The sequence below is a fragment of the Lithobates pipiens genome, unplaced genomic scaffold (genome assembly GCF_037356315.1).
Source record: "Lithobates pipiens isolate NorthernLeopardFrog02 unplaced genomic scaffold, aLitPip1_a1.2 Scaffold_3, whole genome shotgun sequence".
NCBI classification, from domain to species: Eukaryota; Metazoa; Chordata; class Amphibia; order Anura; family Ranidae; genus Lithobates; species Lithobates pipiens.
Genome location: NW_027507790.1, coordinates 221,164,329 through 221,236,417, shown reverse-complemented (window position 1 = coordinate 221,236,417; position 72,089 = coordinate 221,164,329). Strand labels below are relative to the sequence as shown.

Here is a 72,089-nt window from a genome sequence, read left to right as displayed (position 1 = left end):
CGACTGAGTTCCGACAGAATTCCGATAGGAATTGGTTCCATCGGAAATATTTAGATACTTTTGCTGATAGGTGTCCCTCATTCCCATCTCAAAAAGTTAGGCATACCTCCTAACTTTTTGAGATGGGAATGAGGGACACCTATCAGCAAAAGTATGCAGGCATAAGACACACCCCTTGCCAGATGGGCAAATGAGGAGGAATGAGGAACAGAGGGACATTACACCAAATCAGGGACAGTCCCTCGAAATCAGGGACAGTTGGGAGCTATGTCTTAGGTCTTTTTCCTGTGAGAGCCCAGAAGGATGAACTGCTGTTTTATTACCCCTTGGTCACTCACCTATAGTGTAAAATACAGCAAGAGGAGTCTGTTCACATGCTGCAGCTGCAATGCTTTGCTTTATATTAAATGTAACATGGCATACCAAGTTGACAGGCTGCACCACCTATCATTCAAGCCAATAAGGGCTGTGCCGCAACCATGGGCCAAACGTGTGTACCTAGATTTATAATACAAGGTTTTTAATGCACAAGAAGCCAAAAGCTCATTTCTGAATTTAGAGAACAGCTTTTTTCCAAACCTGATTCTCAGAACTGCTTCTCAGTATCAGGCGACATGTAGAGTCTTGAAAGGGATAAGCACAGGCGTGTTCCTAGTGTACAGACACAACAGAGCTGCATTAGATTGTCAAGGAAACTACGCCTGAGGAAAAAACCTTAAATGCTGAATTAATCTGTAAATCTTTGGTATCTTTCAGCAATCACAGGGCGTGCTTTATCAGTCAATCTAGACAGATACATTTCTACATAGCTTACGCTTATTCTCTTTTCTCTGCTTGCTCAATACATTACAATTGTTGATTATATACAGTATTGGGTAAGACATGAAAGTCACACGCAAAGGTTCACAGAATAGAAAATATTTCTCTCACTCTCTTTTGATATATATATATATATATATATATATATATATATATATATATATATATATATATATCAGTGCGGCCCATCCATAGGGGGGCGCATGGGCCCCTACATCCATGTGTCTGGCCTCCTAATCTACATGCGGGGCGCTGGACGCATGGATTTCAATAGGGTTTGTTTTTTTCAAGCACATAATTAGAGCCTGATGCTCTAATTGGCTTAAAAAAAGGGTGAGATCGGGGTGCAGATCATTGCGCCCCAAGCCCACCCACTTGTATGACAATCGAAAATTTATATTAGCTGTTGTTTTCCTGATTCTCCTCCAGTCCAATCAGGAAGCAGTTACTGTGACCCGATTGGCTGGGAGTCTTAGGACTCCCAGCCAAATCAGGGCTCAGTCAGGAACCACCTCCTGTTCGGCCTGGAGGAGAAGCAATGACCCCGGAGCAAGGAGCTGTAGCCCGGATCCATGTCTGCCTGATCTGCCTCCTACCTAAGGTAAGGAGGCCTTTGATCGCCGCAGCATTCCCATCCATCTCCCGCTGGGGGGGGGGAGTCACTGCATTCCCGTCCGTATCCTGTGTGGATATGTATATGTAGCACTGACCCCCGAAGGAGCTGCTGGATTTACCTTCTTGACTGCTTCTCCATCTAGGGTTTCCCGTGGTAGATGGCCCAAAGAAATATGGAAACTGACACTGAATCTTCTTTTGGGTTATTTATTTGAAGTAGGAACAGAGTCTCTAAGTTTAGGGTAGAGGGTTAGGAGGAAGTTCATTTACTTTGGACTGCAAAAATGGAAAGTCTCTTATAGAAGAAATCCCAAGAATAACCGTTTCACAGCTGGATTTTACAACCCCCGTATAGACCTCCTCTCACTAGGCCTAGCAGTCGGTGGGGTGTTAAGTAAAGTAAAGTCTCTGCCACAGACTTGGATATAGAATACTTGAGAAAAGTCTCTGCCACAGACTTGAATGTAACAGAGGGACATAGACAAATTTAAAGAGCTATCATATGGTATCAGTATCTCTCAGCCAGTCTGGTTATACCGTATGAGTGTAGATCCATGAAGTGTCCTTCAACTGAGCCTCCAGGCTCCTTCAGAGAAGCCAGCCTTGCGCACGGCCTTCTCCTGAAGAGTCCTCCCGTGGATGCTTCTCCAGTTGCTGGGCCTTAGATGAGACGGCACTGGACCACCTTTGAATCAATAGGCCCCGATATCCATTCAGGCCTGTCCTTGCTGTTGCATCGCCTCGGACTAGCCAGCCTTGAGACTTGGAAATGCATGGATCTGCGCCCCAGGCCAGGAGGGCCATGGGGGCTGGTCAGGAGGACCAGAACCAAACAGACAGAAATTATCTTCGGGCTCAGAACCCCAAAGCATGTGTTCTCTGTACCTTAAGTACCACAGTATGCACAACAGGAGAACACTCTCACTGGGCTGGTTCCGAAAGAAACATGGCATTCAATACACCCAGTTAGACTGCGTTCTCACACTTGCTGACGGTGAAGAACCCAGGGCAACCCAGCTGGACTGGTACTGAAACCATAATTTAGTAAAATTAGCCCCAAAACCCAACTGTGGTTTCAGGAGATTTAACTTTGAAAAACATATAGCGCATGCTCGTCAGAAGCCAGCGCATCGATGTAATTAGATGCACAATCTCCCAGCAATATGGAACGATTTGTCCCTTTGATGGGTTTTGTCAGCTCTTGAGTATATCCTTACTCGGAATGTATTTTCCTTTAACGGTTCCCACTACCTCCAGGTGCAGGGCGTAGCGATTGGGACATGCTGTGCCCCATCCTACGCCAATCTGTACCTGGGGAAGTGGAAATAATCCTTTCTTTCTGACAAAGTGTTGAAGCCTCTGACGGAGCCAATTGTGAGTTGGAGTCGTTATATTGACGATATTCTAATCGTATGGGCTGGCTCCTTAGAACTTCTGATTAAATGCCTGAAGGCTATGAATAAGAATGAATATAATCTTAAGTTCACCATGACTTATGATTATTCCTCCATCAGCTTCCTTGATGTGACTATATCAAAGGAGGATGATGGCAGTTTAACCACTACAAGCCCAAATTTTCAGCTTTCATCGTTCTCACAATTTCAATGACAATTGCGTGGTCATGCTACGCTGTACCCAAATTAAATTGTTATCATTTTGTTTGCACAAATAGAGCTTTATTTTGGTGTTATTTATTAACGACTCCGTTTTTTATTTTTTGTGATACACGCGAAAAAGAGCGGAAATTTGGAAAAAAAACAATATTTTCTTCTTTCTATTCTAAAAGAAATCCAATAAAATCGAATTTTGTCATAAATTTAAGCCAAAATGTATTCTGCTACATGTCTTTGGTAAAAAAAATTTGGTTAAATGTATAATAATTGGTTTGTGTGATCACGGACATATGTACGCAAATGATCATGTAGATATGTGTTATGGTTATGCAGTGATCTTCCTGTGTTTGCTTACCTCCCCTCATGTCTTCAGACTAAGAGGCCAGCCACTTCCACCTGGTGGTTTTTATAACCTCTCCTCTAAGCATGGCTCCACCCCAGGCCCTATCAGGGAGCCCTATATTAACCTGTGCACTGCAGGCCATCAGTGCTGATCAACCATTGTGTATTCCTTTGTGTGTTAGCTTCCTGTTTCCTGCCGTGTGCTCTGCTACTGTTTTCCGTTACCGACTTTGGCGTGTCTTGACTATCTCTGTTTGCCTGTGATCCTGACCTTTTGGAGTGTACCCGACTATTCTTTTCTGCTTGTGGCCCCCGACCTTGGCTTTGTCCCTCACCATCCCTATCCTCCTGTTGCCTACTGTGGGTGTGAGCTGGGGGACCCTGGGGGTCGCGACCTGGAGCCAGTTGCAGCCAAGTCCATCCTCACCACCAGAGGCACTGGTGAACACCTGCTGGCTCTTAGACTCCGCACCCCAGGGAATCTTACGCTGTAACCCCAGTGGGATCTGTCCCCTGTCTGCAGCAGTCAGCCATAGGGTCCACAACCTTGCGGTGCACTCCAGATCCCTACGGTGTGCACCTGTCACCTCGCCTCAAGGTGACCTGACAAGATGTGTGCAGGTGATCACAGACATATGTGTACAGATAATCATTGGGACATGTGATTTTAGTGGGACATATGTGGGGGACATGTTTTTATTATTAGGGACATGTGTTTTTATTATTTGGGGACATGTGTGTTTTGGGGACATATGTGGGGACATTGTTTTTATACTGTGTGGTGTGTTGTGTGTTTACACTAGGCTGGTGATCAGTGAGTAAAAAGCTGTAAAAAACAGCTCATACTCACTGATCATCAGCCGGCTGCAGTGATCTGCTCTCCTCTCCTCAGCGATGACTTCTGTGTGAGGAGAGGAGGAGACCATTGCCTAGCAACCGGCTGTTTGTTTACATCACATGACGGCCGTGATTGGACACGGCCATCATGTGATCAGGAGGGCCAATCACAGAGCCCTCCTGCCGTTCCGAGATGCGCTGTGTCCGGGTGACACGAGTGCATCGGGATCGCGCCGCTGCACGGGCACGCGCATGCGTGATCCCCCTCCTTCTGAAGGACATTCAGGAACGTCCACTCAGAGCTCCCACCCGGCCGTATATATGTACATTGGCCGGGTGGGAAGTGGTTAACCAGTGCTTTATATCGGAAAGAGACGTCATGTAATAGTATTCTGCATGCTGAAAGCGCCCATCCGGCACCACTCATCAGATCAATTCCATTTAGCCAATATTTACAGCTACGTCGGAATTGTACGCATGATGAGACTTTTAAAAAGGAAGCTGAGGACCTAAGAGATAGATAGTCACTAAGGGGTTATTCCTGGACTATTCTGAAGAAGGCCTATAAAGGGACCTTACTCAGACCTAGACAACATTTACTGAGAAAACAACCTATAGCTAGAGGTGGTGAATCACAATCTGACTGAGGATTATTACGAGATTCGCCAAACAAAATCATCAGGTAAATAAGATTATCTCTAAATACTGGCATCTTTTACAAGTAGATCCGGTATTAAATCCTTTTGTGCCAAAAAAGCCATCTATCACGTATGGTAGAACAAAATCTATTTGTGACACTCTAATACAAAGTGAATTTACAGGGGAATTTCAAATGGACCCCTGTAAACGTCCGGGTACATTCCGCTGCGGTGGGTGTACAATATGCCAATACATGCATACCAGTGAAAATGTAGCTCTACCAAACGGGAAGATTTTCAAACCAGATCACTTTGCGAATTGCAAGACTTTAGGGGTAGTATATATGCTGACGTGCCAATGCGGTGCTTTCTATATAGGTAAAACGAAACAACCGTTTCACAAAAGAGCACTGAGACACATCAGCAGTATGAAAAAATCTTCTCCTGATTTACCCCTTGGACGTCATGTAAGAGATGTACATGCCGGCCTAATACCCAAAATTAGTTTTATAATTTTAGATAGAATACATCCCAATACTCGGGGAGGGGATTGCAACAGAGTGTTGCTTCAACGCGAAACCAGATAGATAGTAAATTTAAAGGCGACATCGGCTCCTGACCTTAATGATATAGTTAGCTTTCGCCCTTTTCTTGATAGTTTTACCTCAGGAGGGTGGGAGGAATGAGGCCTTCGCCATGATTGGTGGATAGTGATTACTGGTGATAATTTTCAAAAAATATTGTATATATTTTTTTTCCTTCTTATGATCTGTACTGGGTCTGTCTGATTCCATATGACTGCAAGGCTATATTCTGGTCCCTGTCCGCTAATGTTTCTCCACCCGGCGCACCCAGGGGCCGCGTACCATACACACTGTGTTTTGGGTATTGGCGGCCCCTGTGTTGGTCCATATTGGGCCATAGATGGCGTCGGTGCACGTTAGACGCAGAGCCACGCTCCCTTGCTTTTCTTTGGGGGCTGGGTTGCTGCGCCTCTCTGTGCGGGGGGTTCCTGAAGTGTCCATTCCTCTCACCGCCATTTAACTCTTTCCTTTTCCTTCAATCTATGTAAAAGGTATGTGTTAGTGGTCTGGATTCATGTTCAGACCTTGATTTCTATACATGTGGGGCTTTTTAAGCAAAGGTGAGATTTAGTGGCATTTGGCGTATATTTGTACGTGTTGTTGGCTATGGTGGTTTGGCACGCACGTCTGGGGGCTTTTTGTGTGCCCGGCGCGCAGTGTAGAGTGTTGAGCAGAGGATGTTTATATATGTATGCGCGTTCCTGCTTGCCGCAGCTGTGGGGTGTTTTTGGTGGCGCTGTGATGCGCTCTGTTTCTTTTCTTTCTTTTGTGTGCGCCCCCTTGTGGATGTCTGGTGCGCTGCTGTGTCGCCTCCTCCCTATTTAAGCCGATCAGCTGAGATGAGGATCAGCTGTCAGCTTGCCACGCTTGGGATATCCTACAATCTTTCACTAGGCTACTCGCCACATGTATGGACACACAAAGATATATGCTTGTAGTTTAATATGTGGGTGTCTGGCTATTTGTTGATAGATCCACACAGCACCTTGGATTTTCATTGAATGTATATTTTCTTTTTCAGCTGTTTTAAGTCAGCTGAATATATTTCTACCGTTGCAGCTGCTTTGTCCATGGCGGACATTTAGGCTCGGTTCACACAGGGGCAACACGACTTTCAACACGACTTTTGGAGGCAACTTGGACACGACTTGAATACGACTTGGGGCGACTTACAACACGACTTTAAGTCGCCCCATGCCAGGCGACTTTTGCCGTGACCAATCACAGAATGAGCTCTCAAGGGGGAACGCCACACCAATTTTTTTTTTTTTAAACGGCGTGGGTTCCCCCTCTGAGAGCATACCAGGCCCTTAGCTCTGATATGGAGTTTAAGGGGAACCCCCTATGCCGAAAAAAAGGCGTGGGGGTCCCCCCCAGATCCATACCAGACCCTTATCCAAGCACGCTATCTGGCCAGCCAGGAAAGGGGGTGGGGATGAGCGAGCGCCCCCCCCTCCTGAGCCGTACCAGGCCGCGTGCCCTCAACATGGGGGGTGCCACCCCAAAGCACCTTGTCCCCATGTTGATGAGGACAAGGGCCTCTTCCCGACAACCCTGGCTGTTGGTTGCCAGGGTCTGCGGGCGGGGGGCTTATCGAAATCCATGAGCCCCCTTTAATAAAGGGGTCCCCGGATCCCGGCCCCCCACCCTATGTGAATGAGTATAGGGTACAACCCATTCACCTGTGAAAAAAATGTAAAAAAAAAGCACAACACACAAGGGTTAAAATAGTTTATTGCACAGCTCTGGGGGTCTTCTTCCGTCTTCCGGGGTCTTCTCGCCGGACTCTTTATTAAAAAAATTTGCCGTGGAGTTCCCTTTTGAGAGCTGATAATTCTCTGAGAGTCACCGGAGACGGAGATCCAACTTGGAGGCGACCTCCATTGAAATCAATGGGTACAAGTCGCCTACAAGTCGGATTGAAGTAGTACAGGAACCTTTTCTGAAGTTGGAGCGACTTCAGTAGCGTGCATTAAGACGGCTCTCATTAACTTACATTGATTTCTACATGTTGTGCGACCTGAGGCGACTTGGGGCAACTTGAAGTCGGATCTGAGTTGCCCCTGTGTGAATGGACCCTTACAGACTACATTGATTGAACGGTGGGATATTTTGAGACATATCTAATTGAGGTATATATAAAAAGATTTATAATTATTTAATTATTTTTTTCTTGGCCATATGGATGTATTTGTATGTGACAGGTATGTATGTGAGTTGTTTTGAGTGTACGTAGGAGTGAGTATAGGTAGGGTTTTTTGTGGACATGTTCATATGTGTGTTTTTGTTTTGGTGCGTTTTATATGTGTTGATATAGGTGGATATGGATTTGTTTGGTCATGTAAGGGTAGATGTGTTTGTGAGAGGAGATGGAGGTAGGGATATGGGAGTACATGTGTATGTATATATATGGATGGATAAGATTAATTGTGGGGTTTTTTTTTTTTTTTTCAGAACATCCATTTGGCCTTTTCTGGTAGGTTGGGGGGGACCATTTGTGTGACCCCTGTTGGAGTTCATTGGCGTTCAGGGCCATAGGAATACCAGCTTGTCTGGCTCTCAAATCATCACAATCATCACACTTGGAATATCAGACAGATTCAAATTTTATTGGTAATGTAAAAAAACTTGTATACGTCTCTCCATGCTTCTGACTATGATATACAGTATTCTGTTAACTGTAAGTAGTAAGTGAATTAATACATTAATATTTATATGTGTTTTTTATTAGTGGGCTCTGTATAACGTCTAGAAATTCCCTGAAGAAGGACAGGATCTGCCTGAAACGATAGTTGGATTGGACGTGTGCTTGAGCCATTTTATGTATCATATTGTGCTGTTTGTGATGATGCATTTTTCTAAATGTTTTATATGCATATTTAAAGATATTTTTTGTATTTAATAAAATATTGTAATAATATCCATTACTTGTGTTTTCAGTCACTTATAAAGTCCCATTTTATTGGGGGTTTTTCTCCTTTCTGTACAAACTCTCTTAATCAACGTTAACTTTTCTTAATCCTTATGCTGCTAATTTTAGTAAATAGATAGTAAGGTATATTATATGTACAATCAGGGTTTTTTTTTCAGCAGGAACACGGGGGGGGGGGGGGGAACGCAGAGTCGGCACCTGCAGCACTGAGGGGAGGGTCTATTGTTGCTAGCTGCTGGAACGTCTATTGATACTGGCTGCTGGGAGATCTTTTGTTTCTGTTAGGGTGATATTTTGTTGTGGTGGTCCATTGTTGCTGGGGGGGTTTATTGTTTCTGAGTGAATCTATTGTTTCTGGGGTGGTCTATTGCTGCTGGCTGTGAAGGATCTATTTTACTACTTTTATTGTTATTATTAACAAATTCCATTCAAATTACTTAGCACCACAAAATGATACTTGGCTCTGTATTCTCTAAGGCCGAAGGGCACAGCAGGGGGTCCGTGCGTCCCCGTTCACCATTTCAGGTCTGAATTTGTTCCGAATATTTGCCTGAATTCAGACCTGAAACAGAGCCAAAGACGCACAGGACCCTTCTGTTGTGTGCTCCGTTGGCCGTCCCCATGGACCGGCTCCATTGAGAGCTGGACACACTCTCCTGTCATGGGAATGGGATGCGGCGAAACCCTCATCAAATTCGCATAAGTGTGAACCCAACCTAAAAGGGGTGCTACTGGGAGGTGGACAGGGGGTGGAACTAAGAAACGGTGCTTGGAGGTGGGTAGGGGGCAGAGACAAGAAGTTTATCAGAAGGTGGGAGTTCCTGCACTTATTCTTTGAGAAAAAAAAGCCCTGTGTACAGTACTTTTTAATACGTTTTAACATGTATTTCTTACATTTTTTTTTCAGTTGCTTTCTGATTTACATTCCATGTATGGGCATTATTTTTTTCTTTCATCTGGAGGACTGGAGGAAGGGTTTTCTTAACCAAGCACTCCCTCCTGCCATCATGCCTGAGCTAAGGGCAGATGGGTTCCATTAGGTAAATTTATACAGCGATCAGTGCAATTAACAATGCATTGATTACTGTGTAAATGTGACTGGCAGTGAAGGGGTTAATCACTAGGTGGCGCTGTAGGGGTTACGTGTGGTCTAGGGAGTGATTCTAACTGTAGGAGGGAGGGGCTGTGTGTGACACAACACTGATCACCACTCATGAGCACAGGGAGCTGTGATCAGTGTCATTAGGCAGATTGGGGAAATGCTTGTTTACATCAGCATCTCCCCGTTCTTCCTCTCTGTGAGACGATCGTGGGGATCCCCGCGGATATCGAGTCCTGCAAGGCCCGCAAGCTGCCTCTTAAATGGAAATGTACAGGTACGTTAATCTGCCTGTACGTGCCCTTCTGCCGCAGTATATCTGCGTGAGGCGGTTGGGAAGTGGGTAAAGTTTAGCCAAAACATATTTATTACTGACCACGTGACCGCCTGGGAGATTTTTGGGGACACTGTCCTAGTAATAACTGCCTAGCACAGGATTTCCCCTTGATGACAGGGGTTTTCACCATTCCCTATTGTATCAAAAGAATAAAATATACATTGTAGGTACAATTTCCATATCGCTGAATGACAGCATTTGGTTGGGAGATAATATCAATGGCTTTACACTGCAATTTGTTTTCCATTTCCCTACACACATACAATATATAGCTGAAAAGGAAATGAGTAGTGAAAGTACAATATGACACCCTGACATGTGACACTGACTCACCCAACGTATAATCTTGCTAAGAATAGACTGCTATAAAAGACTAATGTCCAAAAAGAAAAAGTCTCATTGCCTGAATCATATAGAGAATGTCCTATAGGTGTAAGGACAAGTCGTCAGCATACTGTGACCTGTGACCCATATACATCTGGCTTTTATTTCTGAGGTGTAAATAAATGTATAGACGTCCAATATTGTTCAAAGTATTGTCTTTTAAATACTAATATAAAGTAAAAAGCAGTGTTGCTAACCACAGTTCTTGTCTTTGTTCATGTTCTGATCATGGCCCATGTCAGATGATCCCAACAGAATCATTAAAGATTAGAGTTGGGCCAAACAACCCCTCCCCCCCTCGGTTCAGTTGGCGCCAGAGCGCTCGAACATCGCAAAAGTTCGGACCCGAACTGTGAACCCTATTCAAGTGGTGTTCCGGTCGTTTTTAAATTTAGTAAAAGTCAGAAGCTACAAAAAAGTGTAGTTGCCGACTTTTAATAAACAGACACTCACCTATCCCACTGTCCAGCGATCCAGCCGTCCGAAGCCTCCCCCTCTCCTCTCAGCGGTGCCGGCATTCCAAGTGTGGCTTCACAGCCGGGTGCAAGTCGTATTGCGCCTTCTCAGTGGCCCTTCTGGGACCTTTGACGGGAGGGAAAGCGAAAGTGGGAGCTAGGTACCTGTCAAAACTATATACCCGCTCCCCCCCAAAATAAAAATGACATGCGGCATGTAAGTGGGCAAGGAGTGCCTAAAGCGGAAGGCAATAAAACTGAAGAAGAAAACAAATGCAGCCACCACATTCAACAACTAGTGAGCTGCAATACATTACATTTTGGGTGGTCAGAGCGGAAGTGGGAGCTGGGTACCTGTCAAAACCTGTCAAAACTAGGTACGTGCCCCCCCCCCCCCCCCCATAGGATGAAAATTACATGCCAAATGTGCCATGTAAGCAGGCGAGGAGTGCCTAAAGTGGAAGGGAATAAAATTGAAAAAGAAAACAAATGCAGCCACCACATTCAAGGACCAGTAAGCTGCAATATTTTAGAGATGCCCCAGTAGAAGTCCGATTTGGACGAAACCCGTCGGACCAGGTACTCCACTTCCCATATCGCTTTTAGTTTCAAAGTGTTCACTTTTTTATTTTTGTATGTTGGTTTTTATCAATTAAAACCTTTTTGACCTGCACCATCGAAGCCCCTATTTTTCTTTCTTTTTTATGCTCTGCGGATGAAAGTGTTTTTGGGTTCCATTATTGGTCCTATCACACTTATAAGGGTTTGCCTGCATTACCATCCATTTGTCATCTGTGGATTTCCTGTTCGATGCCTTTGGCGGTTTGAACCATCTCCAAGACTGTGACATCTGTAAGAGACCGGCTGCAGCAGTTCAGTTGTCCTGTTTATGGTCGACATCTTCTGAAGAAGAGCAGGGCGCACCCCAAATCTTTCGGGATACCAGCGGTCCAGCCATTGCCCTCCTGTTGTATGGGATTGTTCATGCCTGGTTAACTCATTGTCACATGACAGTCGGGTCCAACAGTTCCGGTAAGCGTGCATAAACCATATCATCTATTCTGAAGAAATTACAGTCTGATGGTCCTTATGGTTGTGTGACATCCCTTCCGTGATTCACCTGTTTACAATGGACACATTTATTTCACTATATAACTGCCGTTTATGTGGATGTTCTTTATGAGCAGTGTTTTTGAACAGTTTTCACTTTTTCACCTTTGTTGGGTTATAATAGTTAGTGATTCTTATATGCATCACTGTTTGGATCATTTAGTGCTACACATTTATTCCTACAACTGTTTGAATTTTTGTCACATTCAGTGTAGCTGCTTTTCCTTTTTCTTTGTATATTTTAGGGAAGGCGCAATAATCATTTTCACTTCACATGCAATATATTACATTTTGAGGTTTAACTATATTTAAAACAAATATGACTGAGAAATCAAATGTATCATGATTGCTTAAAAAATAAATAATAATTCAGAAGTATATAAATTACAATAAAGGCAAGTTCACACCACATGCAGTCCAGTGCGGTTTTTTTTCTGCATCAAAAACACATGGAAAGTAGGTTATATGGTTTTCAATGGCATAGTTTACACCAGTGCTTGCAGTTCCAGTGTGTTCCAGTTGCAGAAAACACTGTAAAACACATCACAAACGCACTGGAACGCACAGTAACACACCTAAATGCACCAAAAACGCACTGCAACACACTTGTCCTTATTTAAGGTTAAGAAAAAGAGGGGGGGAAGAGGGGGGAACTGCATCAAAAACACACCTGGAACGCATAGAAAACGCAGTGGAACGTATCAAAAACGTGCATGCAGAAAAGCACCTGGAACGCATCCGGACTGTGTTTCTGTGGTGTGAACTGGCCCTAAAGGTGTACTGAGCATAAAATGTAAAATCTCATTGTTAGTAACAAGCAGTATTCTATTTGCTGAATGGCCCATAGTAAAACTACGTCATTACTTTAAAGCGGGAGTCCACCGGGACTCCGCGTTTTTTTTTTTTTTTAAAAGCCAGCAGCTACAAATACTGCAGCTGCTGACTTTTAAAATAGTGACACTTACCTGTCCAGCGCGCCCGCGATGTCGGCACCCGAAGCCGATCGCTAGGTCGTCTGTCGGGTCCTGCCGCCGCCATCTTGGGTATGGGAATCAGGAAATGGAGCCTTTCGGCTTCATTTCCCGGTTCCCTACTGCGCATGCGCGAGCCGCGCGGCGCAATCCGGACGGTCCCCGCTGCCTCTGGGAACTGTGTGTTTCCCAGCAGGCAGCGGGGCACTTGCGCAAAGGGGCGGGCAGTTGCGGAAAGGGGAAGTGGGAAGTGGGTGCAGTTACCTGGATTATCCAGGTAACTGCACCCCCCTCCCCCCTGAAAGGTGCCAATTGTGGCGCCGGAGGGGGGGGGGATTCCGATGAGCGGAAGGTCCATTTTAGGGTGGACCTCCGCTTTAAGGTTAAATATCAGTGTTATGGCAGCAGCTAGCTGCCATAACCCCAGTATTGTTTATCACTATGGCTGATTCTCTTGATTCGCCGCAAGATCACTTTTAGAAGTGGCGGGATGGGTGCCCCCCCCCCTTCACGCTGCTTCCTAGTCATTCCGGGGCTTACCTAACAGATCGGTAAAGGCCGGGAGCGAGCCAATGTGGCTGTCAGCTGGGCATTGAGAAAAGTGAGGCCAAGAAGGCTGCCCCTCATCTCTATGCCGGAGTGAAGACTGTCGTCACTTCCGGTTCCAGGGCCATAGTAAATATTTTTATTTGTTTTTTAAAGCTTTAACCACTTCCCTGCCCACCCATTGCCATATGACATCCACAGATGGGATCTCCCATCCTGGGTGGGCGTCATATGACGTCCTCGGCTTTCCAGTGGTATAAGGGGTGCCCACGTCACTGAGGAGTCGATGCGTGTGCCCAGCGGCTGTGATGTCCACCAGGCACTCGTGATCGCTCGTGACAGAGCAGGAAAATGGATCTGTGTGTGCAAACACATAGATCCACGTCTTGCAATGGGAGAGGAAACAGATTGTGTGTTCCTAGTATATAGGAACACCGATCGGTCTCCTCCCCTAGTCAGTCTCATCGCCTCACAGTTAGAATCACTCCCTAGGTAACACATTTAACACCTGTGACATTTTGCAGTAATCAGTGCATATTTATAGCACTGATTGCTGTATAAATGCCAATAGTCCCAAAATAGTGTCAAAAGTGTACGCTAACTGCTACAATGTCCTAGTCCCGATAAAAATCCCAGATTGCCGCCATTACTAGTAAAAAAAAAAAAAAGAATAATAAAAATACCATAAATCTGTCCCCTATTTTGTAGATGCTATAACTTTTGTGCAAACTAATCAATATACGCTTATTGCGATTTTTTTTTTTTACCAAAAATATGTAGAAGATTACATATCGGCAAAAAGTCAAAAATATTGTGCTTTTTTCAAACTTGTCGCTCTTTTTTTGTTTATAGCGCAAAAAATTAAAACCGCAGAGGTGATCAAATACCACCAAAAGAAAGCTCTATTTGTGGGGACAAAAATGATAAAAATAGGTTCATTACATTTGGGTAAAATGTTGCACGACCGTGCAATTGTCATTCAAAATGTTACAGCGCTGAAAAATGAAAATTGGCCTGGGCAGAAAGGGGGTGAAAATGCTCGGTATTAAAGTGGTTAAAAGATAAATGAGAGATTTGGGGTCTTTTTGACCCCAGATCTCTCAATAAAGAGAACCTTAGTTCTATTTCAAGGGATATTTATATTCATTGTATAAGAAACAAAAGTTATAAAATAAAATAAATAAATAGAGAGACCCTGTAAAAATCAAAAATCAAAAGTAAAATAAAAATTTCTTTTTTTTAAGTGCCCCCATCCCTTCGTGCTCACATGCAGAAGCGAATGCATACGTAAGTCATGCAATCATATGTAAACAGTTTTCAAACAAAACATACGAGGTATAATCACGATGGTTTGAGTGAGAGCAATAATTCTAGCACAAGACCTCCTCTGTAACTCCAAACAAATAACCTGTAAGCATTTTTAAAGTATTGCCTATGGAGATTTTCAAGTACTATAGTTTGTCGCCATTCCACCATTCCACGAGTCGGCTCAATTGTAAAGCATGACATGTTAAAGTGGGGTACCCCCCTAAAAAAAAATGTTTTAAGTCAGCAGCTATAAATACTGCAGCTGCTGACTTTTAATAATTGGACACTTACCTGTCCCAGGGTTCAGCGATGCGGGGGAAGGAAGTCCCCCCTCGTTCCCCTTTCCGCTCGCAGCGCCGTCATGCGTACTGTGGGCACCCGGCTGTGGCTTTACAGCCAGGCACCCACTGTGCATGCGCGAGCGGCGCAGGCCGCCGTGATACGCCATACAGTCACCTGGGACACGTGACAGGTCCCAGGTGAATGTGCGGCGCGAGAGGAAGTGATGTCACTAGCCCGGGCAAGGAAGAAGGCAGACTACGAGGGACCCCCTAGCAACAGGTATTTAGAGGTGAGTAAAAAAAATTTTTTTTGCCAATTATTTTTTATTTATTTTTTTTATAGAATTTTAACCACTTTCAGACCGGACCATTTTGCTGGTAAATGACCAGAGGTCTTTTTACACTTTGGCACTGCGCTGCTTTAACTGGTAATTGCGCGGTCATGCAATGTTGTACCCAAACAAAATTTGCGTCCTTTTCTTCCCACAAATAGAGCTTTCTTTTGATGGTATTTGATTGCCTCTGCGATTTTTATTTTTTGCGATATAAACGTAAAAAGACCGCAAATTTTGAAAAAAAATGATATTTATTACTTTTTGTTATTAGAAAAATCCAATAAACTCAATTTTAGTCATACATTTAGGCCAAAATGTATTCAGCCACATGTCTTTGGTAAAAAAAAAGTCAATAATTGTATATTTATTGGTTTGCGCAAAAGTTGTCACATCTACAAACTAAGGTACGTTTTCTGCAATTTACGCAGCTTTTAGTTTACGACTGCCTATCTCATTTCTTGAGGTGCTAAAATGGCAGGGCAGTACAAAACCCCCCCAAATGACCCCATTTTGGAAAGTAGACCCCCTAAGGAAATTGATAAGAGGCATGTTGAGCCCATTGAATATTTTATTTTTTTGCCTCAAGCGATTGAATAATGACAAAAAAAAAAATTTTTTTTTTTTTTTACACAAAGTTGTCACTAAATGATATATTGCTCACACATGCTATGGGCGTATGTGAAATAACACCCCAAAATAAATTCTGCTGCTTCTCCTGAGTACGGGGATACCACATATGTGGGACTTTTTGGGAGCCTAGCCGCGTACGGGGCCCCGAAAACCAAGCACCGCCTTCAGGCTTTCTAAGGGCGTACATTTTTGAGTTCACTTCTCACTACCTATTACAGTTTTGAAGGCCATAAAATGCCAAGATGGCACAAAACCCCCACAAATGACCCCATTTTAGAAAGTAGACACCCCAAGCTATTTGCTGAGAGGCATGTTGAGTTCATGGAATATTTTATATTTTGCCACAAGTTGCGGGAAAATTACAAACTTTTTTTTTTTTTTTTTTTTTTTCACAAAGTTGTCACTAAATGATATATTGCTCACACATGCCATGGGCATATGTGAAATGACACCCCAAAATAAATTCTGCTGCTTCTCCTGAGTACGGGGATACCACATATGTGGGACTTTTTGGGAGCCTAGCCGCGTACGGGGCCCCGAAAACCAAGCACCGCCTTCAGGCTTTCTAAGGGCGTAAATTTTTGAGTTCACTTCTCACTACCTATTACAGTTTTGAAGGCCATAAAATGCCAAGATGGCACAAAACCCCCACAAATGACCCCATTTTAGAAAGTAGACACCCCAAGCTATTTGCTGAGAGGCATGTTGAGTCCATGGAATATTTTATATTTTGCCACAAGTTGCGGGAATATTACAAACTTTTTTTTTTTTTTTTTTTTTTTCACAAAGTTGTCACTAAATGATATATTGCTCACGCATGCCATGGGCATATGTGAAATGACACCCCAAAATAAATTCTGCTGCTTCTCCTGAGTACGGGGATACCACATATGTGGGACTTTTTGGGAGCCTAGCCGCGTACGGGGCCCCGAAAACCAAGCACCGCCTTCAGGCTTTCTAAGGGCGTTACAGTTTTGAAGGCCATAAAATGCCAAGATGGCACAAACCCCCCCCAAATGACCCCATTTTGGAAAGTAGACACCCCTAAATTTAGGGGTACACTAGTGAGACTAGGTAATAAATGGCGGGTGCCCTGAAACTATAAAAAAATAACTAACCAACCAGCGTCACCTGTAACAGTTATATGGTGATCACTGGTGAAAGGGTTAACTAGGGGGCAATCAGGGGGCTTTATGCGGTAGTATATGGGGGTCCCTGGCGCTATAAAAAGCTGCGGCGAACCTAAATACCTACCTGCCTAACTAGCGTCACCTGTGACACTAATACAGCGATCAGAAAAACGATCGCTTATTAGGCTGGGTTCACACTGGAGCGATGCGGGAACGCCACGAATGCGCGGCGGGTTCCCGCATCGCATGCCTCCCGGCGGCAGTTCACACTGCCCTATGCGAACTGCTGGGAGTGTCAGTGAAATGTTACTGACACCCCCAGATCAGTTCGCATATCGCAGTGCGATCTGCAAACTCGGATCGCATGGTGTGAACACCCATGCGATCCGATTCTGCTGCGGGCCAAAAAAAGGGTCCCGTGCGAATTTGCGGCGGGTGCGGCGGGTGTGGCGGGTGCGGCGGGTGCGGCGAATGGCTGAACTCGAATCGCACAGAGATCGGATGTGATTTGCACTGCAGTGCGGTGCGAATCACATCCGTTCTCATAAACCGCTGCAATGTGAACCCAGCCTTAGTGACACTGGCGACGGGGGGTGATCACGGGGTTAAACCTTTATTGGGGGGGTTAGGGGGGTACCTTAGAACTAAAGGGGGCTAACCCTAACTGCCCTAACAGTTATTAGTCACAAATGACACCCGCCGGGTGATCAGGGGGTTAAACCTTTATTAGGTAATAAATGGCGGGTGCCCTGAAACTATAAAAAATAACTAACCAACCAGCGTCACCTGTAACAGTTATATGGTGATCACTGGTGAAAGGGTTAACTAGGGGGCAATCAGGGGGCTTTATGCGGTAGTATATGGGGGTCCCTGGCGCTATAAAAAGCTGCGGCGAACCTAAATACCTACCTGCCTAACTAGCGTCACCTGTGACACTAATACGGCGATCAGAAAAATGATCGCTTATTAGGCTGGGTTCACACTGGAGCGATGCGGAAACGCCGCAAATCCGCGGCGGGTTCCCGCATCGCATGCCTCCCGGCGGCAGTTCACACTGCCCTATGCGAACTGCTGGGAGTGTCAGTGAAATGTTACTGACACCCCCAGATCAGTTCGCATATCGCAGTGCGATCTGCAAACTCGGATCGCATGGTGTGAACACCCATGCGATCCGATTCTGCTGCGGGCCAAAAAAAGGGTCCCGTGCGAATTTGCGGTGGGTGCGGCGGGTGTGGCGGGTGCGGCGAATGGCTGAACTCGAATCGCACAGAGATCGGATGTGATTTGCACTGCAGTGCGGTGCGAATCACATTCGTTCTCATAAACCGCTGCAATGTGAACCCAGCCTTAGTGACACTGGCGACGGGGGGTGATCACGGGGTTAAACCTTTATTGGGGGGGTTAGGGGGGTACATTAGAACTAAAGGGGGCTAACTCTAACTGCCCTAACAGTTATTACAGTCACAAATGACACCAATGCAAAAAAAAAAAAAAAAATGACATTGGTGTCACTGTGACTGGGGGGCAGGGGTAATTGGGGGGGTGATCGGGGGGTAAAGGGGGGGTGTGAGTGTGCCTGGCATGTTCTACTGTGTGTGTAGAGTGTTGGTGCAACTCACCGATCCGCTCTCCTCCGTGTCGGAACGAAAAATACCGACACGGAGGAGAGAATACATCACTTCCTCTCCTGTGTTTACATTACAGGAGAGGAAGTGATGTCACGGGGGATTCCTATTCGTCGGGAGCGATCGCGAGGGGGTGGCCATGAACGAATGGCCGTCCCCTCGTCCGGGATCGCTCCCGCACGAATACCGACCGCCGCAGGCACCGGGCGGGGGCCCGATCGGGCCCCCGACCCGCGGGAGGCAAGGGACGTACATGTACGCCAATATGCCTGCCCGTGCCATGCTATCGACGTACATCGTCGTGCGGCGGTCGGCAACTGGTTAAGCAACTTTTTATTTTTTGGTGGCAACACCACTTTAAGTATCTATTTACTTGGCGTAACATCATCTTTCACAATATACAAAAAATTGGGGTAACGATTGTGTTTTTTATTTTTTTTCATTAATTAAAGTGTATTTTTTCCCCAAAAAATTGTTACATAGTTAGTCAGGTTGAAAAAAGACACAAGTCCATCCAGTTCAACCAATTGTGTTTGACAGGCATAAAATATTGCAACAATTGCCATTTTATTCCCTAGGGTCTCTGCATATATATATATATATATTAGAGGTTTGAAGCAAAAAATTTAAACTTTTAAATGAAAAGTTCCAGAAAATGCCTGGTCTTCACGTGATTAAAAAAGAAATATGAATTGCAAAATGTTGATATACTGTACATAACCCAGGAATTTGTTAACATAATTCAATACAATAAATGACATAATATCATTCTAAAAAACTGTAAAAGGAAGAATATCGTTTTTGTTGGTGGTATGTGAATGGATGTCCATTACAACTGGACAAATTGTCTTACGAATACCGTGCTGTTCCCAGAATTGTATTTTGGTCCCTTTAATCATATCTGTACTATGCATACCAGAACATTACTAAAAACATTAGCATCTATTACCTGGAGCCTCAACGAATTGCTTGACGCTTGTTATTTATAGATTTACCCTCAAGGAAAATGCATTAAATTGTTCACAATGACTTCATTTCGGGCTGCCTAGTTACTCTGTTGATTGGTTACATAACTTTCCCGACAGGTGTATGCTGTGCTTGAGGTGCTGCACATGTAATCACAATGCAGTCCGAAACGAGGGCCATGACTGCCATAAGGTCTGTGTCCTCGGCAGAACAAAGGCATGAGAAATTAGCAGAATTGATGCATATAGTGCACAGAGGAGTCACGAGACTCTTTGTGGTTCTGGTAACCTGCAACTATCTCTTCTCGGTAGGCTTTGACTGTCTGCTCCTCCACCACCCTGTGACACCTACTGGAAATAGCAGGTAATTCCATTTATGAACAAGCTTATAAATACAGCACCGGAAGCCCGATTAGCCAGTCATGTAGGCCTGAGCACTGTCGTATTTGGGCAGGGGTAGATTCCAGCATAGTCAGGGGTGGACTGACCATTGGGTCACTCGGGCACTGCCCGAGGGCCCCGGGTCACTAGGGGGCCCCATCAGGGCTGCCAGCCTCAGTAAAACCAGGGACAGTATGTAAAAATCTTTGTTTTTTTTTACATCTGTCTCTGAAATGTCCCTTACCAACATCCTTTTGGTCTAAAAATCCAGAGATTATAGCTGCCCCACCTCTCCAGTACCTTCTCAACCAATAGAAACATGTCTGTGTATACTGTGTGATTGTATACTGTGTTGTGTGTATACTGTGTGGCCCCATAATCTCGGATTTCCCAGGGGCCCCATAATCTCCTATTGCCCGGGGGCCCCATGAGTTGTCAGTCCACCCCTGGGCATAGTTATATGTAAGCTCCAGACCAGCTTTAAAACTCAGAATCAGATGCGGGGTATTTGGTGAACAAATGACTTTTGTCCTGAATAGGCAAAGCAGAAGCTCACTTTAAAACAGGTTCAACACTACAGAAAATCAGCCTTTTCATATTCTCAGTGATATGTTGCAACATAAATGTAAAATGTAAATAGTGTGATGCCTCATAAACAGTTTTAAGACTTAAAACTATGTAATAGTATCCTCATCCTCATTAAGTTAGAGCAAAAAGGAAATGAGTTTTAACATGGACTACTCCAAATAGGTTACCCAATGACACACCTGTGATATTGGAGGACTATCTTGATACTGTGATTAGAATTAACTGATTAAAAAGAAAATATATACATTTTATTTGGAATTTTTTGTTGTAGTGAACAACCAATACATACATTTATGCATCATCATAACATTGGCAATTTATTATTCAAATAATACTCTGCCCCCATAGAATGAAGAGGATGGAGGATTTGTACCCAAGTTAGCGATATCCTCAACTAGTTTCGCGACCAGAGCCGCTTCTTCAGGAGGTATAAATGGAAAATATGGGGGTTCAATCAGCGCAAGACGATATACATAAACTCACAAAATGAAAGCAATTGTATACTAAAAGGTTAATATATGAAAAACCTTCTAAACATGTAATAGGCAAACAACAGTGCAGCGCTAAGAATATATAAAGAAACAAAATAACAGATTGCTCATAGCATAAAATGTTAAAAAGTCCCCTTTGGTATAAAAGATAGATATAAAAGTTGACAGATAAGATCTCCTTAGCGGTGATAAGGGTGTTCATAGACATTCATGTGATATCTCCTAATCAGTGATTCCTCCACCAGCTAGCCAAACCACTTACCTCAATCACTGGACCCCACTTAATCACAGCTGGGGTTTTTATTTTTTGCTAAAAAAAAAAACATGTTTCATTGTTATAACATTTTGCAAACAGGTAATTTTTCTCCTTCATTGATATGCGCTGATGAGGCAGCACTTATAGGATGCACTGATGGGCACTGATAGGCACATACAAGGCAGCACTGATGGTGACAGATAAGGTGGCACTGATGGCCTCTGTTAAGATGCCACTGATGGGCCCTGATGGGTGGCATTGATAGGTACCACTGATAGATGGCACTGATGGGCACTGATAGGTGGCACTGGTAGGTGACACTGATGGGCATCACTGTTGATGAGGCACTGATTGGTGATAATGAGAGGTGGCACAGTGGGTACTGATGGGTGGCACTGTGGGCACTGGTAGGTGGCACTGGTGGGCGGCACTGTTGTGCACTGGTATGTGGCACAGGAGGGCACCGATGAGCTGGCGGGAGCTCTCCTTGATCGGGACTAATGTCCCTCTGAGAGCCGCCGGTGATCATTTTTTTTTCTCCTCATGCCATCAGCGAGAGGAGAAAAAATAGCTGATTACCGGCTCTGTTTACATCACATGATCAGCTTGTCATTGGCTGACAGCTGATTACGTGGTAAGGGGTCGGGATCGACCCCTTACTCGGATCTGTGATTACAGAGCACATCGCACGTGCCCTGCAGGGGGCGCGCAGGGTGCTCAGGAAAGAGAGGATGTCTATTGACGTACTCCCAGCAAAGTAGTTCCGTGATGTAGCCGTCATTTGGCTATAGTGAGGATCTGCAGAAGCTAAAGAGGATTTAGCTATCACTCTGTAGTGTATGTGGCCATCTTATATATTCCTGCATACTATTATATGATGCAAGCACAGGCTAAAGCCCCATACACACTATCAGATTTTCTGCTGATTTTTGTCTTCAGATTTACCAAAACCATGTAGTGCAAGGGCCTGCCTGATTGCATACAAATTGAAACTCCTAAGGTTTGACCTCATATTATATGGTTTTGGTAAATCTGAAGGAAAAAATCAGCAGAAAATCTGATAGTGTGTATGGGGCTTTAGAGGAGAAGCTTGACAACCTGATTGTATTTGTAGGGTCAGGATGAATACTTGTGCAACCTTTTGTCTGCCAAAATACATTGCAGAATTATTCTGTACTGATCTTCATGCATTGTAGAAGTCATCCTGCTAACATACATTACAATGTAATCGATGAATGTGACATGATACTACAACTTAATGACACACTTCTATCTCCATGTGTATGACCGCTGCATGAAATACAGAAAGTCTGTGAACCCTGCAACCACTGACACACCTAATTTATTAAATGAAAGTAAGAATGGAATGATTTATTAAATGGCTAAGAATGGAAAGTGAGAGAAACACTGGCTGCAGCTGCTCTCTGTAATTGCTGCCCTGCGGTGCTGAACTGGTTAACAGATAAATCAGCAAGAGTATGGAGTTACCTAGCAGAAGAAGAGTAGAAGTAGAAGAGTTTAATAGACTAATGCAGGCCATACATGGTCGAATTTTGAACAAATTTTCTTTCAAAATCAGAAAGTTTTTTTTGTGACCCAATGATGCCACCATTGATTTTCGAAATTCGGCCGACCAAGCCTTAAATTTCACCTCATGTTGCTGCAGAAAAGAATTTCCGTGGCTGAGAATCTTCTTTTCTCTCCGTAAATTTTCTTTTCTTGCACATGCGCATTTTTTTCCTTATTACATTTCTCGCACGATTCTCCCATCATTGATTAGAAAATCGTTCCTTTTTCAAAAAATTTCCAACATGTCCGATTCTTCGAATGTGATTGCCGCACAAAAATCGGCTAATGTTGCAGCCCCTCTAATGGTGCGAAATTCGTACGAAAATTCATAGATATGATTTTCGAAAGAAAATTCAAACTGTGTATGACCGGCATAAGTCTGGTACTGCACTGTGGGAATTGTAGTACAGAGGAGAGAGACTCTAATGTAATCAAGAGCTTTTAAACCGCATTTACCAAAGGAAGATTGCTAGGAGGGGAGGGATAGAGCTGCATTTTCTCAAGTTGTACAGAACAGGGCTTCCTCCTTCCATGAGGGAGACCAGAGAGTGCACATCATTGTCCAGTGTGCACAACCGCTGCTGCCTAAACTGGATACAAACAGCAGACCTGGGGGGCACACCTTAACAATGTGTTTACAGTCAACATGGTGCTGCTTTAAGACCACAAACAGAACAAAATATTTATCTATTTTGTTCTGTTTGCAGTCTTATAGCAGCACCATCTTGAATGTAAACACATTTTTATGGTGTGCGCTCCAAGTCTGTTGTTTGTATATTGTATGGACCCTGACCAGGTTGCTTGGGCCGAAGTACCCCATCCCCGCTTCATTATCTCTTAATAGTGTCCACCAGCGTTATAGGAGGAGTCCTTACAGTTTTCCCATAAAGAGGAGTTTGTCTCACAAGGTTGAGACACAGGATCTTTCATCCTATGACTAGTGTAGGACCCACTGATAATAGGGTACTTTGACGCAGTAAGTGGGCTTAGCACTATATGACCATCTAGTGTGACCAAATCCTCATATTTTTTAATATATTCAGGTGTTTTTAAATAGCCTTGTGGGATTTAAATGTCATTTTTGTATGTGTGTGCTATAAATTATTTTGTTCTAAGCAGGATCCAGAGTGCTGATCCAGGTGTGCCGACAGCCAGAGTCTCCTGGCTGCAGATCAGAGAGTGGCTTCATCACTGGGTGGCACAGTGGTGTAGTGGTTAGCACTCTCACCTAGCAGTAAGAAGGGTCGCTGGTTCGTATCCCAACTACGACACTACCTGCCTGGAGTTTGCATGTTCTCCCTGTGCCTGCGTGGGTTTCCTCCGGGTACTCCGGTTTCCTCCGGGTACTCCGGTTTCCTCCCACACTCCAAAGACATGCAGGTAGGTTAATTGGCTTCTGTCCAAAATTGGCCCTAGTATATGAATAGGGACCTTGGATTGTGGGCTCCTTGAGAGTAGGGACCGATGTGAGTGTACAATGTACAGGGATAGGGGCAATTGTAGACACTCACTCAGGTTGAACTGGATGGACTGGTGTCTTTATTCAACCTTACTAACTATGTAACTATGTAACTGCGTGTGACTAGAGGGTGATCGCTGGGACTGGTGAGCCACTGCTGTGGGGATTTACTATCTGCTGCTAGAAAGACTGAGCCCTTTAGGAAGTGACATACAGCCATTTAGCAGCCTTATTGCTGCCTCCAGGCTTGACTTGGACTATTCTCTTGTGAACCAACAGTACAATTGGGCGCCAACTATAGTTGACTGAAAAATTAGGGCTAAAGACTGTCTCCTTACAGCTGATAAACCTTCACCTATTGCTTATGCTAAGAAGTACCTCTCAGGGGACATTGCACCATATCCTAGCCATTTTCCCAGAGTACACTCGACACTAGTTATAGTATTATTATTCACATTGTGGTTAATGTGTATATCCACGGTTTATTGCTGACTTTGCTGATTCAAGAGTTAATCCCAGTACAGAATTCTAATCTAATCTATGTTACCTTAGCATAGTGACCCCAAAAGACATCACCGCGTTTTTGATGGTCGAAAGTTCTGAGAATGTTTGTGTGACCATGTGTATGCAAGTCAAGCTTGAGCGGAATTCCGTCGGAAAAACCATCCAAGATTTTTCAGAAGGAAATTCCGCTCGTGTGTATGGGACATAACCCTTATTCATTGTTCATTTACCACTAGGGATGAGCTCAGTGTTCGATTCGAACGCATGTTCGACTCGAACATCGGCCGTTCGTCTGTTCGGCGAATTCAGAACTTTGTGGACAGTTTGCACCAAATTCGTGTGGCACGAACGGTCCACAATGCACTACGCCATTGCAGTGCGTTGCTGGCTCATGATTGGCCAGGCATGCACTGTGACCCTGCATGCTTGGCCAATCACAGCGCCGGCAGCAAGGAGAGCCATAATTGGTCACAGGCAGGATGCCTGTGGCCAATTATAGCTCAGGGGGGTTTAGTACACGCCGCACTGCCGCGGCAGCCTTGTGTAGTATGTTGGCGTGCAGGGAAAGTGCTAGATAGGCAGGGACAGTGTGTTCTTTTCTCAGCCATCTGCAGGAGTTAGTGGGTGTTGTGTGCCTCCAGCGCAGTATACACCTGTATCTACCCTTTATTGCTGTTGCTCTCTAATACAGCCATCTGCAGGAGTTAGTGGGTGTTGTGTGCCTCCAGCGCAGTATACACCTGTATCTACCCTTTATTGCTGTTGTTCTATAATACAGCCATCTGCAGGAGTTATTGGGTGTTGTGTGCCTCCAGCGCTGTATACACCTGTATCTACCCTTTATTGCTGGTGTTATCTAATACAGGCATCTGCAGGAGTTAGTGGGTGTTGTGTGCCTCCAGCACAGCGCAGTATACACCTGTATCTACCCTTTATTGCTGGTGTTCTCTAGTACAGGCATCTGCAGGAGTTAAAGGGGGTGTTGTATGCCTCCAGCACAGTATACACCTGAAGATACCCCTTATTTCTGGTGTTGTCTGTTGCATAGCTTGCATATTAGCCTTTAAAATTAGCACTTTTGATTTCGAACATTCAAGTCCCATAGACTTTAATAGGGTTCTAAAGTTTGTACGAATTTTAGGTCCGTTTGAAGGTTCTGGTACGAACCAAACCGGGGGTGTCCAGCTCATCCCTATTTACCACTAAACGGCATTTTGTCCTGATACTAATTCAAGTTAAAGGTATCTATCTATGCTTATGCTCTAATAATTGCTTGCAGTCACTTCCATTGAATCAGGTGTGTCAGAGGGGCTGAGGTTGTTCTCTGAGTCAAGGCACAGAACAGAAAACATAAATTACCAAGCAGCTTATGCACTACATGGAAAATCTGACTCCAGTCATCTTTATCATTTTGTTTTTCTAGATCAGCTTTTAACACTGTTTTCCCCTGAGGTTCCCCAAAAATTATTTTCAGGTCTTAGGGAACCCCTACCAAAATAAAATCCTCTAGGGTCATTGGGAAAATACCCCTTACCTTGATGGTCAGTGGGAAGGGTGGGGATAATGGAGTTCCTACAACCATAGGTAAGGGTGCTAAAACTGGTTGCTTGCAGTGTCCCTTGACAGCCAACCCTTAACACGGTGAGGAAATACATGCTGCCTCATTACAATTGTCACATACTAAATTCAATATATAATTGGGCGGGAACAAACCGCATCTCCTCCAGTCATGAGACAAGAACAAAGTCTGAGTTGATTATGTAGTCTTCTTTTCTCCCATAAGCAGAGAAAAACTATTATTCTTTACATATATGATGATATGATGCCCAGAAAAACATTTTTTGAATGATGTGTGTCATTATAAACACTACTATAGGCTAGGTCTAATTGTGTTTTTTTTTTTTGTTTGTTTTTTTGGCGTCCCAGGGCTACCAGGATATTGTCCAAGCGAAATCAGAATTTAAAATGGCCATAGGGTCCTTTCACACGGGGCGGATCAGTTCTGATCCGCCCCGTGGATATCCGTTTGCTCAGCGGGGATCACTCCGCCGATCCCCGCTGAGCAGGGAGATGACAGGTCCGTCTCTGCATACTGCGCAGGGACGGACCTGTCACAGCGCCGCTCTCCCCTATGGGAGATCGGATGACGACAGACCGCAGTGCCCGTCGTCACCCGATCCGATCCGCAGACGGATGGAAAATAGCTTTTTCCTCCGTTACACTTTTTCGGATGGGAGCGGGTCGGATGTCAGCGGACATGTCACCGCTGACATCCGACGCTCCATAGAGCTCTATGGGGCACCCGTTCATGTCCGCCTGAAAAACTGACAGGCGGGCCTGAACGGGACGTCAGTGTGAAAGGGGCCATAATCAATTATTTAAGAAAAAAAAAACAAGGGTTCTTCATTTGGAATAAGGATAAGTAAAGTGATTACTCCTTTAATTACTGATGATCAAATTTTGCTGAATGAAAATGTTCACTTTTGCTAATTAAGTTGCTTAGGAGAAAAAATGGATCTACCCTATCTTTCACTTTTAGTTAGAGGGTGTGTTTTTTTTTGTTTTGTTTTTTTACCCCATTCAGGGTAGTTTGGTTTATTTATCTTATTGTTCTTTGTATTTGTAATTTTCTTTTTCTCTTTGTATGTATTTGATTATTTGTGTAATGCTCATGTCTTATTGTAGGCTGTTTCCTTTAGGTGAAAAATTAAATGGGGCAATTTTTTGCCATTTTTTTGGCACAAGAACAGGTCCAGGATAGTTAAAATTAGTTTTTTTTAAGCACCAGGAGCCATTTATTGCCCATTTAATGTCCACTGTGCCCACGAAAACAACAATTTCCTTTTCCCCCAAAGTACTTTGCCAAAGTGAATAAATTTTTAACAAAATGTCCTGTTTTTCAAAATTTTGAGAAAATGTAAATTCTTAGTTTCGCTCAACCCCAGCCGCACCAACACAACCTGACAAGTTTTGTGCTGTAGGCTTATATTAAACTATGTAAAATTCAAAGTTATGCAAAGCGTAAGTGTTTTAAAGCAACACAACAATGGCAAAGGACAGTGAATATAGCAGTTGCGGGAGTCAGGACTTTTGCATTTGCAATATTCATGTGGCACTCATGGTGAAACTTAACAATGTAACATCACTATCTTTTTAACTAGGTGAATCAAAACTCATCTTAGTTTATATTGGTATGGCCTAAAAATAAATGAACATTAGGTCACAATAGAACAATTTCACACATAAATAGCTGTGGATGTGCCTGAGCAGGTTTGGGTGACTTATACTGAGCACATTCCTGTTCACAGTTCACTGATGATAATGAGGGAGACGAGATGATGACACTTTGGTTTGTGTGGTTTCTCTGTTCCACCACCTGCTATGGAAAGTATCCTTGTATCTACTAAACCATATTTGGGCATTAAACTCTGGAAGCTGACCCCAAAAAAATTTCACCAAGGCCAAAGGACTAGTCATTGGTTTTGCTTGTGGACGCCTTGCAGCTGATCTTTCCCCCATTACAGAGGTATCTTGCCATCTGAGGACATATTGGTAAAGGCAGTGTTTTGCTTCCTCATGTTGGAACCTCCAGCAAGGAGAACCGGAAGCAACTCAGTAGTGACATCACCTAATCTCCTAGCAATCACAGTGGTAACAGTGCCCTAGAGCAGTGGTCATCAACCCTGTCCTCAGGGCCCACTAACAGGCCAGGTTTGCAAGATAACTGAAATACATCACAGGTGATATCATTTTCTGCTCAGTGATTGCAGTATTCTAGTCTGCATCTCCCCAAGGTAATACATAAAACCTGGCCTGTTAGTGGGCCCTGAGGACAGAGTTGATGACCACTGCCCTAGAGCTCACACACACCATCACATACCAGCAAGTAAACTGTTATTTTTCAGGATTCCAGACAAAAGGTACATTTTTTAGGGTACTGCTTATATGCAATTAAAGGATAACAGGCCCAGGATCAAAAATGCAAAATATTGCAGCTTACAGTACTTAGATATAGTGGCTGCACTAAGAACATTTTTAGCAAATACAGAAAACACCAGTTGATCTTGCCAGAAATGCAGTGTCCTTGTTACTGCCGAAGAATATCTTACTTCCTAGCTATGGTATCTTCTGTAAACTACCAATTTTAATACCCCCTGCATTTCATATAATGGAGATAAAGAGATATAGACGTGTCTCTAGTCCATATCAGGAGAGCAGCCAGGGGCGGACTGACCATTGGGCCACTCAGGCACTGCCCGAGGGCCCCGAGCCACTAGGGGGCCCCCTCAGGGTGGCCAGCCTCAGTAAAACCAGGGACAGTATGTAAAAATCTGTGTTTTTTTTTACATCTGTCTCTGAAATGTCCCTTACCGAAATCCTGAGATTATAGCTGCCCCACCTCTCCAGTACCTTCTCAGCCAATAGAAACATGTCTGTATGTACTGTGTGTACATGTATGTGTATACTGTGTGATTGTATACCCTGGGGGCCCCATAATCTCCTATTGCCCGGGGCCCCCATGAGTTGTCAGTCCACCCCTGAAAGCAGCTTATGGTGACAACCAGCAAAAGAAGCTTAAAGTGTTACTAAACCCACAACAGTAAAATCAGTCTGTATATACAGTAAAGCATATTTGTTATACTCACTGTGAAATCAAAGGGGTTAATCCTCTGTGTTTTGTAAAGAGGCTGTTTGACCCTGTCTTCTCTGTTCCTCCCCTTCTTCCACTGTCCCCAATCCATCTCCTGATAAAACAGAGACTAGGGAACAAGCTGCACATGCTCAGTTTGGTGTGTAGAGAGGTTTTATTTTTTTTGAGTGCATGTGATCAGCACAGGGCCAAACAGCACTGTCCAGACAGAGGGTCAGGGTTCCGGCAGCCTTATAGAATAGTCAGAGCAGAATGCAAACTCCTCCTACAAGCTTTAACCAGACACCAATAGAAGTCACAAGACTGCTCTAACTGCTGATGAGAAAAGGTATTTAGCCGTTTATATTTACTAAAACTATTGCATTTCCATGAGCTGTGTGCTGTGTGCTTAGTAACACTTAGCCCTTGTACACACGGTCTGACATTAGGACGGAAAATGTCCGATTGGACCGTGTTGTCAGATAATCCGACTGTGTGTGGGCTCCATCGGACTGTTTCCGTCGGAATATCCGACGGACCAAGTTTTAGAGCTGGGCTATAAAACTTTCCGACAACATGATCCGATCGGACATTGTCCGATTGTGTGTAGAGAATTCAGATCGGACAAAGTGCCACGCATGCTCAGATCAAATTCCTAGACCAAAGCTATTGGCTACTAGCCTGAACGTAGTCCCGTCGTAACGAAATAACGTTGTCACGTTACGTACGATCGGATTTTCCGACAAATTTGTCCGACCGTGTGTATGCAACACAAGTTTTGGACAAAATCCGTCCGACAAAATCGGACGGATTTTGTTGTCGGAATGTCCAACCGTGTGTACAAGGGCTAAAAGAAAAAAAAGAAAGAAAACGAATGCAGCCAGCACACCACTAAGCTGCAATAAATCACTTTTTGAGTTCGGGTCCACTTTAACAACTGCACCAAATACATATCAGTACACCTACTGGTTACATATTTAAGGTTCTATTGCAACACGCAGAGCGAGTTGTCATTTATTTTTTTTCCAACTACAGAAATGATCAGCCACGACGTTCTGAACAGAATGGATCAAATACACACACAGGAGTTTCAATAAAAATTTCTGAAAATGCTCTTTTCTGTTATTTAAGGTGTCTCTAAACTCAAAAACAAAAACGTAATATATTAGAGCTTACAAATGTATAGATGTGGTGGCTGCATCAGGTTTTTCTAGCCATTTTTTTAACTTTATTTTCACCTGGTGATCTGCATGGTAACTGTTATTTTTCCACTGCCTCTAACAAACCGTCCAGCAGAAATGGCAGTTAGGGGGTTGAGACAAGCAATTTAAACTGGTTCTAAAGCAGGGGTCTCAAACTGGATTGTGGTTTAATAGAGTCTGAGATTACTTACATTACACAGAATGCAGTAATGTTAAATAGGGAATGTACAGTGCGGAGTGTATGGAGGTGGGTAGTATGTGCAGGAGAGGAAAGCAGAGTGTATGTAGGTGGGTATAATGTGCACATGAGGAGTGTGGAGTGTACAGCGGTGGGTAGTATGTGCAGGATGGTGTCAGTAATTCTTTATTTTTATTATTATTTTTTTACAATGTCAGTAGCTTTTTACTTTATATATATTTTTTACAATTTAATGTTTTAATATTTATTGCAAAACTCTGTGCTAGGCTCTCAACCCTTCCTTCTCTGTGCTCAAGTTGCCCAGCTGCTGGTTAATTGCCAGCACTCATCGTTCCACAGTGGCTCACCTGTTGATCATTTCCTGCTTGTCAGTCAAGCCCACAGCCAGCCCCTTCTGGCTATTTAAATTGCCTTGTTCATTTCTTCAATGCCTTAGCCTTGGTCAACATATCTAGAGACTCTCTGCTGTGTTCCTGTTGAAGACTTGCCTGGCTGACATCCCTTCTGGCTCCTGATCCTGTCTGCTGCCTCTGACTATGCTGATCTCTGGCCACCTGATTTCCTGGCTTATTCTGACTACTGGCTTGTTCTGACTACTGAGAGCCCAGCCCTGACACCTGTTGGTGAGCTTTGGTGAGATATCAGGGGTCTAAACAGACCCCTGACATCTCTCCTTTGAGACAGAGAAAGAGGCAGAGGACACAGATTCCCCAGTCCCTTTCTCAGCACTGAAGATGATTGGAAAGGAGACAGAGGCCCCTGTCCATTCATAAACTGTAACACACAATTTACTCTTTGATGTGCATGAGTACACCCATGTGCCTTAGCCTAAAGCATTGACCCGCACAGGGCCCTAATTCTGTGCACAGGTCTGCGGTCCGTTCTATGTACAAGCGTAGTTCTTTGGGCAGGAACATGACCACGGTTTTCCCTAACATGATGGTTCCAGTTAGGGGAGGTCACCACTGGCAACGACAGGAGGACCCACCAATCCAGCAGCTCTTTAGGGAGTAAGAGCTACACACTGTAATGGTTGTGTGCATTGGGCCCATGAAAAGCTGTATGCTACATCCATTTTGTTCATGTCTCAGCTCATCTCAGCCATTTTGCCATGTGAAGGGCATAACCACAGTGACCTTGCCTATGCCCCCCCCTTTTCTGTCAGTTATACAATACACAGTCTGTTAACTGATGCCAGGACCGTATCATTCCATTGATTGGACATACAGACACTTTCCATTAACCAATTCCCATTTCTGTCTGGAAAACCTAATAAAACTGTCACACTCTTCCAATCTTGAGCAATTCATAAAACTAACAGATACCAGTCATAAATAGCTCAGTTGAAGGGGATGGGCAATACACATCTGTGCTAGACTGGTTAGTAGTTATAACTCTGAAACTTCAGCAAGTTTCATAAATCATTAAATAATAATAGCACAGCCAGAATATAGACATATTTACCTCCCTCGGTTAATCTGTAACATTGTGAGCCCAGACATCATTAACCTAGAAGTACTGGGAGCAGAACCAACCCAATGCATCTCCTAGGCAAACTGGGCATCTGAAACCTGTCAAGTTTATATTAATTTCAAAGCTAAATTCAGGCTGGACAATAATCTGCATGTTAGCAGGCTGTACTCAGTAGGTACTCAGATATGCGTACCTACAGAAAACTATATTTGGGACCATGGGGGTTATTTACTAAAGGCAAATCCACTTTGCACTACAAGTGCACTTGGAAGTACAGTCACTGTAGATCTCAGGAGGACATGCAGGGTAAATAAAAAACAGTATTTTTGCTTGCACATGATTGGATGATAACATCAGCAGAGCTTCTCTTCATTTCAGATCTTCCCCTTAGATCTACAGCAATTTCACTTCCAGGTGCACTTGTAGTGCAGAGTGGATTTGCCTTTAGAAACTCAACCCCATTGTCTCTTAAAGAGCGCTACTGTATAGTAGGGATGAGCCGAACACCCCCCGGTTCGGTTCGCACCAGAACTTTCGAACGGACCCCACGTTCGTTACGAACGTTAGAACCCCATTGAAGTCTATGGGACTCGAACGTTCGAAATGGAAAGTGCTAATTTTAACGGCTAATATGCAAGATATTGTCCTAAAAAGGGTTTGGGGACCTGACTCCTGCCTCAGGGGACATGGGTCAATGCAAAAAAAAGTTTTAAAAACGGCCGTTTTGGCGGGAGCACTGATTTTAATGACGATTAAAGTGAAAAAAAAAAGTGAAATATTCCTTTAAATATGGTGCCTGGGGGGTGTCTGTAGTATGCCTGTGAAGTGCCACGTGTTTCCCGTGTTTAGAACCTGCACAAAATGACATTAAACGGAAATAACACCATTTAAAACTGCTTGCGGTTTTAATGTTATATCTGGTTCCTGCAATATGGTTGAAAATCATTGAGAAAAATGGCATGGGTAGCCCTCCCTGCCCATTACCAGCCTATTTGGGTCTTGTACGCATATTAAGGGGAACTCTGTACCCATATTAAAAAAAGGAAATGCGTGTGGCCCCCAGGCCCTATATACTCAGAACAGCAGTATACAGGCAGTGCAAACAAGACAGGGACTATGTAGGTTTGTTGTGTTAAGTTGAATCTGTTTGTAATTTTCAACTGGTACATTTTTAAAGTGTAGCTCCAGTCAAAAAAACTATTTTTAAGCTTTTTGGAAAACATAGGGAAGGGTTATCACCCCTGTATAATTTGTTTTGTCGTCCATCTTTTTTCATCTCACTTGCTGCTGTCTCCTTGCGTTTGCAAGTAGGAGATGTTTGTAAGTTGGATGTTTGAAAGTAGGGGCCTGCCCTATATGCTCTGCAGAAATGGCGGAACAAGGTGTTGGTTTTGCCACAACATTGTAAGCCCTCAAAGTGACTCTTGGTGGGCGCTGGAGCGCCCTGCTGTGAACGATTATATCAAGAATTGTAATTACATGCCATTGTTGAACAGTGGTAGAAAAATTGACCTTTGGTGGTTGTGGTGCTGGTGCCACAACACTATAAGTCCTCACCGTTACTCTGGGTGGGCACAGGAAGGGGCCCTCCTGTGAAATATTATATCAAGAATTGTAATTACATGTCCCTGTTAAACAGGGGCAGAAAAATTTGGCCTTAGGCACTGCTGCTGGTGCCACCACACTGCAACCTCTTCCATATACTCTAGTTTTTTTGCTGGAATTAGCCCTGCTGCAAAGCATTGCATCAAAAATTGTACTTAAACGCCCCTGTTAAACAGGGGCAGAAAAATTGGGCATTAGGCACTGGTGCTGGTGCCATCACACTGCAACCTCTGCCATATACTCTAGTTTTATTGCAGGAATTAGCCCTGCTGCAAAGCATTGCATCAAAAATTGTACTTAAACGCCCCTGTTAAACAGGGGCAGAAAAAGTGGGCCTTAGGCTCTGGTGCTGGTGCCATCACACTGCAACCTCTGCCATATACTCTAGTATTATTGCAGGAATTAGCCCTGCTGCAAAGCATTGCATCAAAAATTGTACTTAAACGCCCCTGTTAAACAGGGGCAGAAAAATTGGGCCTTAGGCACTGGTGCTGGTGCCATCACACTGCAACCTCTGCCATATACTCTAGTTTTATTGCAGGAATTAGCCCTGCTGCAAAGCATTGCATCAAAAATTGTACTTAAACGCCCCTGTTAAACAGGGGCAGAAAAATTGGGCCTTAGGCACTGGTGCTGGTGCCACCACACTCCAACCTCTGCCATATACTCTAGTTTTATTGCAGGAATTAGCCCTGCTGCAAAGCATTGCATCAAAAATTGTAATTAAACGCCCCTGTTAAACAGGGGCAGAAAAATTGGGCTGCTGGCATCACCCAGAACCAAAAATGTTCTTCCAACATATCAGCGGAGGAGGAAGAGGATAGACAATCAACATAACAGGACAGTCACTCAGCATCAGCATAGGCAGTCTTGAAGGGATGTGGTATTTCAAAAAAAATTATTCGGTTACATCAGCTTCAGGTGCTTGGTAGCTGTGGGTGATCCAAGACTGATTCATCTTGATGAAGGTCAGTCGATCAACTGATTCGGTGGACAGGCGCACCGTGATCGGTAACAAAGCCACCAGCAGCACTGAAGGTGCGTTCCGAAAGAACGCTGGATGCAGGACAGGCCAGTAGCTCAATTGCATACTGTGCAAGCTCTGGCCAGTGATCCATCCTCAAGACCCAGTAAGCCAGAGGATTTTCGGTGGGAAAGGTGTCCAAGTCTGACCTTGCCCCTAGGTATTCCTGCACCATGTAAATTAGACGCTGGCGATGGGTGCTGGAACCAATCATACCTTGGGGCTGCGGACTAAAAAATTGTCTGAAAGCATCAGTCAGACGGCCACCTTCTCCACCGCTCCTTCTGACCGATGCCTCAGCAACACGTTGTCCAGGACCAGGAGTTTGTAACCTCCCAGTCTCTGGGAACGTGTTGCACAGAGCTTTCTGCAAGGCCTCCCGGAGATGTCTCATCCTCTGCTCCCTCTGCGATGGCAAGATAAGGTCGGCAACCTTACCCTTGTACCATGGATCAAGGAGAGTGGCCAGCCAGTAATGGTCCCTCTCCTTGATTCGAAGAATACGAGGATCCTTCCGCAGGCTTTGCAGGATCAGGGAGGCCATGCAGCGTAGGTTAGCTGAGGCATTCGGTCCGGAGTCCTCTGGGTCATTAAGGACAACATGATCCGCAGCTACCTCCTCCCAGCCACGTACAAGTCCACGTGTTTCTTGGGACTGTAAATCATCCCTATAAGACTGCTGCTGCTGATGCTGATGCTGAGTGCCAGCCTCCACCTCCATGCTGACACAATCATCCTCCTCCTCCTCTTCCTCCTCCTCACCCTCTTCCTGTGTGATGGGTGGCACAGCAGGAACACTGTCTGGATAAAGGGGGCCTTGAGAGGCAAGGAAGTCCTCCTCTTCCGGCCTCTGTTCTGCCTCAAGTGCCCTGTCCATTATTCCACGCAGCGTATGCTCCAAGAGGTGGACAAGAGGTACAGTGTCACTGATGCATGCACTGTCACTGCTCACCATCCTTGTGGCCTCCTCAAACGGTGACAGGACAGTGCATGCATCCCTGATCATGCCCCACTGGCGTGGTGAGAAAAAACCAAGCTCCTCTGACCCTGTCCTGGTGCCGTAGTCGCACAGGTACTCATTGATGGCCCTCTGCTGCGTGTGCAGCCGCTGCAGCATGGCCAATGTTGAGTTCCATCTGGTGGGCATGTCACATATAAGGCGGTTCTTGGGCAGGTTCAACTCCTTTTGGAGCTCAGCCAGCCGAGCACAGGCATTAAATGATCGGCGGAAATGCACACAGACTTTCCTGGCCTGCTTCAGGACATCATGTAAGCCGGGGTACCTGCCCAAGAACCGCTGCACCACCAGGTTAAGGACGTGAGCTACACAGGGCACATGGGTCAGTTGTCCCTGTCGGAGGGCGGAGAGGAGGTTGGTGCCATTGTCGCAAACCACCATTCCTGGCTTAAGCTGGCGTGGCGTCAACAACCTCTCGGCCTGCCCCTGCAGAGCTGACAAAACATCCACCCCAGTGTGGCTCCTGTCCCCCAAACAAACCAGCGCAAGCACGGCATGGCATCGTTTTGCCTGCGTACTTGCGTAGCCCCTGGAACGCCTACGGAGCACCGCTGGTTCTGAGGACAGAGCACTGGAAGAGGCCATGGAGGAAGAAGAAGAGGAGGGGGTGGAGGAGAGAGGTGTGTCACAACCAATAGTAGCATTTTGGAGGCGTGGTGGCGGAACAACCTCCAACACTACTGCACCTTGTCCTGCATCCTTCCCAGCAGCCAGAAGAGTGACCCAATGGGCCGTGAAAGACAGGTAACGTCCCTGTCCATGCCTGCTGGACCATGAGTCAGCGGTAATATGCACCTTACCGCTGACCGCCCTGTCCAGCGAGGCAAGGACATTGCCTTCCACATGCCGGTAGAGAGCCGGAATCGCCTTCCGTGAGAAAAAGTGGCGTTTGGGGACCTGCCACTGAGGAACCGCACATTGTACAAACTCACGGAAGGGGGCCGAGTCTACCAACTGAAAAGGCAGCAGTTGAAGTGCTAGCAATTTAGCCAAGCTAGCATTCAACCGCTGGGCATGTGGATGGCTGGGAGTAAACTTCTTCCGCCGGTCCAGCAGCTGGGGCAGGGACATTTGCCTGCTATAATCGGACGTGGGTGTACCACTAGCAGAGTTCCCGGAAGCACTTGGCTGTGACACACCTAATTCTACACCTTCATTCCTCTCAGAGCAGGTTTCAGAGAGGACTGAAGGTCTAGTGGGGTTGGAGATGCCAGCTTATGAGGAGCAAGGAGAGGTCCGCTTTGTTCTTTGGTGTGGGTCTTTGAGGTACGCTTGCCAACGAGCTGCATGGCAGGTCAACATATGTCTGGTCAAGCATGTGGTGCCCAAGCGGCTGATGTTTTGGCCACGTGAGATACGCTTGAGACATATGTGGCAAATAGCAGCGGTGCGATCTGATGCACTCGTCTCAAAAAAGGCCCACACCAAAGAACTTTTAGAATAACGCGCAGAGGAAGCGCTCTGCGCAGGCGGAGCTCTGCGGTGTGATTCAGTCGGTGTGCTGCCCCTAAGCTGGCCCCCGGAGGGCATCCTGCCTTGTTGGACATGTGCCTCCTCCTCCTCCTCCTCCTCCTCCTCCTCCCTCCTTCCAGGCACCCACGTGGAGTCAGTGCCCTCATCATCCCCTCCCTCTTCATCGCTGTAGCAAACCTGGCAGTATGCTGCAGCTTGTGGAACATGACTGCCAGATTGCTGTCCTTCTTGAGCATCCCCTCTCTCTGCGCTCACGCTACTGCCTTCCTCTAGCTGAGTGTCATCATCAGAGCCCACCAAACACTGGGCATCCTCCTGGAGCATGTACCCAACACTGTGCTCAAAGAGTTCAGGAGACTCCTCAGGAGGACGTGGTGGGTCTAGGGAAGGAGTCACTGATGATGACATTAAGAGGAGGGAAGGCGATGCGTTGGCAGCTGCTTTGCTACTACCCTGAGACTGGGTGAGAGAGGATGAGGAGGATGAAGAGGGCTTGGTCATCCACTCTACCAAGTCGTTGGCATGTTGCGGTTCAACATGTCCAGCTGCAGAAAAGAAGGACAAGCATGTCCCATGGCCACGTGCTGATGACAATGCACCGCGTCCACGACCAGCACTGTTGTCTCTAGACACAGAGCCTGCTTGCCCTCTTTTATCGGCTCGCGCCTGTCTGCCTCTCCTTGCTGGCCTTCCAGACATGGTAATGGCCTGAAGGGAGTTGGGTAAAACAGTAGTTGGGTAGTTTATATTGTGCTGGAGGCACACAACACCCACTAACTCCTGCAGATGCCTTTTTTATAGAACAGCAGAGATAAAGGGGTATATACAGATGTATACTGTGCTGTGCTGGAGGCACACACAACTTCCAATAACTCCTGCAGATGGCAATTGGGCTCAAATAGAGAACAGCTATGTAGGTGGATTATAGCGGTATGTACTGGGTACAGAGCACGCAGACAGCACGCACTATGTCCTGACACTACTGACTGCAAGCTCTATTATTAAAGATGGACCACTAGCTATATAGGTGAGGTGAATATCACGGTGTATACTGCGGTCAGGGCACGCAGACAATAACCAGAAAACAGCAGAGATAAAGGGGTATATACAGATGTATACTGTGCTGTGCTGGAAGCACACACAACTTCCAATAACTCCTGCAGATGGCAATTGGGCTCAAATAGAGAACAGCTATGTAGGTGGATTATAGCGGTATGTACTGGGTACAGAGCACGCAGACAGCACGCACTATCTCCTAACACTACTGACTGCAAGCTCTATTATTAAAGCTAGATCACTAGCTATATAGGTGAGGTGAATATAGTGGTGTATACTGCGGCCAGGGCACAGACAATAACCACTACACAAGAGCAAGATAGGAAATCAGCCAAAAACGATCGGTGTGTACTGTGTTGAAGGTACACAGAACACCCACTGCTTCAGATGCCAACACACTACACGAGGCCGCCTCAAAGGCGGCCTTATATAGTGTGGGGCGTGCACTACACAGCCTGAGCTATGATTGGCCACAGGCATCCTGCCTGTGGCCAATCATGGCTCTCCTCGCTGCTGGCGCTGCGATTGGCAAAGCATGCGGGGTCACAGTGCATGCTTGGCCAATCATGAGCCAGCAATGCACTGCGCCATCGCAGTGCATTGTGGGCCGTGCGCGCCACACGAATTTTGACGCGAACGGACCAAGAGTTCGGATTTTGCCGAACGGACGAACAGCCAATGTTCGAGTCGAACGTACGTTCGACTCGAACACGAAGCTCATCCCTACTGTATAGTATAAATCTCTGAACATACCTGTCTGTGGTGACAGTGTGTATACAGACATTTATTTTTTATAATTGTTGTTGCTAATCTTGTAGAGCATTTGATTCTTTGGTAAAAGTCGATGCTGGCAGTTAAAGAGTTAATTGCTTATTTAACTTAACCCAGTGACAATCATTCTCAGGCTGCTGGCACCTAGATTGGGTCCCGCAAGCTGGAAAATCATTGTGCAGGGCGCAGCTGAGAGTGGAATTGTTCAGCAAGTGATCGTGCAGTGTGAGATTGGACAGTCCATTGTCACGACACACCTTTAAAGGGAAATTGTATGAACTAGATTTCCTCCATTGCTCACCTGATTTAAAGATGTTATTATCAACCCCCCTACAGGTTTACTTGGCAACAAATCTACTTTAGACCAGTTTACTGTAGATGTTATTATCAGGGCACTCTAAATTGCATGAAAATTAATTTCTAGGAAGTGGGTAACCCCCATCTTTCTGCACAATCACAGAATGGTTTCAAGAAATACTGTTGTTTGAAAAGTTGACCTATAATGACACTTCCAGAAACTTTTGTTTCTATGTATAGTTTGAAAGAGTTAAAGCGGTTCTCCACCCTAAAGTGGAAGTTCCGCTAATCTGATCCCTCCCCCCTCCGGTGCCACAATCGGCACCTTTCAGGGGGGAGGGGGGTGCAGTTACCTGGATAATTTAGGTATCTGCATCCACTTCCGGGACAGACTGACGCAGACCGCCGCAGATGCCCCCCCCCCCCCCCCCCGGTTATGTTCTGGGAAACACACAGTTCCCAGGACACAGCGGGGACCAGAAGAGACGCGCAGCGCGACTTGCGCATGCGCAGTAGGAAACCGGGTAGTGAAACCGCAATGCTTCACTTCCCGATTCCCTGACAGAGGATGGCGGCGGGGGCAGCAGAGAGACGAGCGATCGCTCGTCATCTGCCGCCGACATCGCTGGACCCTGGGGCAGGTAAGTGTCCATTTATTAAAAGTCAGCAGCTGCAATATTGGTAGCTGCTGGCTTTTAATATTTTTTTTTTAGGTGCAGAACCGCTTTAATAACGTTTTGGGTTAAAGTCGACTCCCTACAGCTATCCCTCATCTGTGATAAAAACCCATGTAACAGCTGTAATTTAAAAAAAAAAAAGAAAAGAAAAGAAAAAAAATAGAATAAAAAATAAATGAATAGATTAGAAAAGCGTAAAAACAAACAAAATAGAATAGAAAATAAAATAACTAAATAAAATAGAATAGAAAATAAAGGAAAAGAATAGGATATAACCATCTGCTGAAATTCAGATTCTGAATAGAATAAATTGAATGGAAAAAAATTTGAATGCAAATAGATCTTCTTCATCTTACAGGTTTTTCAAAGCGTAAATATAAAAATTTTAATTATGGTCAATCTTCTGAATGTATACATGCCATGGAGAAGGTTATCGCAACTCTGCAAGGTAAATAGGAGAAATCTGACAAAATATTTACTCAATGGTCCCTTTTTTGTTTTCTCCAAGGAATATGGTCTTGTACCAGTTGAAGGGGAATAGAGGAGCCTTAAACTATATCTTTATTTTCTTTTTTCTTTTTTTTTTCCCCCAATCCTTTTGTTTTTTTTTTCGACTTATTATTATTTTTTTTAATAGGTGTGTGTTATATTGTTGTTTTGCAGTTTTAGGATTATCATACAGTCAGGACGGTAGAGGTCCAAGAGTCTGTTACCACTGGAACCATAATACAAGTTATATGACTTTTTGGATTTTGTGTGCCTACCTAAAAATTGAATTCTGGTAAAGCTAAATTTCATGGTACGCACACAGATGTATCTTTTTTGTTTGTTTGTATGACATATTGTTTAAAATAAAATAAAATACAGAATAGAAAAGAATAGAATATAACAGAAAGAAAATAAAAGAATAGAATAGAATTTAACAATAGAATCAAATAAAATAAAAAGGCTATAACTATGTTTCAAAATTTGAATTTCGATTAGAATATATTTGAATTTGAATAGAATAGAAAAAAGCAATAGAAAGAATATAACCATCTCCCAACATTCAACTTTCAAACAGAATATATAGTTACATAGATACATAGTAGGTGAGGTTGAAAAAAGACCATCAAGTGTGTAAATATATGTCAATATTACATTGTATATCCCTGTATGTTCTGGTTGTTCAGTTTCTTATCAAATCGTTTTTTGAAACTATCGATGTCCCCTGCTGAGACCACCGCTTGTGGAAGGGAATTCCACATTCTTGCTGCTCTTAGGCCGCGTACACACGGGCGGACTGTTCGCCCAACTTTGTCTGCTGAACAGTGTTTGGGCGGACAGTCCGCTCGTGTGTGGGCTTTCAGCGGACAGTTTCAGCGGACAGTTGGACGGACAAGGTTTTTCGGAAATTCCGAAAAACTGTCCGCTGAAACCTTGTTTGAGCGAACAGTCCGCCCGTGTGTAGGCTTGTTCGTCAAACAAAGTTGCGCGCATGCTCAGAAAGGATTTTCACGCCGAAAGCTATAATGCAGTGTATAGGACGTCGTATTTTTCGTCCCGTCGTACGTGCCGTTCACGTCATCGCGCACGGTTTCAGCAAACTGTTCGTTCGTCGTGTGTGGGCATGTCCGTCCATGCTAAGTTTGAGCGGACTGTTTGCCGAAACTGTTGGACGGACAAAGTTGGGCGAACAGTCCGCGCGTGTGTACGCGGCCTTACAGTAAAGAACCCTCTATGTAGTTTAAGGTTATACCTCTTTTCTTCTAATTTTAATGAGTGGCCACTGGTCTTGTTAAACTCTCTTCCACAAAAACGTTTTATCCCTATTGTGGGGTCCCCAGTACGGTATTTATAAATTTAAATCATATCCCCTCTCAAGCGTCTCTTCTCCAGAGAGAATAAGTTCAGTGCTCGCAGCCTTTGCTCATAACTAATATCCTCCAGACCCTTTATTAGCTTTGATGCCCTTCTTTGTACTCGCGCCATTTCCAGTACTTCCTGAGATCTGGTGCCCAGAACTGGACAGCATACTCTAGGTGCGGCCGGACCAGAGTCTTGTAGAGCAGGAGAATTATCGCTTTATCCCTGGAGTTGATCCCTTTTTTAATGAATGCCAATATTCTGTTTGCTTTGTTAGCAGCAGCTTGGCATCATTTACTAGGACCCCCAGGTCCTTTTCCTTCCTAGATTCCCCCAAAAGTCCTCCCCCCAGTATATAGATTGCATTCATATTTTTGCCACCCAAGTACATTATTCTACATTTTTCTACATTAAAACTCATTTTCATTTGAATAAACTCGAATTTGAATGGAATTCGATTCGAAATCCATTCCAGTTTTCCGAATTCGGTCGAACTGAGTTCAAATCAACCAAATTCCGGAAATTTCTAAACAAATTTCGGAAAACGATTTAACCACTTCCGGACTGCCGCACGCCGATATATGTCCTAAGGGATATAGCTAGCTGCCATAATCCCAGTATCCTCTTCTTCGACCGGCTGTCCGGTTTCCAAAAGTAGTGGTCTCGGGGGTGATTTCGCTGTGGGATCAATTTTATCGCCACACTCTGGTGCCCTCTGCCGTTTACTGGAGCCGTCAGTAGTGGCACATGCGATCGGATGCTTGTCCTTCCTGGGTATGGAGATGAGTGAGGGGAAGATGGCCCCCACCCGTCTCCATATCATTGCAGGGCGCAAGCAACGTCAAAATGTCACTTCCACCTATAGCTCTTAAAGGGCTATTTTTTTTTATTGCTATTTTTTCTATGACAAGGGATGCTTACATTTCTTGAAAAAGGAATAAAAGTGACACAATTTAAAAAAAAAAAAAACAGTGTAAAAATAGAAAATAAAAGGTAAAATAAATAAGAAAAAAGTATTTTTTTTTAAAATGTGTCCCGTCGAGCTCACGTGCAGAAGCGAACGCATATGTGAGTAGCGCCCGCCTATATGAAAACAGTGTTCAAACCACACATGTGAGGTATCGCTGTGATCGGAAGAGCGAGAAAATTAAGTCTAGCCCTAGACCTCCTCTGTAATTTAAAACATGCAACCTGTAGAATTTATTAAACATCGCTATGGAGATTTTTAAGGGTAAAAGTTTGTCGCCATTGCACGAGAGGCCACAATTTTGAAGCATGACTTGTTGGGTATCAATTTACTCAGTGTAACATTATCTTTCACAATATAAAAAAAAAAAATGTGCTAACTTTACTGTTGTCTTATTTTTTTATTCATAAAAGTGTATTTTTTCCCAAAAAACTGTGCGTATAAGACTGCTGCGCAAATATGGTGTGACAGAAAGTATTGCAATGACCGCCGTTTTATTCTCTAGGGTGGTAGAATTTTTTTTTTAACTAAACTCATTTATGTAAATAACAAATAGTAACGAAATGAAACAAATGTTTTCGTTCTGTACATGTCTACAGCTTACCTTTATAAAGCTGACTTTTTATTAACCAGTTCCCGACCGGCGCACGCCGATGTACGTTGGCAGAATGGCACGGGCAGGCATATTGGCGTACAGGTACGTCCATTTTTATATGCCGCCCTGCCATCGCGTGCGCGCCGCCGCCGGTGCGCTCGCGTGCCGGTCGGGACCCCCGTAAGTCCAGTCGTGGGTCCCGCAGACTCGATCGCCGCGGGGATACCCGCGATCGTCTCACAGGGCGGCTGAACGGAGAGATGCCTTGTAAACAGCATCTCCCCGTTCTGCCTAGCAACAAGTGATGCTGATCTCTGCTCCATGTGATCCCAGCCCCCCACAGTTAGTAACACGCCCCTAGGAACACTTAACCCCTACACTGCCACCCCCTCGTTAACCCCTCCACTGCCAGTGTCATTTACACAGGAATCATTGCATTTGTATAGCACTGATTGCTGTATAAATGACAATGGTCCCAAAATTGTGTCAAAAATGTCCGATGTGTCTGCCATAATGTCGCAGTCACAATAAAAATCACTGATTGCCACCATTACTAGTAAAAAAAAAATATTAATAAAAATGCCATAAAACTATCCCCTATTTTGTAAACGCTATAACTTTTGTGCAAACCAATCAATAATCACTTATTGCGATTTTTTTTTTTAACCAAAAATATGTATTCAGTAGGAATGCCGGTCAGTTCTCTAGCTTGTCATTATTGACAGGATAATTAGCAGCCAAATTCCTGCAAACCAATAAATAATGTCCAGGCTCTCTGTATATTGTTCAGCTTCATAGAAAGGAAACAGCATGTACAAATAAAATAGAACATGTCTAGCACTGTATGACCAAAAGCTGTGGACACCTGACCATCACCCCTACATTATATAATAATGTAGATGAATACGTATCGGCCTAAACTGAGGGGAAAATTTTTTTTTATATATATATATTTTTGGGGGATATTTATTATAACAAAAAGTAAAAAATAATGCTTTTTTTCAAAATTGTTGCTCTATTTTTGTTTATAGCGCAAAAAATAAAAACCACAGGGGTGATCAAATACCACCAAAAGAAAGCTCAATTTGTGGGAAAAAAAGGACGTCAATTTTGTTTGGGAGCCACGTCGCACAACTGCGCAATTGTCAGTTAAAGCGACGCAGTGCCGAATCGCGAAAAGTGGTCTGGTCTTAAGCCAGCAAAATGGTCCAGGGCTGAAGTGGTTAAGGTACACAGGGGGTTATTTACTAAAGGAAAATCCACTTTGCACTGCAAGTGCACTTGGAAGTGCAGTCGCTGTAATTCTAAGGGGTAGATTTGAAATGAGGGGAAGCTCTGCTGATTTTATCATCCAATCATGTGCAAGCTAAAATGCTGTTTTTTTATTTCCCCCGCATGTCCCCCTCGGATCTACAGCAGCTTTAATTCTAAGTGCACTTACAGTGCAAAGTGTATTTTCCTTTAGTAAATAACCCCCATTGTGTCCATATAATGTAGGGGTGATGGTCAGGTTCCACAGCTTTTGGCCATACAGTGCTAGACATGTTCTATTTTATTTGTACATGCTGTTTCCTTTCTATGAAGCTGAACAATATAGAGAGAGCCTGGACATTATTCATTGGTTTGCAGGAATTTGGCTGCTAATTATCCTGTCACTAATGACAAGCTAGAGAACTGACCGGCATTCCTACTGAATACATACTGCATGTAGTCCAGCTTATCCTACCTAATATTATTGTAATGCTGTCTATGAAAATAACTTCCAGGGAGAATGAGTTTACTGCTGATTTTATCTGTGTATGCCTAAAATATAAGTTTGCATGATCAAGACCATTTGATGTTTGTGTCCACAAATTGTTAAAGGGTAACAAGGGTAATTGAGTAAACCCTCAATATTTTTTTTTAAATTAAAAATAATAAACATGCCCAAACTTACCTACTCTGTGCAATCTCTTTGCACAGAGCAGCCCCAATCCACTTCTTCTGGGGTCCCCTGCCGGCGCTCCAAGCCACTCCTCTGGAAAGCCACTTTCCATGGAGGTACACATGCGCGCTCGCTCCCAAGTCCCACTGCTGTATCCATTGACAAAGACAGCAAAACTAGGCCCCGCCCCCAATCCTGCATCACAGCTTTTAATTGGCTCCCGCTGCTTTCAATCTGTACAGTGAGGCAAGTAACAACGGCTGGAGTCGCTGTGCTCGTGCACATCGCTGGATCGGGCTCAGGTAAGAATCACTCCCCAGAACACACTTAACCCTGCCCCCTAGTGGTTAACCCCTTCACTGCCAGTGACATTTTTACAGTAATCAATGCAATTTTATAGCACTGATCGCTGTATTAATGCTAATGGTCCCAATAATGTGTCAAAATTGTCCGATGTGTCCGCCATAATGTCACAGTCACGATAAAAATCGCTGATCGCTGCCATTACTATTAAAAAAAATGAATTAATAAGAATGCCATAAAACTATCCCCTATTTTGTAGACGCGATAACTTTTCCGAAAACCAATCAATAAATGCTTATTGCATTTTTGTTTTACCAAAAATATGTAGAAGAATACGTATCGGCCTAAACTGAGGGGAATAAAAATGTTTTTTTATATATTTTTGGGGGATATTTATTATAGCAAAAAGTAAAAAAAATTCATTTTTTTCAAAACTATCCCTCTATTTTTGTTTATAGTGCAAAAAATAAAAACCGCAGAGGTGATCAAATACCACCAAAAGAAAGCTCTATTTGTGGGAAAAAAGGACGTACATTTTGTTTGGAAGCCATTTCGCATGACCGCGCAATTGTCAGTTAAAGTGACGCAGTGCCGAATCGCAAAAAGTTCTGGTCTTTGGCCAGCCAAATGGTCTGGGGCTTAAGTGGTTAAAGACTGTATACACATGAAATAATTTACGGCCAAACCTCCCACTGTCCCAAAAGGCCTTTCCCTCTACACAGTGTTTCTGCAGGTTCTTGGAAGTTAAAGTGGAGGGCCACCCTGAAAAAAAAAATACATAAAAAAATAGAAAAAAATCTGAAAAAAAAAATGAAAAAAAATTTTTTTTTTAACTTACCAGAAATGCCTGTTGCTAGGCACATCATCCTAATCTGCCTCTTCCTCCTCCGCGGAGATCTTCTTTCTTCTCTCCTCCGTGCGGTGTCTTCTGGGTAATGGGTCGCGCTGTGTTCTGGGAACTGTGTGTCCCAGAACACAGCGCGCCCCATTCACAAAGCACTGCGCGACTCGCGCATGCGCAGTAGGAAACGGCAGTGAAGCCGCAAGGCTCCACTGCCTGTTTCCCTTAGATAGAATGGCGGCGCCGGGACCCGAGAGCCTAGGGACGGGTCAGCCTCGGGCGGCCGACATCGCTGGCGCCCTGGACAGGTAAGTGGACAGTGTTTGCAGCTGCTGACTTTTAATTTTTTTTTTTTAAACCGGCCCTCCTCTTTAAGCCAGCAGCATTGCTTTTCTTGTAATGAAGTCAATGTATACATGTGGAGTCAGGGTTGCCAACCGCCAGTAAATTTACTGACAGTTCGTAAAAATCTGTGATTTTTTTACAACTGCCAGTAAATATCAGAGGCTGATAATTTTATGCTGTGTTTGCCTTTTTAAGTGCAAATCAAGAAAATGACTTTGTTATAGGTATTTTCAGTGTTTCCATATCCTGCTTATACTGTTCAAATATTCACTGTGTTCGTTTTCAATAGGATTTCTGTAATTTCTCAGGTTGCCAGAAAAAAATGTGCTCCGCCAGTAAATTTTCCATGTTTTGTCAGTAAAAAAAGCTGCGGGAGGATGGCAACCCTGTGTGGAGTGCAACTGGGAGGGATGGGTATAGATGGATTTCTGTAGTTGTCAGGGCTGGCTTAGTCCTTCCTTCTCTGGGCTGGCTGCTCAGCTGTTGGCTAATTGCCAGCTCTCATCCCTCTCCACAGTTACCAGCTGTTCCTGATCATGCTCGTCTGACCTGCCTACTTAAAGCTGTCCAGCTCACTTCATCTCTGCCTTCGCCTTGGTCACATCACAAGAAACCATCTCCTGCAGTTCTGTTTAAAGACTGGCTTGCTGACATCCCTTCTGGCTCCTTATCCTGCTTGCTGTTGCTCCACTTGGATCCCTGACTTCTGGCCTGTCTGATTACCCGATCTGGTTATTGAACTCTGGCCTGGCTGACTACTCGATCCGGTTACTGGACTCTGGCTATCCTTTGACTATGCTTACTCTATTTACCTTTTTATTTTATATTAATAAACAAGTGTGATTTAATTGTACTTCTGTCTCAGTCTGGTTCATGGTTTCTGACAGTAGTCCAGCAGTAAAGATCTCACGGTGTTAGCACTCCTACTTTGCAGTAGTTCTGAGTCTAATTTCCGCTTAGAAATATAACTGCGTGGAGTATAACTTGAGATAAGTTCTATTTCTTGTTTTCCTAATAATGACCCCAGGCCTGTGTTGAAAAAAGAAGAGGCTTAGGTATGGCGCTAGCAACTTGGTCCTGTAAAAGTTAACAGTTACTCAAGAAACAACCAGAAATTGATGCCTGATGTGAGCGTTGGGCACAGCAAGGAGAGAGAATTTGAGACAAATATGAATCATAGCATTTCTCTGTTTTGTGGTTACTTAACTTACAAAATTGAGCCATTTAAGTCATATGCCAACTTAGAAGCTCTAGGCCGCACATCAACAGACCACATCCCATTTGATGCTGGAAACCACAGCGGTCTCATGAGAATAGTTTATGGGAAGAGGTATGTAGTTATGACATTTTAACTGAAAAGTAACATCACATTAAGGGTCCTCCAATCCAGTGTACTTAGAACCACATGTCAATCTGGCCTGCGGTTTTCAAACATTTTCCAAGACACCTATCACGGACTTTGGAGCTGTATACGCTAAAACCACTCAATGCAGTAATTCTTTTTAGTGCACTGCAATGATAAAGCTTAAACCTGTAGTCTGAAAGGATAATACAGGCAACAGCCAATTGTTTATTTATTTTTTATCATTGACCTTGTACCTGCCAAACCCCGATGAAGTAACTAACAAGACTAAATCAGTGTGGTGGTATAATGCAACGTATTATAATGTTATGTGCAGAGTTGTAACCCATCCAAGAAATCCTTCATGGAAACCAGTTTTAATTTTTACATTTTGTATTAATTTAATATCAATAAACATCAGCTGATGTAGAAAATAATGCTCATTTTAGTAAAGCAGTGATCTCCAAACTCTGGCCTTTTGCTTGCCTTTGGAACAATATTCCCACCTCTGTTAGCAACAGTGGGGCATAGTTTCTGCCACTGACACTGACAGTGGAGCACGATTCCTCCCACCGACACCATTGATGTGGCACTATTCCTCTCACTGACACCAACAATGGGGCACTATTAAACAAAAAAGAAAATATGTACTGCCCTCGATCCCCCCACCCCTCTTCGAAACCCTTCTCCAGTTCACCTGGCAATTTGATAACCCGTCCTCCAGAGCTTGATTGGTGTCAGGGTAAAAATCCCCCCTACTGCAGCCATCCTGATTGACTTCAGTGTAATAATCGCCCGCTACACTTCCCTTCTTCCTTGCCAGCTTTATTTTTGTTAGTGTATGCAGCATAGTGGTTTATTGGTTAGCACTTTTGTATAGCAGCATGGAGTTATCCGTTCAAATCTCAGCCATGACAGGGAGTTTGCATGTTCTCCATGTACTTGAGTGGATTACCTTCCAAAAACATGCTTGTAGGTCAATCGGGTGCCGTTTAAAATTTGCAATAGTATGTATTATTAGATTAGATTAGATTGTGAGCTCCTTAAGGTTCTAATTGCAGTCAATGTTGGACCTGGAAGCCAGCCATTGGGTTGGGCAGCACATTGTTGACACTTGGCTATATGGGCTGCTATATAAAAACAAACCTTTAACCCACTGCCCCTTTTTCATCAAACATCTGGAATGATCTACAGCGGGGGAAATAATTATTTGATCCCCTGCAGATTTTGTACGTTTGCCCACTTACAAAGAAATGAAGGGTCTATAATTTTTATCATAGGTGTATTTTAAATTAGAGACAAAATATCAACAAAAAAGAAAAAAAATACATGATACAAATGTTATAAATTGAGTTGCAGTTCAGTAAGTAAAATTATTATTTGATCCCCAAGCAAAACATGACTTAGTACTTGGTTGAGAAACCCTTGTTGGCAAGCACAGAGGTGAGACGTTTCCTGTAGTTAGAGACCAGGTTTGCACACATCTCAGGAGGGATTTTGGTCTACTCTTTTTAACAGCTCTTTAAGTGTGAAAGCCACTGGAGCGGTGCGCTGGCAGGGCGTCACAAAAAGTCCTGCCAGCAGCTTCTTTGGATCGGTAAGGGGGTGGTGAACTCACCGCTGCTCCCCATTGAAATCAATGGTTCAGTGCTGCGATACCGCTGGTAAAAGGCCCTCTGGCGGTGTTTTGCGGGCAGATTTAACCCCTTTAAAACCAGCCGAATAGCGCCGCTAAAATGCTTTACCGCCGACGCCCCCTGCGGCTCGGTGTGAATGTGCTCTTAGTCATGTTTTGCTTGACGTTTACTCAATGAACTGCAACTTAATTTATAGCATTTGTTTTATGTGTTTTTTTCTTGATTTTTGGTTGATATTCTGTCTATCATTTAAAATATATCTATGATAAAAATGATAGACCCTTCATTTCTTTGTAAGAGGGCAAACTTGCAAAATCTGCTGAGGATCAAATAACTACTTTCCCCCACGGTAGATTAACTTTGTACCTCCTCCTTATGGCATCAGCTCACAGTTACGAGTTTAACCTTCACCTCTTTTGTCTTTAAGAATTTAAAGCCAACACACTGATGTTTTCCAGCTGGATGTTACAGGCTAGCTTGATCTTTAACTTGTCCATTATTAATAACATGGTGAATTTCATTGGGGTGGAGCTTAAATTACATTTCTAATTGTTCTCTTCTCCATTTCCAGTATTAAAACCATACAAGGATCAAAGTCCAGTTCTTATGTTTATGTATGGTTTATTCTAACACTAGGTTTTCTTCCCAGTGGCCCACAAATAAGGAGGTTTTTACATCATATGTGTGTAGCATGGTGCCCATCATGGCGGAGATCCTAATATTTTCAGATGAAAAGGATCCCATTCCTGGAAGATGAAGGTCATTCTGTAGAAACAGGAAAGAAATAGATATACCTTCATAGAGAAAAGGACAATACCATATGCTATACTAAAATATATGCTGAACCCATAAGGATGCCGCCTATCTAATATGTCAAAAAGGGGGAAACAATACTAACATATAGGGATTGGATGTCCTCAAAAACGTTACAATAAAAATGACAAAATGAAAAATTATGGGGGACCGCATTGGCAACCAGCCTCTGACGCAGCCGCCAGGGATCGGTGAAACCGGTCAGGCCAGCAAGGCCCATCTCTGGACTACATGCATTTGACCCATATATGGTTCTACATACTTTGCAAGACTGCTGTTTTCAAAGACAAAGGAGGAACTTACCCTGGGATCCTGGACCTGTGAACTTGATCACAACTTCATCACAAGCTGATAAGTATCAATACATTTACCATTCTTGTGAAAGGACTATTACTTTCTGGAAAGGATTAACTCTTCACTTTGCTATTTTATTTGGGGTGTGAGAGCAAGTCTTCATAGGGACTCTGATTGGTACAATGAGAGGGATGTCAAGGAGGACTATGTTCTTAAGGTTCCAGTGAGCCTTACATCACTTTATTGGACAATTCTATTTATTACCATTCCACTTGTACACCTCCTCTTGACCACTGTTACCTAGCAATGCTCCCCCATTTCTTCACAGCTACCTTCCACCTTTATACAATTATCTACTTGTCCACAGTTTTCTCAATGCAGAACGGGAGAACCATTGATATCATCTCATAGCTTCCACCTTGTGGTTTGACTTTATTCATCCACCCTTTTTGAATATCAGTTCAACCTTGATTTAACACTTGGGTCATTCTTCATAGGTCGTTTTCACCTGGGATATCATCCTAGCTGTATTACAGCATTTTTACAACTCCTACAACTTGGGTGGAATTGCACCACCTGTCCAGAGATGGTCCTTTTGCTTTTACAGCTTTAATGCTAATGATATATGATGTTTTTTAATGTCTTTTTCTTATCTTTGACACCAATAAATCTTTTTTGCTAATCATGTTTGTATGGTGAGTGAAGATCCATAGATATGTGGTACCACAGGGTTGGTTGAGCTATTACAGGTTTTTATTTCAAGTTTGCCACAATACCATATAGCCAATATATAGAACTGTGTAATAGACTTTGCTGTAGTATCAGATGTGTCTAAAGATTCTGCAAAAAAAAAAATAATAATAATAACAATTATTAGATAATAGAATGACCTGGAACCAAAAAGATTTGGGGAATTTTAGGGAACATTTAGAAATGATAATAGTGCCTAACCAAAGCCCTGAAAATGTGCCCTTTGTCTTGAATCCCTCTTGAAAAATAGCAATGCAACTCCTGGTATGTGAGCATGCCTAGGCGCTACAGTGTGAAATCAAAGGCACTGCTGCATTTGATAGCTTGCGTCATGACATTAGGAGTGAGATTTGGTGATGTCACTATTGTGCTACTTATTGATGATTTTGCTGAACTTTCAGAGATAAGAAAGCAGTGCTCTGCCCAGTGGTGTTGGGAGGGGGGGCTGACTGGGGCTGGAGCCCCGAGTGTGCCCACAAAAATCCCCGGGTCTCGATATTCCTAATTGCACTTTTAGTCTCGAGCCATTTACACAGGCAACAGGGAACGATCTCCTGCTTATCCAGCGTGGCCGAGTGACGTACAAAAAGTCCCGCCTCCAGGACCCGGCTCCTATGATGGACGTCCCAATGGTACAATGCTGAGACCCCGGGACGTGTGACGTACATCATAGGTGCTTCCGGGTCCAGGTCAGGGGGGTCAGTGTAGGTGTCGGGGGGGTCAATGTATGTGTCAGGGGGGTCAGTGTATGTGTCAGGGGTGGTTAGTGTATGTGTCAGGGGGATCAATGTATGTTTCGGGGGGGGTAAGTGTAGGTGTCAGGGGGTCAGTGTAGACGTCAGGGGAATCAATGTATGTGTTCAGGGGTCAGTGTAGGTGTCAAGGGGTCAGCGTAGGTGTCGGGGTCAATGTAGTTGTCAGTGTGCCAGCGTATGTGTCAGGGGGATCAATGTATGTGTCGGGGGGTCAGCGTATGTATCAGGGGTGGTCAGTGTATGTGTCAGGGGGATCAATGTAGGTGTCAGGGGGATCAGTGTATGGGTCTGGCAGGTCAGTGTAGGGGGCAGTTAGGTCAGTGTAATGGTCAGGTAGGTCAGTTTAGTGGTCAGTATGGATGGGCACTGGTGAGCAAGGCAACAAGTGAGCCTAACCCCCCGCACCAAGCAGTCAATCCCCCCCACCGCCACCGCCAGGCTTGGACTTTGGGCTGAAGCCCCTTTTTCTTTTTCCCATCTAGCCACGCCCCTGGCTCTGCCCCAACAAGATGGCCAAATCCACAGTGCAGAACAAGGCATGGTAAGTTAGTATTGGGGAAAAGATCAGATGCAGGGAGACCATAGGCAGTACTGATGACTAGTCCTTTGTTCTTTGTCTGACTCTTATGGGGCTTTGCTGGGTTTGGGGCTTAAGCAGCTGCTTCTGTCACCTTGCTCCTTAAAGTGAAACTTTGCTATTAACAATGTGATAGAAATAATGTTCTTTAGCAAGGAACATACATTCCACATTAATAATTATACTACCAAAATTAGTGTATGCTGTAAATTGCCTCCAGCATTGTTCCTGTTTCTTCTTGCTGGAGGATGCCATTTTGCTGAAGCCGAGCAGTAAACCTTTAGGCTCTCAGCAGATTGGCCTCTACAAATCTGACACAGTGCCTAAAAATGGAGAGCATCTGAGCATGTGCAGAGCAGGGTGAGACGGTGCATTACTGGATTCTAAACCGTATATGCACTTTTCTTGGGAAAAAAAAAACATTATAGGCACTTAATTTTAGAGTGGTTGTAAACCCTTAAGCCCCGTACACACGAGCGGACTTTTCAACATCCAAAGTCCGACGGACTGATTCCGTCAGACTATTCGATCGTGTGTGGGCTGCAACGGACTTTTGACTCGCCAAAGTCTGAAGGACTTTAGAATATGGAACATGCTTCAAATTTTTCCGAAGGAACTCCGCCGGACCCGGTCCCTTCGAAAAATTTGCTCGTGTGTATGCTATTCCGACGGACTAAAACCGACGCTAGGGAAGCTATTGGCTACTGGCTATGAACTTCCTTATTCGAATCCAGTCATACGTCATCACGTTCGAATCCGTCGGAGTTTAGTGTGATTGTGTGTGGCCAAGTCCGCTCAGCCGAAAAGTCCGTCAGAACTCTGTCGGAACTCCGGCAGAACTCCGACAGAACTCCTTCGGAAGTCTGTCGGACATAAGTCCTCTCGTGTGTACGGGGCTTAACAGACACTTTGTGCTACAGGTAAGCCTATAATAAGGCTTACCTGTAGCTACCCAGGATATCTCCTAAATCTGCACGGTTTAGAAGATATCCCCTGTATTTGCATGTGCTGATGTCATCGGCACATGCGCACTGACACAAACTGAAGCAATGGCACGTATACGCCGTTGCTTCAGGGAGTGTGCCATTACCGCATGCAGTGACAACATTGTAGCTCTGGCCAATCACAGTGCCGGAGCCACGATACCCGGAAGTAACCCCCCGGAGTGATGTCGGCCGCCGAAGCGGTGTACAGGCACCACAGCGAGGGCTTCGATCTCAGGTATTACATAATGAGCTAGTCTGCTATGGGATTACAACCACTTTCAATGGTTTACATAGCTATACCTGCAAAAGGGACCAGCCTGAAATGATTTTGCAGGACTGAATTTTCTGACTATGTTCCACTTTAACCCCTTCATGCCTAAGGGTACAAGGTTAATGATGCTCCTAAGCAACACATACTCACCTTTCCTTTACTCCACTGCTGCCCTACTTAACTTTCAAAAAGAACCAAAAACACTGCGCTATTCGAATGTGTAACCAGTATACAAACAGCAGCTAACACAACATCTAGGTGTACAAATGTGACATAATAAATTTTTGTGAAAAACGTGTAGCGCTTATTTGTTTTTACCACATTACAATGTGACCAATGTAATCAATACATGTGTTAGACTGTGCACAAAACACATAAAAAAGAAATATATAAACACTCAATTACTGTATATGTAAAGCTAGAATGTCCAAGTAAATAAATATGAAAAAAAATGTGTCCACAAAAGTGGAAAAACAGCATGAAAACAGATGAAGAGTTCTCCAGATTTTCCAAGGTTACTGTGTGTGACACGATGAAGTGAAAAACAGTCCTACACCTTCTCCAAAGGATAATCACACAATCACCGCGTGAACCCTCCACCACATAAAATGGGGGCTTACCAGATTTAATGGATCCTACTCAAAATTATATTTGGAGGATCATATGTGCTTGTAGGTATACATAGGCTATTTTTGGAGTGTTGTCTTTTTCTGGAAGGCTTTCAAGTGTAGCTATTTTCTCTGCGGTATGTCTCCATCCACATAGATCATCATAGGTAGTGGGATAGATATAAAGGAAGAGAGCAGGGACCAAAATAGTGTAACTCCGTTTTTCGTTTCAAATAATTTAATTAAAAATTATCAAACTCACGTGTACAAAGAACATAAGCGCTTTTTCAGTAAAATCTCAGGCTGCAGTGAAGTCCCGACGCGTTTCGTCTTAAGCAGACATCATCTGGGGTACAACTTCAAGGCAGCCCTCCAGTTTATATAGCTAGACCCCCAATCAGGACAAGATTTCCTCCATCAGTGTCACCACCCATCACTTCCGGTATCCAACATGGCCGCCGGCGTGCGTTCCACGCCTCTTTTTAGTAATGTGAAGGTTCTAGTCAAATAGCTGTTAGATCCCATACTCTTATATATATTAGACGAATGACTTCCGTATATTTAAACGAACGTCCTAATGCCAATAACGTCCAAATAGAACGCAGGCATAAACATTGAAAAGTTCAGCCGATCTTTTAACCTTAGCGGAAGTAAAAGTAAAATAAACGTGACCCCCCGCGTATCTCACGAACGGGAGTGGTCAGCCTGGAACGCACCAACTTTATCCACATCCCGGCGCCATAACGTCACTTCCGTGTCCCCGTACTCAAAAAATAGACGTATAAAAGAACGCCATCTCTAGGGTAATGTACAGATCGGTACAAGAACGAATCTTTTTTATATATTAGATAAGGAAAATATAGAATATATACTCTCAGCTGAGGGATATATCTAGTAGAAAAAGCATTGGTAAAAAATAAGTAAAGAAGTAAAAAATATAGACAACATTAAACATTCGGACGCTTCATCAAAATAGGAACGCAGTGCCTATAATCGCATATTAGCTTGTGTAGCCACATTTCACAGGAAAAATAAATAGAGAAGGCAAATTTCGAAAGGATATTATTTCCAGAAATTTTACCCAAAAAAAAGGTAGTTAAAATCTACCTAAGGGTGTTAACTGAAAATTGAATGGAAAAATGTGACCAGATCCACTCAAATAGGCGATTATTACATCGTAACACTCTTACATGGACGATGGCTTACGCATAAAAAGGGAATTTTTATTCTAATTTTTAAAAATTGAAAGTATAAAAATATAAAAACTTATAAAAATCAAATGTAGTCATGAGTTTTAAGGTATATATATATATATATATACTCAGATGTAGCGCTCTATTAATATAGTGGCCCAATCAAAAGGAGACCGGAAGTAATATGTGTCGACACATTAGGTGGACCAAACCCGAGTCGCCTTTAACCATCTACAAGTACACAAAAAGTACATTTTCCCCACATATTTCTACCATATATACCCAAAAAAGGAGGGGATAAGTGGAATAAAGTAAAAATATAGGTAAGAGAGATGGACAGACCTCATCTATCATCGATAAATGCATCTATATTACACACCAAGTCCGAACCAAACGGGGAGTGGGACCCAACACCCTACATCAACCATTATCGATGAATGCATTGATGTCCCACTCCACGTTTAGACCAAACGGGGAGTAAGACTTGATAGTGTATATCCAATACGTCTCTAACTTGGATACACCCCTGGTCATGGCACCCCCCCTCCAGGGTGGCGTATACCTATCAATGATCAAAAACTCTGTTCCTGTAGGGTCACTATTGTGACACTGCTTATAGTGTCTAGGGACAGTGTGTTTTGAATCTTTACTCTTGATAAGGGATATATGTTCGCCTACCCTGATTGCAAATGTCCTAATCGTCCTCCCTACATATTGCTTGCCACATGGGCAGGTGATTAGATATACCACATACTTGGTGTCACAAGTGCAAAAAGGCTTGATACTATGTGTCTTATTAGTGATTGTAGAGGTAAATTCAGTGGCCTTACGTCTCCCTAAGGTATTGTATCTACATACACTGCACTTTTTACAGGGGTAGAAACCCGTCATATTGTGGAAAAAGGATGGACGATTGGGTGGATCTAAGATATTGGGGGCTATACTCTTCTGTAGGGAAGGAACCCCCCTGAAAAGTATCTTAGCTTGTTCGGGTAGCTTGGGGCCCAACACGGAATCGTTTTTTAGTATACTCCAATGTTTGTTTATAATAGACTTGATCTGTCTATGCTGTGATGAAAACGTTGTTATCATAGACCATCTGTAAGTATCATCAGGTGCATTTTGTGTTTTCTCAACAATGAGGTCCTCTCTATTGGTTTCCGCAACCTTGCATATTTCCCTATCCAAAATAGCTCTATCGTACCCCTTATCTTCAAATTTCTGCCTAAGATTTTTGGCTTGTATTTTGAATGTCTCTAGATCTGTACAATTCCTCCGGAGACGTAGAAACTGGCTCCGTGGAACAGAATTAAGCCACGCTCTGTGGTGGCAGCTATCTAGGGGAATGAAGCTGTTCCGATCAGTTTCTTTGAAATGTGTTTTGAACACGAATTTATTATTTAATATTTCAATTTCTAGATCCAAGAAGTTAATCTTAGAGGTGCTCATTTCTAGCGATAATGAGATACCCCTATCATTGTGGTTCAAAGTACCAAAAAATTCTCTTAGCGATTCGGGTGTGCCATTCCATAGGAGGAGGATGTCGTCTATATATCTTGCCCATAAAGCCAACGAGGGGTTATGATGGGCATAGACGACATCCTCCTCCCACTTTGCCATAAATAAATTGGCAAGACTGGGGGCAAATTTGGCCCCCATTGCTACACCTCTCTGCTGTGAATAGTAATTCCCATTAAACCAAAAATAATTATGCTCGGTTGCAAACTCAAGCAGTTCAATGAGATAGTCGCGTTGGAAAGGCGCTAGAGAATCTTCTTGATCCAAAAAATAGCGGACAGCTTCTATACCCCTTCTATGTGGAATGCAAGTATATAGAGAAGCCACATCTGCTGTGGCAATAATGCATTCATCCTGGGGAGTTATATTTGCCAGTCTCCTAATTGTCGCTCCTGTATCCTTAAGATACGAAGGAGTTTTTTTCACTAAAGGTTGCAGGTAGAAATCTATATATCGACCTATACGTGAGGTGATAGAATTGATACCACTCACTATAGGCCTGCCGGGAGGGTTAATCGCATCTTTATGAATCTTTGGTAGATAATATATAGTGGGAATTCTTGGAGCAATAGGGATCAAAAATGATTTTTCTTTCTTATTCAGAATTTTCGAGTCGTATCCTTTCTCGACAAGGCTCTTAAGTTGTCTTTTGTAAAGATTTGTGGGATTGTTAGGGAGTAATTTATATGTCCCCGGTTCTTCTAGTATCCTGCACATTTCGGCTTTATACTGTTCCTTGTCCAGGATAACAATCCCACCCCCTTTGTCAGCAGGACGCACGACGACCTCCTTTTGTTCACACAAAGAGTTAAAACCGGCCTGTGAGAGGGTGGACCTATTCACATGCTTAATAGGAAGTTTCTCTAGGTCACCAAGTACAAGATCCTTAAAAATCTTTACCGCCGGAGCTGTAGGTACAGGGGGTGCAAATAAAGACGGGTTAGATAACCCTGAATGTACAGTGCCAAACGTGGCTGCTGTATATCCTGTTCTAAACGGATTAGTTGTCAAATATCTTTGAACATTAATTTTCCTAATAAATTTGTGTACATCTATGAAGGTGTTAAATTTATTAAGACTTTTGGGGGGTGCATATTTTAATCCCTTATCCAATACAGATAACTCTGCTTGGGAAAAGGTTTTTTTACTTAGATTAAAAACACCCTTTCCTATCAGACTCGCCTTCTTTTTCCTCCGCTGTAGTCGTTTCCCCCCTCTGCACCCTCTCTTGGATCCTGGCCTCTTTTTTTGGTATATGGATCCTCGCAAAAATCCTGATTTCTAAAATTACTATTGGGTGGATTGTATGTAGATGGTGTATAGGCATTGTTTCTAATTTCATTGTCTCTCTGATCCCTTAGTGGAGAAAACCTGTTGTATGTAGAAACTGGAGCTACATTATGATTTTGAGACCCCACATAGTGCGAATTCGGGGGTGCACGTCTAGGTGACGGAGAGTAATATGATGTCTCATTATAATCTCTAAGCTGGTAATCATCGCGGTTGAAAGGACGTCCTCGATTGGACCCTCTTCCACCTCTTTTACCCCGATGATTACCCCTCCCCCTCTGTGGCTTATTAGGAGTATGGGGGTAAAAATGTTGTACTGTGTACTGAGAGGGTGGTAGGCCCTCATCAGGGTATCTCTGTACAACATCACCATGGGGCATAGGGGGTCTGACTTCCACAGGCCTCATAGTGGAACCGACATCTTGAGGTCCACTTGGGGGTTGTGTGTCCATCGTAGATGTGGTTTGTAATGATTTTTGCCAACTGAACACATTTCCTGTCTTATAGTCGTTAATGTCTCTAGAATATTTTTTCTGTTTTTTGTACTTCTGTATCTTAAGGATACAGGAGCGACAATTAGGAGACTGGCAAATATAACTCCCCAGGATGAATGCATTATTGCCACAGCAGATGTGGCTTCTCTATATACTTGCATTCCACATAGAAGGGGTATAGAAGCTGTCCGCTATTTTTTGGATCAAGAAGATTCTCTAGCGCCTTTCCAACGCGACTATCTCATTGAACTGCTTGAGTTTGCAACCGAGCATAATTATTTTTGGTTTAATGGGAATTACTATTCACAGCAGAGAGGTGTAGCAATGGGGGCCAAATTTGCCCCCAGTCTTGCCAATTTATTTATGGCAAAGTGGGAGGAGGATGTCGTCTATGCCCATCATAACCCCTCGTTGGCTTTATGGGCAAGATATATAGACGACATCCTCCTCCTATGGAATGGCACACCCGAATCGCTAAGAGAATTTTTTGGTACTTTGAACCACAATGATAGGGGTATCTCATTATCGCTAGAAATGAGCACCTCTAAGATTAACTTCTTGGATCTAGAAATTGAAATATTAAATAATAAATTCGTGTTCAAAACACATTTCAAAGAAACTGATCGGAACAGCTTCATTCCCCTAGATAGCTGCCACCACAGAGCGTGGCTTAATTCTGTTCCACGGAGCCAGTTTCTACGTCTCCGGAGGAATTGTACAGATCTAGAGACATTCAAAATACAAGCCAAAAATCTTAGGCAGAAATTTGAAGATAAGGGGTACGATAGAGCTATTTTGGATAGGGAAATATGCAAGGTTGCGGAAACCAATAGAGAGGACCTCATTGTTGAGAAAACACAAAATGCACCTGATGATACTTACAGATGGTCTATGATAACAACGTTTTCATCACAGCATAGACAGATCAAGTCTATTATAAACAAACATTGGAGTATACTAAAAAACGATTCCGTGTTGGGCCCCAAGCTACCCGAACAAGCTAAGATACTTTTCAGGGGGGTTCCTTCCCTACAGAAGAGTATAGCCCCCAATATCTTAGATCCACCCAATCGTCCATCCTTTTTCCACAATATGACGGGTTTCTACCCCTGTAAAAAGTGCAGTGTATGTAGATACAATACCTTAGGGAGACGTAAGGCCACTGAATTTACCTCTACAATCACTAATAAGACACATAGTATCAAGCCTTTTTGCACTTGTGACACCAAGTATGTGGTATATCTAATCACCTGCCCATGTGGCAAGCAATATGTAGGGAGGACGATTAGGACATTTGCAATCAGGGTAGGCGAACATATATCCCTTATCAAGAGTAAAGATTCAAAACACACTGTCCCTAGACACTATAAGCAGTGTCACAATAGTGACCCTACAGGAACAGAGTTTTTGATCATTGATAGGTATACGCCACCCTGGAGGGGGGGTGCCATGACCAGGGGTGTATCCAAGTTAGAGACGTATTGGATATACACTATCAAGTCTTACTCCCCGTTTGGTCTAAACGTGGAGTGGGACATCAATGCATTCATCGATAATGGTTGATGTAGGGTGTTGGGTCCCACTCCCCGTTTGGTTCGGACTTGGTGTGTAATATAGATGCATTTATCGATGATAGATGAGGTCTGTCCATCTCTCTTACCTATATTTTTACTTTATTCCACTTATCCCCTCCTTTTTTGGGTATATATGGTAGAAATATGTGGGGAAAATGTACTTTTTGTGTACTTGTAGATGGTTAAAGGCGACTCGGGTTTGGTCCACCTAATGTGTCGACACATATTACTTCCGGTCTCCTTTTGATTGGGCCACTATATTAATAGAGCGCTACATCTGAGTATATATATATATATATATATACCTTAAAACTCATGACTACATTTGATTTTTATAAGTTTTTATATTTTTATACTTTCAATTTTTAAAAATTAGAATAAAAATTCCCTTTTTATGCGTAAGCCATCGTCCATGTAAGAGTGTTACGATGTAATAATCGCCTATTTGAGTGGATCTGGTCACATTTTTCCATTCAATTTTCAGTTAACACCCTTAGGTAGATTTTAACTACCTTTTTTTTGGGTAAAATTTCTGGAAATAATATCCTTTCGAAATTTGCCTTCTCTATTTATTTTTCCTGTGAAATGTGGCTACACAAGCTAATATGCGATTATAGGCACTGCGTTCCTATTTTGATGCAGCGTCCGAATGTTTAATGTTGTCTATATTTTTTACTTCTTTACTTATTTTTTACCAATGCTTTTTCTACTAGATATATCCCTCAGCTGAGAGTATATATTCTATATTTTCCTTATCTAATATATAAAAAAGATTCGTTCTTGTACCGATCTGTACATTACCCTAGAGATGGCGTTCTTTTATACGTCTATTTTTTGAGTACGGGGACACGGAAGTGACGTTATGGCGCCGGGATGTGGATAAAGTTGGTGCGTTCCAGGCTGACCACTCCCGTTCGTGAGATACGCGGGGGGTCACGTTTATTTTACTTTTACTTCCGCTAAGGTTAAAAGATCGGCTGAACTTTTCAATGTTTATGCCTGCGTTCTATTTGGACGTTATTGGCATTAGGACGTTCGTTTAAATATACGGAAGTCATTCGTCTAATATATATAAGAGTATGGGATCTAACAGCTATTTGACTAGAACCTTCACATTACTAAAAAGAGGCGTGGAACGCACGCCGGCGGCCATGTTGGATACCGGAAGTGATGGGTGGTGACACTGATGGAGGAAATCTTGTCCTGATTGGGGGTCTAGCTATATAAACTGGAGGGCTGCCTTGAAGTTGTACCCCAGATGATGTCTGCTTAAGACGAAACGCGTCGGGACTTCACTGCAGCCTGAGATTTTACTGAAAAAGCGCTTATGTTCTTTGTACACGTGAGTTTGATAATTTTTAATTAAATTATTTGAAACGAAAAACGGAGTTACACTATTTTGGTCCCTGCTCTCTTCCTTTATATCTATCCCACTACCTATGATGATCTATGTGGATGGAGACATACCGCAGAGAAAATAGCTACACTTGAAAGCCTTCCAGAAAAAGACAACACTCCAAAAATAGCCTATGTATACCTACAAGCACATATGATCCTCCAAATATAATTTTGAGTAGGATCCATTAAATCTGGTAAGCCCCCATTTTATGTGGTGGAGGGTTCACGCGGTGATTGTGTGATTATCCTTTGGAGAAGGTGTAGGACTGTTTTTCACTTCATCGTGTCACACACAGTAACCTTGGAAAATCTGGAGAACTCTTCATCTGTTTTCATGCTGTTTTTCCACTTTTGTGGACACATTTTTTTTCATATTTATTTACTTGGACATTCTAGCTTTACATATACAGTAATTGAGTGTTTATATATTTCTTTTTTATGTGTTTTGTGCACAGTCTAACACATGTATTGATTACATTGGTCACATTGTAATGTGGTAAAAACAAATAAGCGCTACACGTTTTTCACAAAAATTTATTATGCCCTACTTAACTGCCAGGAATGGGAAAAGGAATCCCTGTGTAAGCTCTGAGTGACTCTAGTTCAGCCATTATCAATCAGGGTTCCGTGGAACCCTAGGGTTCCTTCAGAGGTGGCTAGGGATTCCTAGAGCTGTGGCTGATTTACCTCCTGTTTGATGGTGCCTACATAGTTCTGAGCCAATGCCACTTGGAGGATCCAGTGGTATGAGACCAATGATCTTTATAGCTCTTTGTAAGGGGGCCATTCTTACCACCACTGAAAAAAAGGGCATTCTTCTCACTGAACACCAAATTAAGGCGCATTGTTCCCACTGACCCCCAATGAATGGGTTTTATCAGGGGTTCCCGAGACCTGAAAGTTATTTTAAGGGTTCCCCTGGGGTAAAAAGGTTGAGAAAGGCTGCTCTAGTTGGAGCTTTCACTAGTCTGAGGTCCACCTACCAGACCCTATGTGACAGCACTAGGCCTATCTCAATCACCGGTGAAGGCAGAATGGGTCACATGCTCCTCCATCTCCATCGAAAAAAAAAATTTCCGCTTCTGGCAAATAAACAGAATGGCATGGGAGACTGAGTAGTTACAGATGAGGAAAAACAGAATACACTAATTTGCTTTCGAATCTCAGTTTATATCTCAGCATACCTAATTCAGCCATAGCAACACATTCCACTGCTAGAACATATGCAGAACGCTCCCACCTCCATCCTGCCTGAGGTAATCCTAGTTGGTTGGAGGCAGTGAATGTTCATCTATAGACTTGACTGAACACATTGAATAAAGAAGCACTTCCAGTGCTGTACCTATCACACTGTACAAATGACAAGCCTGGGAACACCCTCAGTACTAACACACCATTCTTTCCTCAAATGTTCCTCCTCTGCTGCGATGACATGAAGCCTTGGAGTCAGCACATTTTGAACTCTTTGCAGTCTTATTTATTTATTTTTTCTCTTTTTTTTGTATCGAACTAGCAAAAGGAGCATATATCATCTGTCCTGTAAATGCATGCAAAGTACAATGAACGTGAGTTATTGCTTGATTGTTTGTACTGTGCAAATATTCAATCCTTGAGATTCTTCACATAGGGAAATACATGGGCCGTGAGTTAGGTGAATTAGGAAGCCAGTTATAATTTAGCCATATATTGTACATAGTAAAGCATAGATACACCTAAAAGCAGAAATGTTATATATTGTAGCTTGCCAGTCAGATGTGTTGGCTCCCTTAGTTTTCTTGTTTTCAGAATATTGTCAACAAACACAGAAAATACCTGCTGTTGAGCTTGCTAGAAATGCGGCGTCACATTTTGTGAGCTGAGAAGACAGCTAAAACAATCTTATCTCTTTTTTTGTAAGCTACTAATCTCATAAACAACTCAGATAACAAGCAGTTGAGCTGTGAGTTTGAAAATGACATGCTAAGCTATTGCTAGACTTGCCAGCTTCACAAGTTTGCTGCACAATTTAAGCAAGTCCGCATTGCATGACTCCAGGTCAACTTTCTTTGCAAACATCCTGCAAGTCTTCTGCAAGTTCTGGTTCATTTATATTGTGCAATAGTCATCCCACCACAGGGGGAACTGTGACCTGCAGAGCTCTTGCTGTAGACTCTCCACTGCAACTTTGCTCTTGCGAAAGACACACTGGTCACACACTGGTCACACACATTTGCTACAAATTGGAAAAGTGTCAACTAGAAATTGGGCTTCAAATGCTCTGCAAGTGTACAAATTGCCTGTAAAAATGTGCAGCAAGTTAACAAACTTACAATTTAACACTGCCATAAATGGCAAGTTATCTTTGCAATCTGGGAACCATTTAATAGAGATGAACAAAGGAAGACATGTTTGAAGTTTAGCCTTGGGGACAACCAGGGTCGGGGCAAGGGATGAAAGGGGTGCAGAAGGGGCAGAGACAGCGTTTTCCTGCAGGATTTGCAGGATTTGTATATGAATGAGCAACCATCAAATATGCATATGAATGAATCACCATGGATATGCAAATAAAAGAGCTGGTGCCACTGACATGTTGCATTTTTCCACATTGAACTTCAAGGCTGCTCTGTAGTGTAAATGGAATACATCCTACCCTTGTAGTGACCTGTGTTGATCAGATGCAGAAAAACACCCCTCTTGTGCAAATGAGCCCTTAAATATTTTTTTTGTCTTGAACAGTCCCTGACTCATGTGTAGTAAAACTGGGAGGCGGGGGTAGGTTGCAGTTTGGCATCTTTGCCAAACCTTTACCAAACCCTTTTCCCTGGGCCTTGGATGACCTTGTCCCAATCCTGGTGACAACTATGGCTCCTTGCACAAATACTACTGACAGACCTCCACAGACAGTGGAGAAATCAGTGTAGCCACGAAGGGTCAGGAATTGTGTAATTACTAGGTAAAATAGAGAAGAAAACCTGAAGAAAGGAAAAAACTAATGCAGACACAACTATGGATTAATTAACTGCTATATATTAACCACTTGCTTACTGGGCACTTAAACCCCCCTCCTGCCCAGACCAATTTTCAGCTTTCAGCGCTGATGCACTTTGAATGACAATTGCGCGGGCATACAACACTGTTCCCAAATGAAATTTTTATCATTTTTTTCCCACAAATAGAGCTTTCTTTTAGTGGTATTTAATTACAGCTGGGAGTTTTATTTTTTGCTAAACAAACAAAAAAAATGCAAAAAAAAAAAATCATGTTTAATAGTTTGTTATAAAATTTTGCAAACAGGTAATTTTTCTCCTTCATTGAAGTGCGCTGATGAGGCGGCACTGATAGGCTGCACTGGTGGGCACTGATAGGCTGCATTGGTGGGCACTGATAGGCTGCATTGGTGGGCACTGATAGGCTGAACTGGTGGGCACTGAAAGGCATAGTTTAGGCGGCACTAATAGGCACAGATAAGGTGGCACCGATGGGCACAGCTAAGGTGGCACTGATGGGCAAAGATGGGCACAGATAAGATGGCACGGATGGGTGGCATGGATGGGTGGCACGGATGGGTGGCACTAAGGGGCACTGATAGGTACCACTGATAGATGGGACTGATGGGCACTGATAGGTGGCACTGATAGGTGGCACTGATGGGCGGCACTGATGGGCACTGATGTGCACTGGTAGATGACACTGATGGGCACGTATATGTGGCACTGGGGTGCAGCACCTTTGTTGAGGCAGATTGTGGGCACTGCTGGGTGGCACTGTGGGCACTGCTGGGTGGTACTATGGGCACTGCTGGGTGGCACTGACGGGGGGCACTTATTTTTTAATGAGGTGGCACTGGCAGGGGGCAGGTGGGCACTGGCAGGGCTGGCCGTGATCGGGACTGATGTCCTGATCACGGCCGCCGATTACCGGCTCCGTTGTATCACATGATCAGCTGTCATTGGCTAACAGCTGATCACGTGATAAGGGGTAGGGATCGACCCCTTGCTCGGATCGGTGATCAGGCGAGCAGGCCGCTCGTGCACGGGACGACGTCAATAGACGTAGTCCCGGCAAAGGAGGTCCGCGCTCTAGCCGTCATTCGGCTACAGCGCGGGTCTCAAGTGGTTAAATTGTTGGGTTGTTTTAAGTTTATATACATTTTAACCACCCGGAAAATTTCCCCCCTTAATGACCCAGACATTTTTTGCAATACGGCATTGCTCACTTTAACTGACAATTGCGCGGTCATGTGACACTGTACCCAAATTGATGTCCATTTTTTTCCCACAAATAGAGCTTTCTTTTGGTGGTATTTGATCACCTCCGTGTTGTTTGTTTGTTTTTTTGTGCTATAAACAAAAAAAGACCGACAATTTAGAAAAAAAAAATTATTTTTAACTTGTTGCTATAAAAAAATTTAAAAAAACGAATTTAGTTGGTTAGGTAGAAAAAAGGACACAAGTCCATCCAGTTCAACCATAAAAATAAATAAATAAATAAATAAATAAATAAAAAATGACATCAAACAATCCCATATACACAATCCTATATCCACAGTTGATCCAGAGGAAGGCGAAAAACCCCAGCAAAGCATGATCCAATTCGCTACAGCAGGGGAAAAAAATTCCTTCCTGACCCCCAAGAGACAATCGGATTTTCCTTGGATTTCTTCATCAGTTTAGGCCAATATGTATTTTTCTACATATTTTTGGTAAAACAATCCCAATAAGCGTATATCGATTGGTTTGTGCAAAAATTATAGCGTCTACAAAATATGGGATAGATTTATGGCATTTTTATTAATAATTTTTTTTATTAGTAATGGCGGTGATCAGCGATGTTTAGTCCCTGCTACATTGCAGCGGACAGATCAGACACTTTTAACACTGTCCACAATTCGTAATAGCAGCAAATCGCAGGATGCATGTGTGTTCGCTGTCACTTCCAATTGCACCCCAATCGTGGCGCGATTCTTTTTGCGTGATTTTACCGCGATTGTCGCCAGACGAATTGCAGCAAAATCGCCCCACAATTGGAGTGCCATTGGAAATGACAGGAAACGCACTGTAGTCCTGTGATTTTCTGCAATTTTGAATTGCGGGCAGAATCGCAGTGATTCCACCTGTGATTCAGAACGCTATGATGGTGCCTACAACACAGTTTTTTCCTTACATATAATATCAAGACAGTTTAGAGTGAAATATGTTGTTGTCTTCGCTATGCATCCTTTCTTATAAACAATAAGCTTGTTCTTGTTTTCTTGTGCCCAGCTGAGGAGTCATTTTTTGTCAGTGAAAAGAAAACATTTCTAGAAACTCCACAGGACTTCCATGACACTTTCATTAAACTACTTGACACAAATAAAATAAAAAGAACTGATTTCTATGGTCAGGCACACACGGCTTTTTATGAGTGTGAGATTTTATAAAACATTACGTAACCAGACAAGTGTTTGTTCTAGTTTTTCCCAACACAGCAACTCTTTTTAATTATTGTTTTTTTAAGTCATGGTTTCTCAACCAGGGTTCAGTGGAACCCAAGGATTTCTCAAGAGGTTGCTAGGAGTTCCTTGATATACAATGCCTTGCGAAAGTATTCGGCCCCCTTGAACTTTTCAACCTTTTGCCACATTTCAGGCTTCAAACATAAAGATATAAAATTTAAATTTTTTGTGAAGAATCACCAACAAGTGGGACACAATTGTGAAGTGGAACGAAATCTATTGGATATATTAAACTTTTTTAGCAAATAAAAAACTGAAAAGTGGTGCGTGCAAAATTATTTGCCCCTTTACTTTCAGTGCAGCAAACTCACTCCAGAAGTTCAGCAAGGATCTCTTAATGATCCAATGTTGTCCTAAATGACTGATGGTGATAAATAGAATCCATCTGTGTGTAATCAAGTCTCTGTATAAATGTACCTGCTCTGTGATAGTCTCAGGGTTCTGTTGAAAGCGCAGAGAGCATCATGAAGACCAAGGAACACACCAGGCAGGTCCGTAATACTGTTATGGAGAAGTTTAAAGCCAGATTTGGATACAAAAAGATTTCCCAAGCTTTAAACATCCCAAGGAGCACTGTGCAAGCGATCATTTTGAAATGGAAGGAGTATCAGACCACTGCAAATCTACCAAGACCTGGCCGTCCCTCTAAACTTTCAGCTCAGACAAGGAGAAGACTGATCAGAGATGCAGCCAAGAGGCCCATGATCACTCTGGATGAACTGCAGAGAACTACAGCTGAGGTGGGAGAGTCTGTCCATAGGACAACAATCAGTCGTACACTGCACAAATCTGGCCTTTATGGAAGAGTGGCAAGAAGAAAGCCATTTCTCAAAGATATCCATAAAAAGTCTTGTCTAAAGTTTGCCACAAGCCACCTGGGAGACACAGAAAACATGTGGAAGAAGGTGCTCTGGTCAGATGAAACCAAAATCAAACTTTTTGCCCACAATGCAAAACGATATGTTTGGCGTAAAAGCAACACAGCTCATCACCCTCAACACACCATCCCCACTGTCAAACATGGTGGTGGCAGCATCATGGTTTGGGCCTGCTTTTCTTCAGCAGGGACAGGGAAGATGGTTAAAATTGAGGGTAAGATGGATGCAGCCAATCACAGGACAATTCTGGATGAAAACCTGTTGGAGTCTGCAAAGACCTGAAACTGGGATGGAGATTTATCTTCCAACAAGACAATGATCCCAAACATACAGCAAAATCTACAAAGGAATGGTTCACAAATAAACGTATCCAGGTGTTAGAATGGCCAAGTCAAAGTCCAGACCTGAATCCAATCGAGAATCTGTGGAAAGAGCTGAAAACTGCTGTTCACAAACGCTCTCCATCCAACCTCACTGAGCTCGAGCTGTTTTGCAAGGAAGAATGGGCAAGAATTTCAGTCTCTCGATGTGCAAAACTGATAGAGACATACCCCAAGCGACTTGCAGCTGTAATCGCAGCAAAAGGTGGCTCTACAAAGTATTAACGCAAGGGGGCCGAATAATTTTGCACGCCCCACTTTTCATTTTTTTATTAGTTAAAAAAGTTTCAAAAATCCAATAGATTTTGTTCCACTTCACAATTGTGTCCCACTTGTTGGTTATTCTTCACAAAAAATAAAAATGTAATATCTTTATGTTTGAAGCCTGAAATGTGGCAAAAGGTTGAAAAGTTCAAGGGGGCCGAATACTTTCGCAAGGCACTGTATAAAGAGCTTCTATCTACAAGTAACCATTGATATCAATTATCTTTTTAGGTGTGTGTAAGGGGAGGGCAGTTTTCCCACTGGTCAACAACGTAAGAGGGTTCTTCTCCCACTGAACATTAGTATGAGGGGTACTTCTCCCATTGGCTCCCAATGTATGGGACCACTACACCGATTACTATTATAAGAAGGCACTTTTCCACTGACCACCAATGTGAGGGGCAATGCAATTTTCAACATGGGTATTTCTTTTCTCACCATTATTATTATTTGTTCCATTAGATGATTTTTACTGAAAACATTTTTTTTTTTTATAGAACAGGGGGGTGTTAAAAAAAACTGCTTTGGTTGTTAAGTATGCTAGATACACTACATTCTTTATCTATATAATAATTTGCCAGTGGTTCCCTAAGACAGGAAAATAGTTTTAAAGAGCCCTCTGTAATAAAAAGGGTTAGAAAAGCTGACTTACAGTGCCTTGAAAAAGTATTCATACCCCTTGAAATTTTCTACATTTTGTCATGTTACAACCAAAAATGTGAATGTATTTTATTGGGATTTTATGTGATAGACCCACACAGACTGGCATATAATTGTGAAGTGGAAGGAAAATGATAAATGGTTTTCATATTTTTTCACAAATAAATATCTGAAAAGTGTGGCGTGCATTTGTATTCAGTCCCCCTGAGTCAATACTTTGTAGAACCACCTTTCGCTGCAAATCTTTTTGGGTATGTCTCTACCAGCTTTTTGCACATCCAAAAAGTAATGCCGCATACAAACGATCGGAATTCCGGCCAGAAAAAGACAGATGAGAGCTTTTCATCAGAAAATGCGACCGTGTGTATGCTCCGTCTGAATTTAGCTGTCCGAAATTTCCGCCAGCCCAAAATTTATAGCATGTTCTCAATTTTCCAGAGGGAAAAACTTTCTATCAGTAATTCCGATTGTGTGTATGCAATTCCGACACTCCAAAAATCACGCATGCTCAGATTCAACTACGAGACAGAAGTTATTGGCTACTGGTTATTGAACTTCCTTTTTCTAGTCCCGTCGTACATGTTGTACGTCACCACGTTATAAACTACCGGAATTTGATGTGACCGTGTGTAGGCAAGACAGCTTGAGCCGAATTCCGTCGGGAAAACCATCAGAGCTTTTTCCGACGAGAATTCTGATCGTGTGTAGGCAGCATAACATTTTTGCCCATTCTTCTTTAAAAATCAAGCTCTGTCAGATTGGATGGAGGGCATCTGTAAACAGCAATTTTCAAGTCTTTCCACAGATTCTCAATTGGATTTAGGTCTGGATTTTGACTGGGCCATTCTTAAGCCTCGTACATACGATCAGATTTTCCGCCAGGAAATGTGTAATGACAGACTGTTGGCCTAAAATCTGACCCTTTGTACGCTCCATCGGATAATTGTTGTTGGATTTTCCACGGACAAATGTTTGATGGCAGGCTTATAAATTTTCCACAGACAACGGTCTGTTGTCAGATTTTCCGATCGTGTGTACTCAAGTCCATCAGACAAAAGTCCAAAGTACAAACACGCATGCTCAGAAGCAAGGACGAGCCGGAATCAGTCGGTCTTGTAAATTATCGTTCGTAATGGAGAATTAACATTCGTGGCGCGGCAGATGATGAAATTTTCGAAATGCAGCGCACATTCTCTTCTTCTTTAATGGGATAATAATGAAGCTGCTTTGCTGGTGATACTGATGGAGTTATGGCAAACGGATTTTCAAAGGCTTTTTTTTTTCTAGTGATATCAAGAATAATATTATTATGCTTGTAATTTTTTTGGAGCAAGTTACCACAGCACCATTATCCCGTCGTTTTTAAGATCAAAGATACAGCTATGTTGGTGTCCCTTATTAATTTTATATTGTATTTTTTTTTAATTTAACTGCCTACTCTCAAACTGTTATTTGAAGTAAAACACATAGCCAAGTATTATTCTCCACAATTTTTTTTATTGTGCATTAAAAAAAGGAAACAAATACAATTAGACATGCTAGCTGTCAATAGAACTTATCCCAAAAGTACATTCTATGCATCCAAAAATATAGAAAATATACCAAATCAAATCTTTATTCAACCAAAAAATAAAATAAAAGCCTCATGCATGTGTCCTGCTTCTTAATACAGGGGGTCAACAATGCCAAGAGTTGGTGAAAGCAAGGGTCAGTCATTCGGAGATAATTCCGAAAATCATCCAGATTATTCTCCTGGAGCTACCGCAGCAAAGACATATGACATAATTAGTCACGATTAATAAAGCAACCAATTTTTGGTCCAAGAAATCCTCCTCCTCCAGTTCCTGGACTGGACTTAGGTCAAATCAATAACTCCAAGGCCAAT

General features: G+C 43.3%; 1 long non-coding RNA gene across 1 annotated transcript; it reads left to right on the top strand.

Annotated features, from left to right (window-relative positions):
- The first annotated feature begins 19,690 nt into the window (after positions 1–19,690).
- On the top strand, positions 19,691–47,902 carry LOC143940024 (uncharacterized). Its single transcript, XR_013263811.1, has 3 exons — positions 19,691–19,920; positions 20,874–20,952; positions 47,567–47,902. It is a non-coding gene; the product is annotated as an uncharacterized LOC143940024 (long non-coding RNA).
- The last annotated feature ends 24,187 nt before the right edge of the window (positions 47,903–72,089 follow it).